General features: G+C 43.6%; 1 protein-coding gene and 3 pseudogenes across 2 annotated transcripts; 2 read left to right on the top strand and 2 right to left on the bottom strand.

Moving 5' to 3' along the window:
• Positions 1-13,626: 13,626 nt before the first annotated feature.
• On the bottom strand, positions 13,627-45,170 carry KIF3C (kinesin family member 3C). Of its 2 annotated transcripts, XM_039887630.1 has the most exons (8): positions 43,035-45,170; positions 28,638-28,739; positions 27,840-27,962; positions 26,577-26,695; positions 25,981-26,097; positions 16,625-16,733; positions 16,276-16,448; positions 13,627-16,059 (listed from the first exon to the last, which is right to left on the bottom strand). In XM_039887630.1, the coding sequence occupies exons 1-8, from the start codon at positions 44,589-44,591 to the stop codon at positions 15,966-15,968; spliced, it is 2,394 nt and encodes a 797-aa protein (XP_039743564.1). In that variant the 5' UTR covers positions 44,592-45,170; the 3' UTR covers positions 13,627-15,965. The 2 variants fall into 2 exon arrangements, with proteins under 2 accessions (XP_039743564.1, XP_039743565.1); XM_039887631.1 differs by lacking the exons at positions 13,627-16,059; positions 16,276-16,448; positions 16,625-16,733 and adding an exon at positions 21,928-25,454 and having other exon boundaries at positions 43,035-44,625.
• Positions 17,799-17,917, top strand: LOC120622403 (uncharacterized; annotated as a pseudogene).
• An 11,832-nt stretch (positions 45,171-57,002) lies between the features above and the next one.
• Positions 57,003-57,120, top strand: LOC120622638 (uncharacterized; annotated as a pseudogene).
• A 682-nt stretch (positions 57,121-57,802) lies between these two features.
• Positions 57,803-57,921, bottom strand: LOC120622432 (uncharacterized; annotated as a pseudogene).
• Between the last annotated feature and the right edge of the window lie 14,009 nt (positions 57,922-71,930).

The raw sequence follows: 71,930 nt of genomic DNA, 5'->3' as shown, positions 1-71,930 counted from the left end.
GAAGAAAGGTTGGCTGAAGGTGAGGAGGATCTAGACTGGGTGTTAGAGGAGGGAGTTGATAAATATCGGTACAGCTGGGACTGAGTAATCAGTAACAGGGACTGAGTCTGGTTCTATTAACTCACCTCAATTAATTTTTATGTTGCTGGCTTCCACCATGAAGAGTCAGTGACAAAATTGACTTAATATGGGAGACAAAGACATCAGAGTGGAACAGAGTATATTGGTGACCTGCACCTATTCGCTTGCCAGAGACCTCTCCTCACTCTGATGGCTTTTTCCTGCCAACTTGTACCTGCTGGCTTTTTCCAGCCCTAGGCGCATATTTAGCTCACATCTGGGACCAAATGCAATTGCCAGGGTGTTAATGTACTTGGCTCTCAAGCAAAAAGTGAAAGGAATTGGTGTGTAAATAACCCAGCCTCTTTGCTTTTCTGGGGGACAGCTCTGAAACATATTCTGCAGTCTCCTGGAGGTCCCCACGTGGAGCTGAGCTCTGTGCTCACTAACTCCTCTGCCTGACTCCCTCTCTCCTGTTTCCTTCCTCGCTCCTTCAAAAGGCCACATGAATTTCAGACATTGCTAGCTGAAAATAATTAATAATAATTGTAATTGATAAGCACACAATCTATTTCCCCTCTTCTGAATTTTAATCCTCCACCCACAAAAAAAAACACACTCTAATGGTGAAATTTGTGACTGTAGTGCTTAAGGAAGCTGCTTTGGGAGAGAGACTCTATTCTGAGACCCCTCAAATCAGCCAAGAGAGGGTCATCTATTCTACTTACAAAGTAATTCAGCCCTGGGTATTTGGATATTTTAATTTTTTATTGAGACTTTTTTGAAAAGAAGCAGTGGTTGTAGTCTACGTCCACCTCCTCCCACAATCTGTTTCATTTTTACCTAAATGGTACATCGTAGGCCCGAGAGTCAGGGACAAGGAGCTTCCTGTCCTGCTATGCTCCATTGAATTCCCTGAGCAGGCTTTCCTCGCCTAGGGCCTGAATCCTAGCTACACCAACATGCAGAAGATTCCCTAGGGATCCTGCTTGCCTGCCTGAGCTCAGCCCTTGGAAAAGAGAAAGGCAGACCTAAGGACGGGACATTTCTGCCCCTCTGGAGCTCCAGCAGAGCCCTCATAAGTATGCCTTATCTCTCAGCTTGATTCCCTGGAAATAAACCTGCAAACACTTTGAAGACCAACTGCCCCTCCCGTGCATAACCATAAGGAAGGGGAACTCTCGTGTCCCTGGCTTCATACAGTGGGTAACACTGTGTCTTTGGGAAACAGGACTCAGTTTAGGTAAAACATCAGTGACTCACTTAGCTTTTTCTTCTAGCTCTTCTAGCTTGTGTCTATGAGTGGTATGGTAATCACGTCTATTGACACCTCGAAGAAAGCAAGAAGAGAAACAAGTATTTGTTGAATGCTTATTATAATGGTTGCTACCATGCTAGGCAGTGGTTCTCTCTCTCTCTCTCTCTCTCTCTCTCTCTCCTTTTTATTATAAAAAATTCCAAACATATACAGAAATATAAAAATAGTATAATGACCTCCCATTTATCCATCACCCAGTTCAACAAATATTCAGGACCAACCTCATTTTATCTTTATCCCTACCCTTTTGAAGCAAACTCCAGATACCATTTTTTCTGGAAATAATATTTCCATATGTATCTCCAAAAGATAAGGACTCTTTTACAATATAACCACAAATCATTAACATATACCTTAAAGATTAACAATAAGCCAGTCAGTATTCAAATTTCCCTGAAAGTATATATATATATATATATACACACACACACACACACACACACACACACACACAAACACACACATATATATGTGTATGCATGTGTGCATGTGTGTGTGTGTGTGTGTGTGTATATATGTATATGTATATGTGTTTGTTCTTTTTTAAATCAGTTCAGTCATTTCTCTTAACCATTTTTGAACCCTGCCCTGCCCTTTTTCATCTATGTGCGTTCACATTTGTTGTCTCCTCTGCCTAGGTTGCCCTTTCTTGCCAAAGGAGCAAGACACAGCCTTCCAGCTCTGTTCAAATACCACCTCCTCCAGGAATCCTTCCCCTGAAAAACTCAACAGCCAGTCATTGCCACAGCACTAACACTCAGCACTGTTGTTGCCTTTTTCTCCTCCAGACTGGGAGCTCCTTGAACACGTGAACTTTATTCTCCTGGTCTTTGTAATCCCAATAACTAGCATGATGCCTGACCCATAGTATTTTCTTTAAGCCAGAATATTATTTCTAAGGAGGAGTTCCCAAGGCCTTTCTATTGTTCTTGGTGTTGACCTAACCTTTTCTAAAGTTCAGTGTCTTTTGCAAAGATAGTATATTTCTTTCTCCCTGATCTGGGCTGGGGGTTGACCTGGTGTTTTCAATATGAAAGCTTTGAGAAATCATTGGAGGCAGGATTAATTGGTTTAGAGCTTTTTTATTTTTATTTTTTTAAGATTCCAAGATTCATATACACTAGTCTCATTTTCTGTGGGGGATGCATTCCAAGACCCCAGTAAATGCCTGAAGCCAAACTCTATACTATGTTTTTTTCTCCTATACATACACACCTTTCACTTAAAGAAAGCACTTTATGGCTGCTCTTTGGCATATCTGAATTGCCAGCGTCTCTACTCTTACGCTTTGGGGGACATTATTAACTAAAATAAAGGTTACTTTAACACAAGCACTGTGACAGTTGATCTGATAACTGAAATGGCTACTTAGTGATTAACAGATACGCTGCACAAGGGATGATTCATGTCCTGGGTGGGATGATTCATGTCCTGGGTGAGATTCCATTATACTACTCAGAAGCGCACATAATTTAAAACTTATGAATTGTTTATTTCTAGAATTTTCATTTAATATTTTCGGACAGTGGTTGACTGTAAGTAACTGAAATCATGGAAAATGAAACAGTGGGTAAGGGGGGACCACTGTAAAGCAGAAAGATTGAGGGAAGAGAAAGCAACTTTGTCAATCAGCAGCCCGTTCTGAGATTAATGTAGTAAGAGCTGCATAGAACCTAAAAGAAAAAGATATTATCCTTGCCCTCTAATTAGACACAATCTACAAACCTTCTGTTTCTCTGAGAAGAACCTTAGAACACTCTCAGTTTCCAAACTATAATTAATAACAGTTCGAATGATAGTTTTCAAGTGTTTCTTTAAACTCGAGACTCCTTCAGGTTTATCTAGACTGCAAGATCAGTATGATGCACAGATAAGAGCTCTCGTGGAGAGGTAGCGAGCAGATCTTTGGGGACCAGTTCTATTGGGGTCTCTGCTAAACCCCACCCTTGTGGCCCCTGAGACACAGAACACAGGGCACCAGATCAGTCTGTCACCATTCGACCACTATTGAGTGCCTGCTGTGTCTGGTACCGGTAGCTCTGTGCTCAACAACACAGATGAACTTCCATTTTCTTGGATTTACATTCCAGGGGAGATGAGAGAGAGAAGCAGTAATTGTAAACCAGTGGTTCTCAAACTTCCGCTTTCATCAGAATCACCTGGAGGATTTGTTAAACTACAGATCTCTGGAGCCCTCCCCCAGAATGTCTGATTCAGTAGGTATAGAGGGTCTGAGAATGTGCAGTTCTAATAAGTTCTTGAGCGATGCTAAAATGGCTAGTCCCGGGACCACACTGAAAACTACTAATGCCAACAATCAAATAAATAAAATATCTTCAGATAATGGTAAGTGCTATGCTTTCAGAAAATAAAAAAGGGCAATGGAGTAGAAATTACCTGGGTGGACAGCCACTTTAGGCCGGGTGGCCGAGGAAAGCTGAGCTGAGAAGGTGACATTTGATTTGAGACCTGAATGATGAAAAGGAGCCAGTCATTTAAAAGTCTGGGGGAAGGTCATTCTGAGAAAATGACATAGCAAGTGCAAAAGCCCTGAGCAGGGAAAAAGCATAGCATATTCGAGGAACAAAATAAGACATTCAAAGTGCCAGGGTAGCTGCAGGGTACTTCGAAGGGGGCAGAATGATGGAAGATTGTCATAGAGGTAGACAGAAATCAGATCACGTAGGACCTTGTAGGCCATTGAAAAAAAATCGAGTTTTTAAAGTGGAATGTGAAGCCATTGGAGGGTTTTAAGCAGGTAACTCATGTAAATTTATTTTAAAATTGAAATATAATTTCTTTGCTATGAAATACCTCTTTGGCTATTGTGTGAAGAATGCTCACTGAATGGCAGGAGGGAAGTGAAAGCAAAGGTAGAAGCTCCGAGACCAGATTTGGTAGGGGGAGGGGAAGTAGCAGATAATGGGAAGCTATGCAGAGGTGAGGACTTGTTAATGGGAGTGACGCAGCATAATGCTTTGTTCCATGTAGGTCTTCAGGAAAAAAAGTCATTAAATAAATGCATGAATGAAACTCTCTTCCTCCTTTCCAAAGTGCCATGATTACAATCCTTCACTTCACTGATGAAATGAAGAATTCTGTAAATGATCATTCCCAAACTGGATTCCATTTTCTAGTTCGTAACAGGTTTTATAAAGGTGTGTGTGGGTGTGCACGTGCATGTGAGTTGAATTTTTTTTGGATATCACATCCCCCTCCACGATCTAGCTTTCTTTTTAAATATTTCACTAGTATACCCCCTTTTTTTCCAGATAGAATGCAAGTTCTAACAGCTCACTAAAAATTATTTTCCCTTTGTGAAGCAAATTGAGTGGTGTGGGCCTCAGTGCTCAATGCTCGGCAATTTTCCTGGGAGGTATATGGAGTTGATCTCGGGGCGGGGGGGCTCTCGTTGCTGGGAGAGGCTGGGAGTGATGAGTGACTCTTCTCTGCTGCACAGAGGGCAAAAAATTGATTTATTCCTTTCAGTCATTTCCACTGAACCGTTTTTATTATCTTTTCCATTGCATCCCGTCCTACTAGAACTAAATGCAATCAAAATATGGATTTAACTTGACAAGGGGAAAGGGCCACGAACACTGTAAATTTTCAGTACTGTGACATATGACAGCCTTTATCTCTGTAAGAACAAAAATGAGTCAAGCCACTTTTGCAGATCAAAGAGAGCTGTCATACTGCTCCACCAACAATACTCGTTAGGTATGGGAGAGAATGTCTGAAACACAAGTCACTCCTTCAAATGCTAGCCAAACTTTTAGAAATTCCTGGTTCTCCCTGTTTCACCATTAAGTTTTAAAAGTTAAATACACAATAATAAAAGCAGAAAGCCGTCTTTCCTTTGTAGAGATGACGTTAAATTCTTGCACCAGTCAAAAGGATTCGAAGGTCAGCTTTAAATTCCTTTAGCTCCCAGGACCAGGAGGGTTGAGTGTGGTGCTTGAGCATAAACCGCTTCCTGCTGAGTTCCTTCTCCCACTGTTCTTTATATTTTCGTTTTGAATATGAACTGTGTCTTCTAGTTGACGTTTTCTAGTTGATGTCTCCGGATAGCTCTCTCATATCTTTATCTCTTTCCTGCAAACCCATTTCCTCTCTCTCTCTCCTTCCCCCACCCCCCATATGTAACTTAACCAGCCAAAAAAAAAACCAAAAAAACAAAAAACAGTAGACTTGCAGAACTGAAGTCAGGTATTGTGTGTTTAATTGTTAGTTTTATGTTCGTCAGTCTTCATTTAAAATGTATATAAATCTCATATTTTTTCTCAAAAATAAAAATATTCTGTTTTCTTTTTAAATCACAATACCTCCACCCACCCATAGGCCGCAGGCTGTAAAAAGAAATAAAAGAGAGAGAGGTGGGGAAGGAAGGAAGGAAGGAAGGAAGGAAGGAAGGAAGGAAGGAAGGAAGGAAGGAAGGAAGGAAGGAAGGAAGGAAAGAAGACTTCATGCACTTAAATTAGCTCCTATGAGAGCAGCCTTTATGCTTATTTTGAAATAAAAATAATCTTTAATCAGCTACATTCCAAGGTTGGTACTGGCTCGGGAAAGGGAGGTCACAAAGACTGGGCATCAAAAACAAGTTTGATTTTAAAAAAATGTTTTTTAAAAGACCATTTGTGTGAATATGTGTGTGGTACTCTAAAAACTGTTCATCCTCTGCTCTGGAGATACCAAACACATGGCTGTGTGAGGAGGCATGTGTTCAAAAGACATCTTTGAAAGAGTGCCAACCAAATAGAATACACATTCTACACAGTACCTGATGTATAGCATGGGTGTGTTTACCTGTGTGTGTACATGCACGCATGAGTGCATGTACATGTGCACACATGCACACATACATACATACACCCCACATGCTAAGCAGCAACACAATGGAGAAGCTCAGCCTTCCATGAATGCTGCCTGCGAACGGGGACTGGTCACAGTCCCAAGGTGGGTCAAGCAGCTCTTAGCTATCCATTCTTAATAGTCTCCCAAATATATAGATCAAAATATTAAAAGTATTTATCTAGGTATTGTTTAATTTCCTGTGTGTGTGCATGTGCATGTGTATATATGTCTTATTTATTTCAAATTATGAATTGGCATGTATTAATCTTGTTAATAAAATAATTTTACATTAAAAGATGTTTCTACAGTGATCCTTACCTACTTACTGTCTCTATAAGGAGGAGAGACTTCTTTGGAATGGGGGGTCGGGGGATGAAGTGGTACAGAGGGAAGAGCAGAAAAGGCCGGGCCGGGAACCAAAGGGAAATGCAAAGCTGCTTTCTTCCTTGAATCACTGCCATGAAAGCTCTGCCCTACATCTATAGGGATTGAGGTAGATTTACTATGAAGCTACTGAAGCTCAAACTCCAGGACTCCTCCCTCGCAGAGCCAGGTGGGTGGCCCTGACAGTGCACTCATATGGTCATATGTTGCTTTGAAAATTCGAAAAGGATGAAATTTTAACTGTAGTTGCTTAAGGCCACTCTCTCCACTCCTCCTTCCCTCACACCCTCGTGGCATGGCTGCAGGCATTTTTGAGGTCTAGCTAAAGGGACATATTTAGTTTGGTTTAGTGGGACATATTTATGTGTTTCCCAGTCACTTGCATGAATAGATAAATTATTGCCAGATGATATGGCTGCCAGGAATACCACTCTGCCAACTCACATACTCTGGTGGCAAAATATGAAGATGCAGGACCAGAGATCATTAATTGATAACAAAGGGTCTTATAGTGCCTGGCACCAGACATTGGTGGATAGTAAGGGAGAGAGACAAAGTCTGAAATTTACAGAGCCAAGAGCTAGTCTGTGGAAAATTCTTCCAATTTTCAGACACGTAAAACAGTACACGTGGAATATTTGGTTTTCATCGATGCTGGATCAAAATGAAAGTTCTCTCTTGTCAGGAAGGTACATGACAGTGTACGTAAGCGTAAACACAGAATTCATAATTCTTCCTCTTTTTGATGGAAATTGTGCAAAAGAGAATTTCATAATTCTTGTATTTACAGGTACAATCTTGTAGCAGTGCTGAAAGAGCTAGTATATCTGTGCGTATGTTATGTTTTCTAAATCCCCAGTATTTAGGTTACCACACACACAAATTTAACCATAATTCTAAAAATTTACATGACATTACCAATAAGGAGTTGAAGTGAAAAGAAGCTTTTCAAAACTCTCAATAATTAAAAAAAATTCAGTCAACCACATTAAGAGGAAGACTGAATTATTTTTCTTTTCTTTTCTTTTTTTTTTTTGGCTAGAAAATATTACGAAATTGTTGTACGCAAGCTATCCAAAAAGTGCACAGTTGGAAAATGCGGAGCAAAAGTTTTAGAGAGGTTTGTCAGGTATTTGAAAAATAAAAATATTATATTATTTTTCTGAATTTTGTAATGTCACAGTATTTGTCAGCTTTTAAATTGTGTAATTTATTGTGATTTATTTTTTCACTCTAAACAAATATTCACTTTCATATCTAATTTTGTTTCATAATTTCATTCTTCATCTTAATTAGAGCTTTCCTCCCTTTCCCCAAATTGTATGAGGTCCACGTCCTGCATCCTTGGCTCTGCTGTCCCTGACAGAGACACATCTGGACTTTGCAGAAGCCATTATGAAGAACCCAGAGAACATAAGGCCCACCTAGTGAACAGGTACAGGGACGGCCAAGGCATACAGTTTACCATAATAAAACCCCTGATTATTAGACACAGATTTCTACCTTGAAGGTGAGTGTGACAAAGTTCTGGCCAATGGGAATACGCAACTTTCAGGTTTCTGTAAAGAAACAGGGCACATCTCTGCTTTCTCTTTTCTTCCTTTCTACTGTCTAGAATACAGATGTGGTGATGAATATCTTGGCCATTTGGACAAGGATAATACCCTAACGATGTTGAAACAGCAACAGGGTGGGAGCATAGGTCTCTAATCCTCTGGAACAGCTCTGGTCTACTTATACCCATATTACTATGTGCAAGAGTGATAGAACTTCTATTTCAATTAAGCTCCAATTATTTTGGACCTCCATTAGACTAACTGACATTTATAATGCTCCTTACTCTTTGTAAAATTCCGTAACGTCTCTTACCTTGAGTAACTGCTGGTGGGGGAGAGGGGGGAAGTCATCACTTTGACCTTTTCTATGCAGAACCTGAGGTCCAGGGATGTGAATGACTTGCCTAAGGGCATATAGGAGAGGGTCCCTAATACAACCAGCTCCTGGTGAGGACAAGTGCCAGGCAGAAGCCAGATGTGTGTGCTGTGAGCAGCAGCGTGGGCGATAAGACCCCTGGGTTTTTTTGTTTTCAGCATTCAGAAACAATTTCTCCCTGACTATTCCATTTGTAAACCCCTAGAGTAGAAACAGTTCACATCCTTTCTTTTCTCATGTTCTTATGCTTTTCTACATTTACTGAAGCACACACAGAGGAATATAAAATAGAGGAGAGTTCCCGCTTCAAATGTAATGTGTCTCCTCTCCCTCCTTCTCTCCCTTTCTTCCTCCCTTCCTTAATAATCCACTCAAAAAGCCATTAGGCATGGCTGTGCAGAGCAAGGTCCTAGCACAAGTCGGTGCCCATGTGAGGAGGGCAACTGAGCAGGGTGGCAGCCCTGTGCAGGTCAAGAAATTGGCCATGTACGAGCGAATTGGGCAAATAAGTAAATACATTAAGATTAATGGGAGCCAGGTTTCTCAACTGTCAGAGAAAGTAGTTGTAAATATGAAAACAGGAACACCGAATGAACCCTGAGATGTGGGTTGGTATTGGAGGAAGTAGTGTGAACTCATAGTTTGACAGGTAAAGGTAAATATGATAGTAAAGTGTGTGTGAAGGAGCAAGTGCGTGTGAATGAGCAAGTGTGTGCATACTCAGGGAGTCTGGGAGTAGAGCCAGCCATAGTGATAGGCACATCATTCTCTACTAAAAGGAATCAGGACTCTTTGGATGAATCTGGAACACCTTTTTGTGCCATAAAGTAAAAATATGCTCAGAGAATAATGAGAACACTTCAAAAGTTCACAGAAGCCAGCTTGAAAGCATAGTCACTAACTAAATCTGGGATAATATGAGCATCAAAACAAATAATAATAATAGATTATAACCCACTGAATAGAAATCCAGAAGTCCACAGTATTGATATAAACAAACAAAAATAAGAAGAGAAAACAGTTTCTCCCAAGTTAGTGTCAACTAATAAATGTAGAAAAATAATAAAATTAAAAGCCACCATACAGCGACCCTATAGCAACACTTAATTCAAACGGGAAACATCAATGAATGTTGAAATTAGTAGATGAAATTTAGAGGAATGAGATATTTACATAGATTCACAGTATCTCCTCACAAGATGCTTATTAATTACAAAGGGATAAAGAGTAACTGCTTTACAATGGAGAAGCCTGGCAGACACCACCTTAATAAATGATTAAGGCTAACATCACTAGTAATAGGACAAAGCAATGTCGTCATGTTCTACCTGATAGGATACAGTGAGAAGACCACAGTGTCACTTCTGTGCACCACCTGAATTTTAACCATGAGGAGACGTCAGACAAACCTGAATCAAGAGACAGTCTACAAACTAACTGGCCTGTAATATTGGAGAACATTAAGAGCACGAGGTCAAGAATAGACTAAGGAATTCTTCCAGATAGGAGACGAGGGATAGGACAACTGAGTGCAACACACAATCCTGGACTGGATCCCTTCGCTATAAGGGTTATTCTTAGAACAGTTGGCAAAACTCGAACAGAGTCTCTGGGAGGTCTTAGTATGATTATTGTAACTGGTCTGTGAGTTTAAAATTATTTAAAAATAAAAATAAAGTAAACACACAACAAAAAACACAAATAGCATTTCTGACTAGTCAGTTTTTATGCCTTCCAGGCGTACCTCACCTGTTAGCCATTTGTGTGACGTTGGGAAATCCCTGTCCTTTTCTGGGTCTTTTCCTTATTGCAAAATGGGAGCTTTGGATGGGAACAAATAATCACTTTGGTTTTCCAGCACAGACAAGGTAGCACCCTGCCCTCTCCCTCCATCAAGTTGTGAAGAAGGGACACGTGTTTGAGCACAGGGGCTCCAGAGGCCCTGTGCCCTCAAGTGGCTTCATGCCCTCTGCCCCTACCTCAAGCACAGTCTGGGTATCTATACTGGCAGGTGGCCCCAGTGCTGGCACTTGTCGAAGGGTGGGCTCACTGTGAGCGTGACTCAGAACCACAAGTCTGAGGTTCTCAGACTTCAGTCAGTGTTCGTTGGAATTACCCGGAAGAGCTCATTTCAAAAGCAGATTCCTGGCAAATCTCCCCAATACTGGCTTAAAGGTATCTGTCTGGCAACCATCATACATCCATAAGTGGACAGACAGAGGCTGGAGCAGAAGCTCAAATCTCATCAGGGACTTTGGTTTCCTTGTGTCTCCACCTCATCAACCTTTACATGCTGTGCTTGTTGCCTCAGGGTTGCAGTATGGCTGCTGTTCCTTGAATAAGCCTGACACACTCTCATTCATGAAGTTCGCATTTGCTTTCCCTCTTCTGGAGTCCTCTTCCTCCGGATATCCGCTTCCTTACCTCCTTCAGGAATTTGCTCAGATGTCACTTTCTTAGTACGGGCCTTAAAACTGCAACACCCCTCTCTCCCTCCTGTCCTTGCCAATAGTAGTACCTGAAACTCTCTATCTCCCTTCTCAGCTCTATTTTTCTAGACCACACTTATCAACATCTGATATGCAATACGATTTTATTTAATGGCTTTTTTCCCATCATAGAACAAAAGCTCTATGAGGAGAGGGACTTCTGTCTGTTCTGTTCACTGCTGCATTTCCAGCACTTAAAACAATACTTGGAAGGGCAACAGGTGCCCAACAAATATTTGTCCAATGAAAAATGCACTTCCGGAAGGTGCATTTGAGTTCTAGGCAGGAAGAAGAAAGGGGAAGCAGAGAGATAGGTGATGTCTAAATCAGAAAATGAAAAATATTTCCAGAAATCCCTAGCCTTTTCGCTTACATTTCCTTAGCTAAAACTGTCATATGGCCACCATTGCTGCAAAGGGAGTCTGGGAATATGAGTATTTTTAGTTGAGTGTACTGCCAAAATTATTTTATAAGTAAAGAAGAGGGGAAGAATAGATATTGGAAAGTCAACCTACAGTGTCTACCACATGGATCTATCCTGGACCTAATGAAACGGAATCTCCGAGGGTGGTAATTTTGGTGCAGGTGAGAAAAACGGCCAGAATAATAGAATGGGCCATCTTGGGTGATGGACACACTGGTAGTGGCCATCTGTTTTGTTGACTGCCCAGAGCGCACTCTACCCTCACTGCTGGCCCCGCCGTCTTTTTTGAGAAATATCTTTATTTCCACCCCTGCCCCCATACACATGGTTCCAGCAGAACTCTTGGAGGTCTTATTCACATATCAGGTTCCCACCCACCTGACCCAAACCACTGAGTCGGAATCACATTACCATGAACTTGGCACTGGGACTGATATTCTAAGTCTCTCTGGATGACTGGATCATGTAAACAGAGAGCTGTTGGCAGATGTATCTGCTACGTCATGACCCAGAGCAGCTAAGGAAAGAGCATGAACTCCATGCAGAAATAAGGATGGTGAAATAGAGAGGGTCTTGGTGATGTTTGAGTCCCTGGTAGTAGGTCATTCCTGAGGCCTGGTTCTGTTCTTGCCCTTGGTGTCCACTGCACGCTTCTGTGTCCTGATTTTGTTCAGGCCAGTTTAAGCAAATCTTCAGTCATGGCCAAGAGTTCTAACTCACACACACCCTGGTCCCAGGCATCTGGAAACAGAAAGAAGTAACTCTGGAGATCAGGTGCCCAGACTCAGAGGAAGAAGTGAAACATGTTATTTTTTCTATCAACGGTCAATAAAAGGCTCGAGTCAAGGGAGAGTTCCTCTGGCTGTTTTGTGGGGCTCCAGTAATACACCCTTGTCAGCCACACAAGTGACCTACTATTAATGGAAGGAATGAATGATTTTAAAACAGGACCTCGTGATCAAGGGTCTGGAGATTTGGTTTTATTTCCAACCACCCTGCCCTTCTGTCCCTGGTTTCTACTACTTGTAAGACATGTAGGATGCCTATCAGTTGTCCTGAGGGACAGATGGGCTACCGAGGTAGAGTGGCATAGAAGAAACAAATCTGGGCTTTAGAGTCTGGCAGTCCAGCTTCATTACCAACCTTTAGCCAAAGCACAGACATACCTCATTTCATCGTACTTTATTGTGCTTCATAGCGTAGATGTTGCGTTTTTTCACAAATGGAAGGCAAGACCCTCCACCAGCAAAAAAATTGCAACTCACTTAATTGCGATACTTGCTTTATTGCGGTGGTCTAGAACTAAACCTGCAATAGCTCTGAGGTATGCCTATAGCTAATTTCCCCAAATCTCATCTACAAATCAGTGACAGTATGACTCCCACCTCGGAGGATTAAACGAAGTTGTGTGTGTAATGCAGCTTACACAACGCCTGGCAAATCTCTCTCAAATGGCAGAGCTGCTCCAGCCATGGCACCCTGTTAGACTTGGGGTAGAGACTGGGGCAGAGGCAGGGAGCCCCTGCAGAACTGTCAGTGCCACACAACAGGCTCACTGCTGTTTTGTGTACCAGGCTAAGCTCCGTGCTCTCCTAGGAGTCGGGGGCTTTGTGTTCTTTTAGCATCTACTTTTCATTTTGTGTGAGGCCTCCATGCTACAGGAAGCTAGAACCTGGAGGGAGGGAAGGATGCCCTGCGAAGAAAGGATAAGGAGAAGCCAGTCTTTATTTTAATTCAGCACCCACTAGGTGCCAGGCACATCTACGTACTTTACACTCATTATTGGCTTTTAAAAATCTCTCTTGGCTGATAAATGGAGGCACAGACAGGGCAGAGCTGTCAAGTGATATTGGCAGCTAATGTGAACAGCAGCTAGGCAGTTCTGAAATCTGCTAATAGCTCAGAATTAACTGGGTGGGGACTGCTACCTAGAATATGAACAGCTGCTGTCATAGCTCTGGCACAGACTTCAGATTAGAGCCTGGGACCTTATTGGGCAGACAGGTCCCCTTTTATTAAGCAGCCAAGGTGCTGATAACTGCAGCTGGGCTCCAAATGCTGCTGAACCCCTATTAGGAAAACAAGGAAAAGAGGGAAGGAAGAAAATGAAAAATAAAGAAGTAAAATTAGGAAGAAACAAAGGCACGAGAAGGCAGGCAACCAACTCTGTGACGATACTCATTCCTTTATTATCAACTGTGTTCATTTGAACAGGGCTGGGACCTGCAGGCTGCTGGCAGCACTGAGCGGCAGGTGCATTTCAGCTCAACAGAGAGGCCTCATCCTAAGCCAAGGAGACAGAGGGTAATTATCTTTTATATATATTTATATATTACATATGTAATATATGGGTCACTGCATTGTTAACTGTTGTCCTAAATAAAGACCATAGCAACAGACATGGAAATTTGGTCCTAATCAAGGCCCTTACTTTGTCAACCAAATGTCTGATACAAAGAGAGAGAGAGAGACAGAGAGACTGAGATCTAACCACCCCGGTGGCCCTGTTCCCAGCATATCTTACACTAAGTGTAGAGTGTCCCCTGTGGAGTTAAACACACACACAGATACACACACACATACACATGTACACAAAACCGCAGGCAGGAGCTCTCCTCCGACCACGCCTCAGGCCCAGCCCTCAGACCAGGGGGTGAGAGGGGTGAAGTTGGATAGATTGTGCTATAAGACTGTGAGGGTCAAGTGACTAGACAATGCAGAGTCGATGTGTCCAAGTGGTGAGTGGGGGTGACACGTGATGCTTCATCCACAAAGAAGAAAGAGGTCACTGAGAGAGGCTGCTCAGTGCAGGCCTGGAGGTCCCCCTGCGCCCAGGCCACCTGGGGGATTTCTACATACAACTCCTGTCCCAGTCACAGCCGAACCTCTGGTGTGAATTCTGAGTCTCAAATAATCTCTTGGGCTCTGATGAAAAATGTTATTTCCTTGACAGATAGGAGCAAATGGCAACTGAGTTGCCCAACTGTCTAGTCCAGTAATTACGGCAGAAAGGATAGCATCATTGATTTAAACCAAACCATAGCTTGGTCCTTACAGCAGAACTTGAACTGTGTAAGAAGGGTTAATTACCCGATGGAAAGAGAATAACCAGGTAATAAGCCCCCACCGCCACCTCTCACATATCAAATTTCAGGCAGATCAGTCAGTTTTATGCTTTTATCCCAATGACTGTAATCCTTATATTCTAGAAACTGGAGACTCCCACCATTAGGGCATTTTAAAATACTAAACCACTGGTTTTCTGTCATGATTACCTCTTCACCCCTCCACCAAAATATACACTTAAAAAGTAAGTCAGTGAAAATTAATCTTTTTTTTTTTTTTTTTTTTTGTAGAAATTTACTTATCACTTGAGATACCTGGAGACATCCAGGGATGTCACAAAGGGAAGTGAGGAGTACTTCCCTAGGGACCAATTTGCACAATGCTGAAGAAAGGGTCAGTTTTCAACAAAATGGTGCCCAACAAATGTGATTCAGACACGGGGAAGAGGCAAAGCTGGCAGAGGGTGCCTGGGTCTCCATCTCCTGTGCTAAATGGAGGAGGAAGCAACAGATTCTTACACCTTTGTTTAGCCGGGGGAGAATGACATCGCTCCCTTCCTCTGTGAAGTGGTGGTGTCCAGGCAGCTGCAGGGAACATGATCAAAGCAGGAAGGAGCAACATCTCAAAAATGGGGAGCTGGCTTCACCACTTGTTGACCAAAGTTACTTCTCACAGGGGGACAGAAACAAAGGGCCCTGCTGGAGGGACTTCCCTTGATGACTGTCCACATTGTCTCCGTTACTGTTCCATTTCCTGCAGGTCCTGAGGAGGCAGCAACTGGCTGATTCACAATTCCCACCTGAGGCTTGGAGAGGTGGGCAGAAAGCAGAGTTTGGGAAGCCATGAATTCTTGCCAAAGCTGAAGAGCATGGGCTGTATCGGTGAGGTCTTTTAAGTCCTTGCAAAAGAGCCCAAGAAGCTGAACAAGGTTGTCTGAGGCCCAGAGATTGCTGGGAGCACTGTCATAAAGTCTCTTATCCTCAGGAGACGCCTAGCATTTTTCTAGTCTCAGAAAGTGCTTAGGAGCTGCTCACCATCAAGCAGCATAGGAGGAAATAGAGATTATGGAGTGAGACAAGTAGAAACAGTCCTCTCTTCTCAGGCACTGGCCACCTTCCCTTCTGGGGACAGCCGACAGGGAGGAGCTTGAGGTCTGACTGGTGGGTCTAAAGTCAGCAGGAAAGGAGGCTACGCAGTGACCATGGCAGGCTCAGGTGAGGGCCTCTCTCTCACACTAACTGAGCTCCATGAATAAATAACATTAATTAAATAAAGGAGGCTAAGAAGAGCAGACAGAGGCCTGGTCTGTCAGATTCTCACCCCCTCACACATACGCACACGCACATGCACACACACGCACACTGAGCGGCAGACGAGATGATCCACGGCTGGCTGCCCCATCCCAGGAGTCTGTCGGACGGGCAGCCTGACTGAAGTTTCACTCATGGTCCAGCACTGTTGCAGGGCGCAGAGCAGCAGAGGCCAGCGAGGCATGTGTGGTGGAGGGTGGAGGCCGCTGAGGACTCTGGCACCTACAGGGGGTGGGGAGGAAGTAGGTAAAAGGGGAGGTTGAGGAAGTGCAGGAAACGGAAAAGTGAGGATTTACCTTTCTCTCACTTTGTTGCTGCAGGAACTCCTCCCCACAGCCCCAGTCATCACCCTCTCTTCATACCCTTCGGGTATGCCCATGCAGTTCCCCTGCCTCCTGTGCTAAGTCTGCTGCCCACTCTGACCGTGACGGTACTGACCAGGATCTGGACTTTCGGACTTTAGATGTGGAAGGTCTTTCCAGAAAACTGTCCAACCGCATGAGCCTCTCCATGTGTAGTGCACGGGGATCTTGTTCTTGGTCATGAGAGAAGTCCATCTCAAAGACGGCTGGAGGGGACACATCCAGCTCCAAAAACATTATGTTTTCAGCCTGTGGTAGGAGGATCATGCCAGACATGAGCAGCGGCCCTGATGACTGTACCTTCTAGGCACCCAGTAACTAGTAGGTGTACCAAGGGTGATGAGGTAGGCAGAGGAAGCAGAGGCTGTGAGCATCGCCTCCCTTGGGCTCCCTCCCCCCACTCCTTCTATTTTTCAGCTTCTTACCCTGTACCTCGGGTGGGACCCCATTGCCATGGCAACCCGAGCATACTGGCTGATAGGCCTCTTGTAGCCAACTGCAGACGTTGGCCGCTTCTTCATTTGGCTGTTATTGCTGTAGGGAAGAGGCTATATTAGAATGGATTTCCTTCCAACACAAAGGGGAAATGATACCATGGGGAATTAAGTATCATTCAGGGAGACAGGACACCCTGCAGACTGCAGGTTCTAGAATTTTCTTCTCTTTGCTCTAATACGATCTGACCACTAAAACCAGTATAACACAAGGAGGCATATATTTCTTCACTCTTTTTGCTTCAGTTTTTTTTTCCTCAGTAAAAAGGGTTGACTGAAGGCTGGAATGAAAAAAGGAAATTCAATCTTATTTTAGCTTTCAGATTCATTTACCGATTTCACATACTACACAAAAAAAACACTTAGGATTTAGTGGTTCTGCTTTTCATTTTCCTTCATAAAAGTTAGCACAACGAAATAACTAAAAACTCAGGCTTGCAGTGCGGGGGTCTCAGAAGGGCCAAAACAATCTTGGAAAAGAACAAAATTGGAGGACTCACATTTCCCAGTTTCAAAACACATTACAAAGCTATAGTAATGTAGGCTGGATGATACTAGCATAAAGGTAGATATATAGATTAGTGGAACAGAATTGAGAGTCTAGAAATGAACTCTCATATTTACCATAATTGATTTTCTATGAGGGTACCAAGACCACATAATGGAGAAAGAATAGTTGCTTCAACAAATGGTACTGGGACAACTGGATATCCACAGGCAAAAAAAAAAAATGAAGTTGAACCGTTACCTTGCACCATGTATAAAAATTAACTCAAAATGGATCAAAGACTTAAATGTAAGAGCTAAAACTATAAAACTCTTGAGATAAAAACATAGGAGTAAATATTGATGACCTTATATTATGCAATGGTTTCTTAGATATATCAAAAGCTCAAGCAATCAAAGGGCAAAAATAGATAAATGGGATTTTATCAAAGCTGAAAACTTTTGTGCTTCAAAGGACATCATAAAATGAAAGACAATTTACAAAATGGGAAAAAAAATTTGCAAATCATGTATCTAATAAGGGACTTTTATCCAGAATATATAAATAACTTTTACAAATCAACAACAACAATGAAACAATTTAAAAATGTACAAAGGAGTCTACAGCCATGCCACCTAGAACGCATCCCATCTCATCTGATCTCGGAAGCTAAGGAGGGTCGGGCCTGGTTAGTACTTGGATGGGAGACCACTTAGAAATACCAGGTGCTGTAGGCGTTAAAAAAATAAAATAAAATGAAAATAAAGAAAAGTGGACAAAAGATGTGAATAGCCATTTTTCTAAAAGCATACAAATGGCCAATAAGCACATGAAAAGATGTTCAACATCATTAGTCATTAGAGAAATGCAAATTGAAACCACAATGAGATACCACTTCACATCCACTAAAATGACCATAATCAAATAAGACATACAATAACATATGTTGCTGAGAATATAGAGAAACTGGAACCCTCATACACTGTTGGTGAGGATGTAAAACAGTACAGCTGCTTTAGAAAAAGTTTGGCAGTTCTTCAAAAAGTTAAACACAGTGACCATATAACCCAGCACATCCACTGCTAGGTATATACTCAAGAGAGTTGAAAACATAGCCCCACACAAAAACTTGTATACAAGCAGCATTAATCATAATACCTAAAATGTAGAAATAACCCAAATAAATGCTCATCAACTGAGCAATGGATAAATAACATGTGGCATACCCATAGAGTGGAATATTATTCAACTCTAAAAAGGCGTCAAATACCGACACATCCTGCAATACAGATGAACCTTGAAAAGATTTTGCTAAGTGGTAGAAGCCAGACACAAAAGACTCCATATTGTATGATTCCATTTATATGAAACGTCCATAATAGGCAAATCCATAGAGACAGAAAGTATATTGGTGGTGGCCTGGGGCTGGTGCATTGGGAAGAACGGGGAGTGGAGTTGGGATTTCCTTTTGGGGTGATGAAAATGTTCTGAAATTAGATGGTGGTGATGATCGTACAACTCTGAATATACTAAAATTCACTGAATCGTATACTTTAAATGGTGAATTTTATGATATGTGAGCTATTTCGATAAAGCTGTTATTTAAAAAACAAAACAAAACAGGCTTGGCTTTGAAAAAGTGTGTATTTTTTGACACAAATTCCCACTCCTACGAATTTCTCTAAGGAAATAGTCATCGATGGGGACAAAAAGGTGCATGTAGGGATGTTCGCTGCAATATTATTTAAAATTGCAAAAAATTAGAAACAACCCAAATGTGTTCAACAGAAACCAGTTAAATTATTATTCAGCCATGCAAAGGAATATTGTATAGTCATTAAAATAATTGTGTGGCTCTATGTATACATGTAAAGATTTCCACAACATATTAAAATAAAAAAGCAAATAAAAAAATGATACTTTTTGTTTTGTTTTTAAAGAAATGTGTGTGTATGCTTAGAAAAAGATCTGGATAGTCAACAAAATGTTAACAGTTATTGTCTTTGAACTGTGTGATTATGGGTGATTTTTAAAATGATCTTTATGCCTTTCTGCAATATTTGAATTAATTTACAATGAATATGTATAAATTTATACCCAATAAATTATTTCAAACATTCAGAAAAGTATAGAAAATAATATATGTATCTGTATACCCAGTATCCAGCTTTATTAAATCTTAACATTTTGTTATACTTACTCCAAATCCTATTTTACGAAATAAAATGTAGACCCAGTTTTTAAGACTCGCATCTGTTTCCTTCCCCAGAGTTTGGTGCTTATCAATGTTATGTGTGTTTTTATATTTACTTATATATGTATTCATAAACTCTATATACATGGTATTTGTATGCCTATTTCCAAATTTTGACGGTATACATACTACATGTTTTTGTGTTCGACAAACATGTTTTTTAGATTTATCCATGCACCTCTAGATTAGATTATTAAAGTTTAACTATAAGTTGAGTATTTTAAAGTTTTAATATAGCAACATATATACATGTGTATATGTAATCTCTATATATTCTCCTGTTGTTGGATATCTAGGTTGATTCCCCACCCCCCGCCATTAAACACAGTGCTGTTGTGAACATTTATATACAGTTTCTCTGCGGTCTATATATACCCAAGAATGGAATGGTTGTGTTGTAGGGTATGTGCATTTCAACTTTGCTAGATATGGCCAATTGCTTTTCAAAGTGGATATACCTATGAAAGTTTCCACTGCCCTGCATCCTAGCCAACTCACGGTATGTCAGACTTTTTACTTTCAGAAATTTGATGAGTGTGATGCATTACTTTTATTGTTCAAAACAAAACAAAAAATAGGAAAGAAAGCAAAAAAGTTATTTCCATTAAAAAAATAGTAACACGGGTTTTGGAGTAAGACCCGGGTTTGAATGCTGGCTCTGCCCCTGAAAGCTCTGTGACCTTGGGGACTGGCTTCACGTCTGAGAGCCTGAGCGATCTCAGCCCTGTCCTCTGGAACCGCTGAGATGAAACAAGATAGGCACTGAGCACCGTACATGCAAGGCCTCCACACATGGCTGCTGCCATGATTATTTATTCCTAACGCCACCTGCTAATTTCAAGCAGGGATACAAATGAGCAATGAAAGAAGCCAAAAGGCAGGCAGTTAGAAGGCAGAAGAGACCAAACAGGCTGAGTAATTCACAGACAGGACGTTCTGTCCTTGAATAGGAGAACGAGCCGTGCAGGAGCTGACAGAACAATGCTTTCCTCCTGCAGCCAAGGGTAATAAAAACATTCTTGTGGTTCATTTTATCAAGGGTTAAAAAGCATGCTGGACCCCACTTGGGGTCCCTGCTGACTCCTCTTAACAGAAGGAAACACAAAAAGATAAGGCTGTAGAAGCCCAAGAGATGGCTCTGCTGCGGTAGAGCCTGGGAGGCTGTCACATGCAGAGGGCAGCATCAGTGACAGCTCTGAGTAAAATCAGTAAAATAATAACTTATCATTTATAAGGTGTGCCGACGTATCACACCTGAACTTTACAACAGCCTCCCAAGGTGTAGACAGGGCAGACACCGCGATGTCTCTTGTGTTGAAGCTCATACAATTAGAAAGAGACTTGAAATTGAACCTTTTCAAATACATTTTTTATGTTGCTGTACTCTCTCTCAGGAGTACATGTGGAAGGGTCTGGGGCTGAAGTGCACCTTGAAGGCTGCAGGCTCTGGGGACAGGACAGAGGGACAGGGCTGGGCGAGCAGAGCAGTAGATCAGCGTAAACTGGCAGCCCGACCCAATAACGATGCCAGGGCTATTCTGGGTGGCATGTGGGAAGAAGGAGCTGGGGGAGGGGAGTCTGTAACTGGGACACCAAACTCACCATCTACTCCCTCTTCTGTCCCAGGCCTACTTTCTATGACTGACCTCTGTGCACTAAGCCAGTTGTGGCAGACATCCTAGGGTGTAAACCTGGCTCAGCTGTGCCCACCCCTCCCGACAGAGACCTGTGGCAATAGTCAGCCTGTGTGCAGTAGATCCTAAGGACCCACCCTTCATATGGCAGCTCTCACAATCTTTTCCTCTCCAATTATTAAAAAGTCACCTCTTCATTCCATCTCAAGGGTTGACCCCATTCTCATCAGCAGCTCTGTCTTATCACCCCATTTCCTTTCTTGTTCTGAAAACAGGCATCCAATATCATAGGGTGTGTTCTCCTCCCAGGTCCTTCACAGGCATCTGCCACAGCAAATCTGACTTTTCCCCATGATCTGGTCCCTCTGCCCCTTGCAGGGCAGCTGTCTACCTCGCAGCACTGCCCTGCATGTGTGAATTCTCATTCTTCTCATTTCCCTTCACACTGCCCCACACCCTGCCTGGGAAGGCTGACATGTCTCCTTGCTTCAGATTCTCTTCACTTCTCACAGGCTTGTGAATAAATCTATGGATGCAACCCAGAGCTGAGAACATTCTTCCCGGGGTAAACTTTGCCTCTGTAACAAAACTAGTTTAACTTTCTATCCTGATTCTATTTAGAGTGAGGAGTGCTTTCTCTTTAAACTTGGAAGTAGCCTAAATATTAAAAAGTAAAACACAAACAACAAACCAACTGCCCTTCTACAGCACCTCTAAGGGATAAAGGCAGACTGGTTTCTCTGGCTTCCCCTTAACTGTAATGTTGGCTTATTGGGATGACTGCAACCATTTATCGATCATCTTCTCTGTGCCAGCTACTGGCCTGGAGACTCACATACATTAATTATTTCACTACAACTTTGACAATTCTGCAGGGTACATTTATTATCCCGACTTTACAGGTGAAGAAACTTGGGTTCAGAGAGGTTAAAACAAAAACCTTCTGAAGGCCACAGGTAAGTGGCAGAGCAGGGACTAGAATTCAGAATGTTATATATACAAAGTCCGGTCTCTTTCTACTGCACCAAGATGCCTTTGAAAAGAATCTAAGGTGGCTGGGATTGCAAAGGCCAAAGGGCTAAAGTGACAAATAGAATTTCGTGAACTGTAAACCATGGGCTACAGACATTGCCAAATATTTGATTCTTAGAAGATAATTGAATATAAACACAATAAAAGATAAAAGGTCATACTTGTAAAATAGTGATGGCTAGAGCTGGTTGCAAAATGCTTTTTCAAAGTAATATTAAGACAAAACTGTGATGGTCAAAGTCACCTCACCTGAAGTTACTGTGTATCAACTAGTGGCCATGTAGAGATAGTGGAGAAAAAAGTAAAAGGAATTGACTTCCAAAATAAGCTGATATGGGTGCAGTTCAAGAGTTGCCTGACAATAACCCCTTGTTTTAGAGAGAGAAGAGTGTGTGGAGTAGACGCTTGTTGCTAGAGTAGGAGGAGAAATAACGTTTGTTCGACAAAGGTTTTCTAAAGGGACAGCATGATTTTAGGTAATTGCTTTTTCCAAGAAGGCTTTTGAACAGCCTTCAGTGTTTTCATCCCCAGAATACCACAGGCCAAAGTAAAACACAGTATTCCACAGTTGAATTGAGCAAAAGGGACAATGTCCTGATGAGTTAAATATGCTTTAGGAAAAAAAGAGTTTTTCAGCCCTGATTAAGTCACATTGCAAATGGTGGGACCCAACGCGGAGGGAAGCACCTTCTCTCCCAGGGAGGCGGCCTGAGCCGCAGTCTCGGGCGCCATGGCTCCCTGAAATGGGGGAGCTTCGCAGATGATTTCAGAGATCAAGGCCAGTGGCTCTTGAACCACGATGCTATCCTCCAGCTCTTGATGTTGAGTCAGAATCACAATGGGGATTCCAATTACGAGAATTGTTTTTAATTTTTAACCATCAACTGCTACTTTAAAAAAATGGAGAGGGAGGAATTTAAAACATTTATTTCACATAAAAACTTCCTAGATCTATTTTTACTTTCCTTTTGTATTTTTTTGTGTGATTTTTAAGAGTTCTGAGATAAATATTATTTATTGCAGTTATCAGACATAGCAAAATGAACAGTGACATTAAAAAAAGAAAAAAATTATAGCAGTAATTCAGAATCACACGTAGTTGATTACCTGGTACTTATTAATAAGTCTCTTTTAAGTAACTTATTTATTGGAGTTTTTTCTTCGAGGAATCTATAACCTGCTGTTTATAACATTTGTATTTAAGTACAGTAGAGAACACTGATATGTCATAAATTGCCTTAATACCTTTCACTCTTACCCAGACATAATTTGATATTTTCTATATAAAATATATACTCTGTATGTAAAATAGCATGGTTAAGTCATGAATATACTTAACAATAATTTTGAAAAAACTTGTAAATATATTTATAACTTTATATTTTTAACATAAAATGTTTAGGAAATGCAGTCCTATCAGGATCCAGCTAGGAGAGCTGCTAACATAGACCTGCAAATGCAGAGTGGGGAGCAACCCTGTGCAGACTGAAGTCAAAGGGGTACATATGTCAGGACTGATCCTTCCCAGGGAGTTACAGAAAACACTACAGAGTAAGCTAAAGCAAGAAGCTTTTGAGGAATGATCAAAGTTTTCTGGTTTTCCAACGGGCGCACAAAGAGCATAAATTCACACTTAAAATAGAAGGGAGAGATAAAAGAGACAATGGGCTGGAAAAGGCAATGGTTAAAAAGTCAACGAAGATACCTATCTAAATGTTGGAGGGTTTCTTTCTTTTTTTTTTTTTTTAAGTTATTACTGGTACCTATTCTAAAAATTATTTAAAATGTGCTATTTTAAGATAGCTATTTTAATTTCAAAAAATCTGTCAATGGTGTTTCAGTGTATGCAAACCATTTTATTTTTGCAAAAAAGAGAAGTTACTTAAAAGGTCATTTAGTTTAAAAGTTATTTGAGTTATTTAAAAGAAAGAAAGTAAACTTAAAAAAAAAAAAGAAAACCAGAAATAAAGAATGGAAATGCATAATCATTAAGCAGAGAGCTCAGCTTCAGGCAAAGCACCCACTACGCTTTCAAGTCTGGACTGTGTGCTTGAGGCGCTCGAACCAAAATTGCAGGGACAATGTTTTGAGAAATGAATAAACTCCCCTGATGCGTGAAACTACAGAAATCAATTCAAGATCCCTTCTCAGTTCCAGATTAAAGGAGACTAAAGAGGCATGACAAATGCAATATATCATCTCAGGTGGTGGTGGTGGTAGGGGGGCTGGAACTACCATAAAGGATGTTACTGGGATAATTGGCTAAAATTAAACATTGCCTATATAATAACACTATGTCAATATAAAATTTCCTGCATTTGATCATCGTACTGTGGTTATGTAAGAGAATGTCCTCCTTAGGAAATACAGATAAAGGGTCAGGATGTCTCCTGACTTAATCTCAAATGGTTGGGGGTGGGGGTGGGGAATTAAGAAAGCAAGAGGTGGCAAAAATATTAATTGGTGTAATTTGGTGAAGGGTATGTGGGAATTATTTGTATTATTCCTTTTTTTTAGTATATGTACTACAGAAGCGAGCACATGGTTATTCTTGAAATTCTCATTTTTCAAAATACAAGGTTAAAGAACACATGCTATCTCAGATACTCTCTCATCACATCTCTATCCAATGTAAAGGAATTCCTCCACCCGCAAACTTTTTCAACTGAGGAACTTTTTCTAAGCACAAAATAACCCTACAGAGCAGAAACCTCACCAGCATCTTCTTCCAGCAGAGGGCGCTAGAGTAGTGGTTTCCAAGTCTGGCTTCCTTGCTGGAAGCCTTACCTGGAAGCTTTGGGGAAAAAAATTATGTCCTGGGATCCAACCAAAATCCTTTAAAACAGACTCTTTGGAACTCAACTTACAGGTAATTCTAGCTGCGGCCAGGGTAGAGATGCTGTACTACTGTGGGTCTCTACCTAGATTGGAAAGGTAGATTTTAAGTCCAAAGTGACACCACTGAAAAGTCTACTCATGAACCTGCCACTTACAAACTTGCATAGTGTCATCTTGGGTAGGATCAGCTTTTCAGAATGTAGTCAGATGAATCAGGCATCTGATGCTCCAGTGAGAATCTGTAGACCTATACAGCTAGCCTCCTGCCCCAGCTTTGAAGAGACTCCTGCTCTACCCTACATTGATATTCTTAGGATAAAGAGAGCAAAGAATCTCCAGGTATGTGCATTGGTATCTGGTTTCCTACACACCACTGTATACAGACTTTCCATTAAGGGACAGTGGTCCAGCTGAGGCAGGCAGGCAGTCACTCTGTTGGGTTTGAATATCAGGTCTTGTTCTTCATAGCCACCAGCAGAGGGAGGTGCATACCCAGCCAACGGTCGCAAACCGTACCTAAGGGTTAGGATGTGGAAACAGGTGGAAATGCTGACTCAGGGAGCTGAGTGAGCTTATAAAGACTGGATCACACCTCTGTCATTTTCTAATCTGGTTACTTCTCTGTATTTCTCATTGGACTGCGAGCTCTGATCGTGTCTGACTTACCTTCTGTGTGCAGTCTCGCACAGAGCCCTGTACACAGGAAGGCAAACTATTGATGTTCTTGGCACCAAGTATTCACCGGACCAGCCAAATGTTAGCACTTGCTGGGACTGCCAGGAGGCTGAAATCCTCTCCCTCCCCTCCGTAGGCCCCACACAGGGTATTTTCTACACTCAAAACCAAGGAGACACTTTGTTTTTGTCACAACACTCTTCCTTCATGGAGACCCCTACATTAGGTCCTGAGAAATCCACTCTCCCTCTGTATCTGCCCCACCCCTCCCCAATCCATAAAAACCTCTGGCTCCCTGCAGGGCCTGGCCATCCCCAACCTGGGTGGGCTTGCAAGTCCCTAGGCCCAGACTGGATGAGAGACTCACACTCCAGCTGGCACGAGCGGCTGGAACTTCCACTGCTCCTCCTCACAGTCCAGGAAAAGCCGGTTCATGATCTTGTTCTTCTCCTCAGGGGGGATGAAGTTCTCAATAATCAGGTACCTGGGAGCAGGAACGATATAGAGATGGGGGATTGGGGAGTGAGAAACCACACCGGTATGTGAAGGTTGAAGGATCAGAAGCAAGAAGCAAAGAGGCAGAGGGAACAGAGGAGTTGGAGAAACCAAAAAGTTGGGGGGCAGGGATCCCTATAGAAATAATAGACCTTAAAATCACTTTCTTATGCAAAGAGCCTAGGCACAGGGCCGTAGGGATTCCTTTCGGCCTGCACTCAGCATGTTCATTGGCGGGTTCATCCAAAGCAGGCCGAAGAGGGAAGGAGATGGAGACAGGAGGTGGAAGAAACTCCAGAACCTAGGCCTCTCCGTCGTCCCTCAGGCCCGTTCTGTTCCCAAGACACCTGGACTCATGGATGAGTACACAGTTGGAACGAGGCCTTCGAGAAGGAGAAGAGCCTGTCAAGGAGAGGCCTGGGGACTGAGGGATGGCTGTGAGGACGAGGAATGGGAAGAGGGGCCTACTTGAGCTTAAGTTCCCGGGTCTGCTCATTCTGTGCCTCCTCCAGGTCTTGCCGCACACGGATGTACTCATCATGCTGGTCCTGGATCTCCGCCTTCACCGCCTGCAGCTTGGCGTAGAGCTGGGAGGGACAGGTGCAGCTCAGAGGTTGCACCGTTAGGCCAGGAGGCCCCAGCCACCCAGCTTGGGCCCCGACAGCTGCAGGCTCAGGGTCCACCAGCTCAGCACAGGATGAGGCCAGGGCCTGGTCTGAATCTCGTGTCTACTGCCCCACCATGAATCGGGACAGGATATTCAAAGGGCTACCCCATCCCTCCAACACTGTAACCTGCTACCTGCTCTCTCTCAGCTGCTGTCGGCATCGTGGACTGTTCATACTGGAAGGGTTCCAGGGGACCTTTTGGTCTAACATATTTTTTTCACAGATGAGGAAACTCAGACACAGATTTGCTCAAGGCCACACAAATAATTGACAGAACCAGAATCAGAACGTAAGTATAGGACTTCTGGTCCAGGGCTTGAGGAGAAGAAGGGGCCTAAGCCAGTTCGGAACGTGATCCATCCTACTCCTGCCTCTCCAGGGGCTCTCAAAAGTGGGAGGGTGGAGGGCAGCACCGACTCGGCTCTCCCATCCTAACCCACTGAGAGGTGTGTCCCTGGAAACTGCCTTTGTGGCTGAGCCTCTGCCTGGCCTGTTCCGGGGCAGCCACATCAGCAATGCTAAGAGCTCTCCAGGAGCTTCCCAGAATCCAGACGGGAACTTGCTGCTTCCTGCTCTTGACCCTCATCTTATGCACACATCTTTCCTTGTCCATGGACTTTGCAGGGTCCTAGTGGCTAGATATTCTCATCCCTTCAGGTGTCCTCGAGGGCCCTGTGTTTCCTCTCCAGAGCTCCCCCAGGCTCAAGTCTTCTCAGGCTCCCTCCCTTCGCCCCTCCCCCCACTCTAGGCCCAGCTACCCAAACTATGACTCCTCGGTGATACCGTAAAGGGGGAAGTTACCCAGGAACATGAGGACAGCAACCCCGAGACTGGAAGTGATGGCATTCCAGTTTATTGGCTGAGTCCAGCCCCCAACACCAGACCCTGGCTTTCGCCGCTCCTCACCCCACTCCAGTAGCCCAGGCAGTGTAATTGGGGTTCAGCAGTTAAAACAAAGTAGGAAGAGGCCCTAAAGCACACACCCCTTGGGCAGGTGGCCGTCTTTGGGCAGAGGCTGCCAGGCCATCACACACCTTGACCCCGTTCCGCTGTGGCACCTCACCTTCTTGAGTTTCTTGGTTTTGACTTCCACCTCTTGCTGCAGGGACGTGTAGGTGCCCCGGAGCTCCATGGTCTCCTCATCTCGGAGCATCATCTCCTGCTGCATTTCCCGCTCACGGCGTTTCTAGGCCATGGCAGGGCACAGGGGCTCAGAGAAGCAACACGTACTGGGGAGGGCCAAGGGAGCTTGGGGACAGGCTCACTCTGCCTACCATGGGGCCTGGCTTCACTGTGGCCGCAGATGCCAGTGGGGAAGAAGGGAGCGTCCCGTGGCCTATGTCCACTGCTCCCACCCCATCCTCAGTGGAGCCTCTCTGAACCTTCTTCTTAGCTCCTATGGCTATGCCTTTGCCAGGCACCGCCCATTAGGATGGAGAGCCCAGCCCTAAACACCGCTGCATTCCAGAGGTGTCAACCACAGAGACAGACGTCTGTCTATGGATTTCCAGCTGCTTTGCCCTCTCCCCATCTAGTATTAAAGTCGACTGGTAAGACCAATAAATTGTGGTTCTTGATGATTTAGAACAGTCATTCAGTTGGCAAAGAACATTCACCCTTGTAAAAGGCCCCAGAATTAGTGCTAGAAGCCCTGTGGAGGCTGACCATGGAGAGCCATCACTCTCTCTCACCTACCAGCTAGCAGGCCCTGTGCTGGTGGACTCATGGGACCCAGGGAGGCATATCTTAGGGTCTCAGCACTGTTCCAGGGATCCTGAGGCCACCATGGCTTACTGCCCAGAGCCCCCCAGATAAGACCTCAAGGCCACGCGCCCCCAGGGACCTGAAGCCCCAGCCCTACCTGCTCAGCAATCTCCTGCCTCTTCAGCTCCAACATCTTTTGCTGCTCGTTGGTGTGATCCATGATGTTCCTGCCCCCAATGAGCAGCTTGCTCTCCATGGCCTGGGGACACAGAGGAGTTTAGAGACAGGCTTTTCAAAGGGCCACAGAATCCCCAAGTGGAGAGGCTTTCCTTCTCTGGTCTCTGTGGTCCTTCCAGGAAGGGACACAAGATGTGTCCCAGATGGATCTTTGTGGCTCTCAACAAGAATGAAGTTTTGTCCTTTAGCCTCTTGGGCCTCAGTACAAGGCTCCCATTGTCAGCAGGACCATTGGGTGAAAATAAGAGAGGGAATACCCTGGGGAATATAGGACCCCTGATCTGTTTGCTTTGAATCCAGACGGAAGGTGGTTCACCATGCCTGGGATAGGGGTGCAGGCGATCAGCGCCCAGTTGGGGTTCAGGAGGGAGAGACGGAAGACAGAGCCACTGTGTAGTCCAGCCTTTAGCTCACTGGCTCCAGACTCAGGAAGAGGGCCTCAACAAGGCAATAGAAAAGGGTCTAACTTTAGTCTGATGTGGAACACAGAAGGAAAGCCAAAGGGAGAAGACAAAGGGGCATATGGGGCCCCAGAAGCACATGAGCTTTGGAGGTGGCTAGAAAAAGACCCAGGTTCTACCTACTAACTACAAAGCCTTGGCCAAGTTACCCCGTTAAGTTCTCACATCTATAATATGGGAACCGCCCATGATCTAGGATGGATAGAAAACATTTGCTGAGTACTATATACGCTAGGGGCTGAACTAAGCCCTTAACGGATACTGTCTCCATCTCCACCCTAAGACTGAGGTACTGCTACTGTCCCCTATTAACAAGTGAAGAAACAGAGTAACTAACCTAAGGTCATGCAGCTAGTCAACAAAGAGGTGACATTTGAATCCACCACCTCTAGTCTCACTCGTGAGCCCCTAGCCCAGTGCTTGGCACGGACATTCCGTAGGTACCTGTTGCATCTGAAGCTTAAATGATAACAGATTTATATAAGCTGTGTATGTTGTGACTACATAAAATGCATTTTCACTACTGCTAATCAGAGGGTGCTGCCCAGGGTGCTCTAGCTGTCCTCTGGTTTCATCCCAGGCCTCCTGGAAGGTTGAAATCACCTTGAGCCACCAGAAGAATCTGGCTGCCTCCCCACTGGAATTTTTCCCAGTGGAACTAGCTGACCTGCTTTGTGGGCTCTCAAAGCAGGGGGTGCTGTCAGAGACAGGGACCCCTGTGCCACCTGTGAGAACCTCACAAAGGGGTCAGAGCAGGACAGGGGTTAAGGGTTGCTTTTGGGAGGTCAGAGGTTGGACCACATGAAGGTACTAGAGGACATTGGGCAAAGCTGGGCCATTCAGAGAAGCGCCATGCAGCTTCAGAGGCCAAGGAGAGCTGCTGTGGAGAAAGGTGTCCTCCAGTGGCTCTTAGACTCTCATCCTAGACTCTTCCTTCTCACTCAGGGTTGGCACTTGCACCACCCTTTGAGTGAGCAACTCCTTAAATTTTATGGCCTAGGCACCTCACCTACTTCACCCTAAACCCCCTCTCCTCAGCCCCCTCACTGCAGCCTGGCATTTCACACACTCCCTATATCTGGCCAGTTGTTAAATACCATCAAGTCTGTCTTCTTGGTATGGCTCACATCATTCCCTCCTTTTCATCCTCATGAGACCTGCTGACTTCACTACGATCCTCATCTGGATCGCTGCCATGAGCTTCCCCTTCCATCCATCTCCGCATTACGCCCAGGGGGAGACACCGAAAACGCAAGTCCTGCAAACTATTTAATGGGCCTCCACTCCTTGCAGGATACACCCCAAAGTCTGCTCTACTATAGACATTTTGTTGAGTGCTTTAGGAAGCAGAACCTGCTAAAAGAAAAGCAACATGTTTCCAGCAAGAGGAAATCATGTCTGACTAATCTCCAAGGTTATTACATTACTTGGGGAAGCTGGTGGCCAGGGTTTTAGAGGTCAAAATGCTGCTGGCAGGGCTCCACATCAGAGGTTATTCAAAGTTACATGGGGAGGGGGGTGGTAAAGCGATGAAAAAATGAACGTACCTTCTCATAACAGATTAGGAAAAGGAAACAAATAAACAGGCATCCCCTCAGATGGAAAAATGTTCATATGTTAAATGCTGGGACTAGTCTCTGTTAGAAAGTGTGCACTGGTGACATACCTAGCTTCACAGATGCTCCCATATCCTTCCAGGTAGTAAAGCACAAGAAAGAATTTCTAGGCCATGTAAGCCGACAAAAAATGGTAGATGAGCTTCAATTACAGTTTTACATGTTGGGAAAAAGTACTTCTAGCTCTACTCATTAAATGATAGCTGTGAGCCATCAGTTATAAGCCAAAAAAAAAAAGGAGGGGAAAGTCAATTTCTATTGTTCCCAGAAGACACTGGCTTAATATGCTGCCACAGCTAAAAAAGCCAATAGCATCTGGCCAGGCACCTTCACGGAGGCTTTTTGGAAACAAAATAAAAGTCATTGTATCCTTATATAAAACCATGATGCAGCTGAATCTGGAGTACTATGCACAGTTCCCTCCCTGCATCTCGGGGGACACAAAGGAGAGAGAATATCCAAAGGAAGGTGGCTAAAACCATCAAAAGGAGGGCTATTCTAAGAAACTTCAAAAAATAGGACTTTTTAGTCTGCAAAGACAAAAGAAGGTTAAGAGGACAGGCCCAAAACTATACAATCAAAACAGGTGTGAAAAGCAAAAATCTAGACTTTTCCAATCAATCCTGGTACACAGAATAAAAAAGCTTATACCTTGAATTTTTGGGACAAATAAAGGGAAGTCCTACTGTTTACGGAAAGTAATAAATTTATGGAATTTGATACCTCAGGAGAATTTATTAAATTCTTAATCATTTATTAAGGGACTCTGGGGACACATTTTTAAGCATTTATTATCTTCCTCTCCTTTCAGGAAAAAAAATTACACTAACATCAAAATAATCACAGAAATAAAACAAAATGAGAAAAGACTTCACATTTCCCTCATCATAGCTAATCAGCTTCTTTTATTTTCCAGAGTTTTCCATATGCACGCACAATTTCTTCATATTTATAGATATGGTATAAATCTAAGCTTAAGTCCTGCTATTTCCACTTTATCAAATATCTCAAGCATTGTCCATTACTTCCATAATATTTATGGTTATAAGTTTAATAATTGCATAATATTTAGAGTGGATAAATAATAATATATTTAATTAATCCCCATTATAAAACTATTATTGATTGTTTACAATTTTGTAATAAACACCATTGTGCATATAATTTATTATTTTAGATGATTTTCTTTGAAGGAAATTTGAGGATTGGATAAAGGGTTATAAACATTTTGTGCATCTTAGAACATATAGTCGAGTTACCTTTCTAATGGTTTATACCACTTAAACTACTGCTGAAAATAAATAATAAACCACTTTTATTAGAATGTCATATGCATGAAGTATTACCATTATTTTTTAAAATCTGCTATAATAATAGATATCAAATTGAGCCTCCCCATTTATTTTATATTCTCTCTACCTTTAAGGTGGTCTTGTGGAGGTCTAATCTCCGCTTTCACAATATACCCTTTTAAGCTTTTGTTGGTGATTGGTTAATGAGGTAGACCTCTAATTCAAAATAATTCTTTGTTTATTTACCCTCCACCTTCACCAGCTACCTGCACCTGGTCCCCATGTTCTCCTCATTCAAAATTCTGTCTGACAACATCCAAATGGATTCAAAAACTGGGTAACTCATTTGGACATTGTCAGGCAGAAATTGAGCTGCCAGGCAGGCCTGGAATTTGATGCATCAGCCAAGACCACCAGGCCTCCAAATCCCAACCCTCTTCCCACCCCCATCCCCATGACGTGATCCCCGGGACTGGGTTCTGTGTTGGTTCTTGCTAATCTGCATTCATGTTGGGCCTCTTCCCTGGACCTAGAACTTTCCTTCAGGATCTCTTCTTCTGGCTGAGCCCTGGGCTCCACGAAAAGAATTCCTGGATTATGCCTTTCTAACTGCCCATTATCATCTGCATTCCGCTTGCCCATTGCCCCTGTGCTTCTCTGCCTGCCCCACCGGAATCAAGCGCAGATGTGGTCTGAATGACAACTGGATTTGCCAAGTCTTGCACACTTGGCCAACCCACACTATCAGCCAAGCCTGCCTGACAGAACTTGTATTGTGCTAGAAGAAGGGGTTGGTCCTGGCACGAAATCTGTGAGTGGGCCTCAATCCAAGTGCAAGGTCTCAGCCCCTTCTGCTCCCAGACCTCAACTCAGGTTGTCCGCTTTACCCTCATACTCTGAAATATGTCATGCGTGAGCTTCCATTATTTCTCAGAAACAAGTTTTTGTTTTTTGCTTTTGCTTTTAATTTTCCCCATTTCTCTAGGATACTAATGTCCATCTCCTCTTTTTCTTTAGAGATCTTTGTCCTTAACTATCACCCGTGGAGGGAGAGGAGGGACAGAAATGCCTCAAATGCCTATGCCTAATTCAAGCTGGGGGGTACTAAGCAGAGAGGCTGGGAATATGGGGCTCCTAGTCCCCAGAGGTTCCCTGGAGCTCTGAATTGAGCAAGTTAATGCTGTCTTTGTGATCTCTCAGAGCAAAGGAATACAGGTGGGTGGAGCCCATAGGCAGGACTGGGTTTGGTTCTACTGATCCAGTGCAACTAAAAGGCCAGAAGATGCTGTGGGGGTGGAATAGACAGGGCTGTGAACTCCAGAATACCATGATCTGACTCTGGAGAGAAGGATGCAAATCACAGGGAACTAAGGTGACCTCAGAGAATCATTAGCCCCAACCCCCTTGGCTTTAAAGATGAAGAAACTGAGGCCCAGAGATAGAGTACTCTAAGCCTAGAATCTTTATGTATATCTGCTCCTATGATGACTATGTACTTTCCAGATAATTTCCTAATTTGGTCATGGTCTTGATTCCAGGTATTAGAGGCAGGTCAGCTGTTATGACAATTAACAGCCAAGATCACCCTAGGGATCATGTCCGTTTGCAGCACAGCTTGGGATATTCAGAGGCTCACCTTTTCCTACTCCAGGAGCAACTGGAATATAAAACCAGAAAGCAAAGAAAGGAGGCCCCAGGACTCATTAAGTGCTGATCTGGAAAGCCAGAATGGAGACAGCCAGGCCCAGCCAGCCACTCCCCTGAGAAGATACTATCAGGTATAATTTTACAAGGACAGAGAAGTCAAACAGGCTCTGCTCTGTCACTGCCAGCTAATCTATGGCATTGTGCAGGAGACAAGCATCTCTGATGCAACGTGTCATGTGCCTGCAGCTAGTCTAGGTTCTTTTTACCTTAATCATCCTATTTAATTATCACAAGAACCTTATGAGATAACAAGGACATAAAAGAAAATTAAGGCTCAGACAGGTGAAGTGACTTGCTCAAAGTTACGGTGCCAGTAAATGGCCAAAGTGATACTTGAACACCAGCTTCTTAATTCTAAGTTTTCCCTCTTCTACACTAGTCTCCCAGGTTCAGGCAGGTAGGCACCTTGAAAAGAAGCAACTTTTGGTATTTGTACCTTTACCAACTCAGGAACCATCAGGAAAGCTCAGAGCACCATTTCTTTCTTCTCCAGTTGAAACAGGCAGGGCTCTGCTGAGGATGCTTCTGCCTGCGTGAGGCTCTTATGGGGCCTCTGAGATGAGCAGGCTAGAGCTCCTAACCGTGTGCTTGGAGGAGGCTGTCAGTATCATTACCATCCCTAAGAGAAGTTAAAACCTGGAATGCTCATGAGAAGAGCCACCTCACAAGTTCCATGGTAGAATGACACAAAGAGTGCTGGGCAAGACAGCCTGAGTCCTGGAACACACTCTGCCACCCTGTTTGCTACGAAATCTAGGGCCTCAGCCTCTAGATGTCAGTTTTTTCATCTGTAATATGGGGTGAGAATGGTGAGTTGAAGAATAAATGTGAAAGTACTTGGTAAAAGACAAAGTACAATCGAACATCAGTGGTTACTTGCTGTTTCAGTACTTGATTAAACTTTACCCAGCACTCAACACAAAGAGCAAAACGAAAACAATTAGTGCAACCGTCTCTTGGGAAATAGAGCCACTCCATCACAGTCCTGTTTCTCCTTTTGTGGCTAGTTGTAGATCTTGAGGAGCCAGCAGTAAGGGAAGAAAAAAATGAAAGACAATGGTGAAGGGATGAACAGTGCTCTTTTCAGTGATTTTCTGCTTTGAGAGGGGGGGTGTCGCAAATGAGGAGACTGAGTCTGAATTTCCTGCCTTGAGTCTCCTTGGATGGCTCAAAAGACGCCAGTGATTGGTTTTTCAGATTTCAGAATTCTCTCTTCAAGAAGAGAGAACAATTAGAGAGCAGGAGACATATGGGCTGAGGAGTGAGGTGCGCTGTGCTATACTCTACTCCAGCCTCATACTGGACAGGCAGGGTATGGATGCCCAGAGTGCTCCAGTCCACTTTGCAGAAAAGCGGCAAGGACAATGTCAGCCCATCTACTCCAGTAAGAAAACCATGAGCACCTCAGATCTGATCCTGACCTTTGTCTTTCTCTCCTATTTCCCTGGCTTAGTTGTGGTATTCTACAGGGTTTCTCTTCAGCACCAGGGATGCAAATCCAGCCAGACAATAAAATGTTACAACATCAGAACTAGAAGAGACCTAAGGATGGACAAAGCGCAGACTCAGCATTTTACAAGGCCCAGAGGACTTAGGCGGGTCGTACTGGGTCATGCAGCCTCCAGCTCCCAGGCGATGCTTGGTCACGCCTCTCCAGCCCTCACTGTCCCTCATTCAGGCCAATCTCAAATCCTGGGCTCCTGACCCGCTGCTTCCAAGGTGAATCAGCAAATGGTGCGGAAAGCAAAGAAACATCTATTGATCATTTTTTACAGTCCCTGGGCGGGGATATGACTTGTCCAAGGTCACAGGATTATCAATATCTGGGTACCTTTGAGTATTATTATTGACCCTGAATTTCCCTCAATTATTTATTACTTTTAAACCAACCTTCCAATTAGGTGTTAACACTTTTCTGTTATAATTTTTCTCCCTCAAAAAATTTAGATTAATTTTTGTTTAATTAACAAAGTAATATATGCTTGCCCCCCCAAAAAAAAAAAGATAAAAGTAAAAAAAGGTATAAAATACTTAGAGATAATTACTATTAAGGAGTTCTCATGATTCCTTCCAGAAGCTTAAATAATTTAAAAACAAAGTCAACTATAATAGCTGATTTATGTTCTTGGCTGTGGGTACTCAAAAAAGATTTGTTGATTATAGGAATGAATGGCGCTCGGCTGAGGTCAGCAGCTGGGGGTTTGCATCACACGGAAGGACAGAGATGAGTTAATCATCTCAGCAGACAAGAGCTCCCACTGGGGCCTATTAGCCAGGGATCTGGCATAAACCTGTCCTTTCTGAGTTGGTATTACAGTATACAGGTGAAGTCATGGGCTTTGGAGTCAGGCAGACATATGCTTATATTCTGATCCTAATACTTCCTGGGCATATGACTGCGGGTTTTTCCTTCCTTAATGTACCTCTGTGTCCTCATTTGTCACATGGAGATTAAAACTGTACTACTTTATGGTGCTATTGTAAGGACTGAATAAACAATGCATATAACAAATAGAGCAGAGTGCTTGACATTGAACATGCATTAAAGAAATGGTAGCTACCATTATTATTACTACTGTTGTTATTATTATTACTCTGTTGGCCCACCTCAAGAAAGAAGAAAGCCTGCAGGTCCATTACCTAGTGCTGTAGAAACAGTTCAACCCAAGGCCTGGTACTCCTGTGTTGAGTATATCTGGGAGGAAAGGGAGGCTACTAGAAAGTAACTCTTCAGTCGGACCAGGAGTTAAGGCCCAGGAATGTCAGAGAATATTAAAAATTCTAGATACACCAAACCACAAGTGCAGGTGCCCCGTAAGCTCTGAGCATAGGGATCTGCCTTGCACAGCCTGCAGGGCTACAGGATCTCAGACAGGCCACCTGGTTTAGCAGCTCTCAGTAGTGCCCCAGACCGGCCAGGCGCAGCAGGCTGGTGGGGCACAGGCAGGAGAAGGGTGCCCTTCTCTAGTTGAATTCCAGGCCCTTCCTCCTAGTCCTCAGAGCACAATGAGAACATTATCACAGCTACTTCATCCAATCTTGTGCTCCCTGGGGGTTGAAAATGACGAGGAGCAATATAATAATACGCCCCTTCAGACAACACACATCAAGGAAAACCCAACACTGTACTAAAAGGCCTGCTGAGCCTCCACTCTAATTTGATGGCCAGAACTCTAAGGGAAATGTTTTAGTTGTGTATACTTCCTGCTGGCCCAATCTTTACAAAATTCCCCCAGGTCACAACAATTCTGTTAACTGATCACACCCACCAGGGATAAGAAGGAGTATAAGTCACTGCTTCCATTGATGACAAGAGACCGTGAACTCTGACCTAGATGCCAGACCCAGCCTGGAGCACTGGTCACTTGTTATCTCAAGGCTTCTCTCAAGGATCATGGATGACTCAGCTGGAATGGGTTTGGAGATATACACAGTCCCTTGATTACCGAGGCCCATAAATACCAGAGTGTTTGGCATGGGGCTGGTGTCCTTGGCGAAATCAGACTAGCTTTGAGAAAGTAGACACTCCCTATGTTATTGTGGAGTCTCTGGAAACTGAGTACAGCCCTATTTGGAGACTAACATCAAGATCAGGGCAGTGGAATGAAACAGAGTATTTAACTCCTCTACAATACGTTCTCTCTCAATTGGAGCTTCTTCTCCCCAGAAACCTCGCTGTGTACCTTTACCCACTTTCTTTCTCCCTCATTCTATGACTTTATTTCTCTTTCCTCTCTTTACTGTTCCCCTCTATTTCTTTTCCATTTTCTTCTTTCTTCTCTTCTTCACATTGTCTATCTCTAAGTGGCCATAATAGAGAGCTGAAACATATCTCTGATTATTGGTTGAATTCATACATTGAATTTAAACCCTCTGATGTCAGTTTTCAAAAGGATGAAACATTTTGGGGAAAAAAAGATGAAACATTTTATATTTTGCTCTAGAAGGTGCTACCTTAACAATTAAGAACTTTTAAGAGGAGGTGATTTTGATGATCATCTGGTTCAATGGCTTTTCTGATACATGGATCCCTTTAGAGCACTTCTGACATTCAGTTTCTCCTTAAACACTTCTAGGCATTGGAGCCCATTACACCTCTTGAAACGGCCCAATTCTAAGTAAAAAGTTCTTTTATACTGAGCTTAACTTGCTCCCATAACTCCCACTTCCTGATTCCCAGGACAATCTAGGATACAAAAACAGTACAACCAGCCTGAGGGCAGTGAGGCACATATTAAGATCAAAGGATAAAGGTGGACCAGCTGGCTGTGATGTTCTGCTGTTGGAGTGGCTTGTTAGGGCAGGAAAACTGAATATTGCAACTAGACTCTGGTAGGCCTTGAATGCCCGTCTAAAACATGATGTGTTTTGACATATGTTTTGACATATTAGGTAGGTGGCCAAGTGAAAACATCTATTAGGCAGTTGGAGGTAACAGTAATACAGTTATAATTTACTGAACTCTTATATGCCGGGAACTGTGCAAAATGCTTTAACATCAATTATCTCATTTAATGCTCTCCACAGTATGACATAGGAACTATTATCATTCCGTTTTATAAAGAAACTGAGGTCTCAGAACTAGTAAGTAACTAAACCCAGGCCTGCCTGACACTCATGCCTGTGCTCTGAATACAGCACTCTACAAAATAAGGTTAGCAGAGAGACCAGGAAATGAAATCTCGATGTGGGAGTCACAGACATAGAGGGAGAAAGTATCAAGAGGGCTATAGGTCTCATTTGAGCCCCCTTCTTCTAAAGATGAGCCCCCAATTTTCATTTCTAGTCTTGTGTTTGCTTCTAAATTCTACTGATCATCACCAGCTGTCCACTGGGTTTTGTCACCTCAAATTCAACATGTCTACAGCAGCTTCTGTCATTTTTTCATCACCTTCCCAACGACCAGTTCCCAACTTGATAATTTCTAGTTTTTAAGCATAAAAGAGGGTCAAATTTTGTGTCAAACCAACCTGGACTCAACTAGATTTCCCATATGCAAACCATGTGGTCTTGGGCAAGTTACTGAACCTTAAGGGGTCTCATTTTCTCATTTATAAAATGGGAATAGTACCAAGACCTTTCTTGGAAGGAGCCTTGGGTATTATATGAAATAATTTGTATATAATACATAGTATAGTACTTGGCACCTACCAAGTGTTAGGTAAATGGAATTATTATTGCTATTACTGTTGTTTCTCAGGTTTAAAACTCCCTCTCTTGCATATCCATTTTTGGTTAATCTTTCATGTTGAGAGGTAGGAGGAAGAAGAGGGACCCACAAAGGGGATGGTAAAAAGTCAATGCAGTTTGTGCTCCCTGCGGTAACCTCATCCCTATGGCTTTTGGGGCGGCATGGTCTCTTTTTTACACCCACTGCAGAGAGAGCTGGGCTCTAGTCAAGACCCCCCTGCTCTTCTCCCTCCAGACTTACTTGGGGATCAGTGAGCAGTGGTTTTCTACCTCTTCTATCCCTCTCTTCAGCTGGAGCCTGCATTTTGTGCCATCTGCAGCCCTTGCCTCTTCTAAATACCCTCCTTTACTTCTAAGTATCTAGAATCAAAGTTTTAGAAATCATCTAGTCCAATCCCTCAAAAAATGAAGTTTAAAATTAAAGCAGTCATTTAAAAACGTTTTCTTGCACAATTAAATTTGAGTAAAGTAAGCCTTCTCCCAAGCAATCAGCATGCATTCACCAGTTTTCATCACAGAATGTTGCATTGTGCACAAACATTTGAGTTTTCCCTATGCAGAGCCAACCTCGGTGTGGGTCAGTCTGGGACTTGACCTGCTCTCCTCCCTCACAGGCCTAGTATGCTATCCGGCCCCCAAAAGATACACATAGTAGGGATCGCTAATGTTTGATGATAAACAGGGCACTGATCACAATCACAAATCCTCACATTTATTTGAATACCCTAACATCTCCTGATGCCCAATATGAAAGGAGAGACGAAAGGAGACTCCAAGGAGACAGCCATGGTTGTACACAGTGAGGGGAGAACAAAGGGAATGGGGAGCCTAGAGGTGGCAAGCAGGGAAAGCAGGCGAGACAGACTGTTAGATGCGTCGGAGAGTGAATGAGGGCACTGGGTCACATCAGCTACTGCTTAGCTGCCCCCAGAGGCTGGTGTGAACTGGAAGAAGGGAATGGGGGGAGGTGAGAAGGGGAGCTGATGCCATAACTCAGAAAGTAGGAACTGGAGGGTGTTGTAGATGGGGAGCAAAAGCTCAGCTTATTTCCAGGAGAGACCCAAGCTCTTGACTTCTGATCTGGTCTTGCCTCTGTTCTCCTTGATCTTTCTTGCCTGGCTCTGCCCCCAGGGCTGCAGGATTATGGCAAGACAGTTGAGTTGGCAGGAGAAGGAAGGAGTTAAACTAATAGCAAAGATGTCAGTCCTGGAGATCACTGGACCCCTGCTTGGCAGACAGAAGCCACCTGGTGGCTGCTAATGTCCTCCATTTATTTGGTGTTTGCAGCATATTTCAAATGCCCTCACACTAATGGTCTCATTCAGTCTTCAGCATAACCCTGTGAAATAGGCAGGCCTGGGATTATCTCTAACATGTTCCTCCCCTCTTTACCCTGAGGATCCCTCAAAAGCCCTCAAACCGTCTCCTCCATCTAGAAATACCCAACAGTGAACCAGGAGGTGCTGTAGGGGCCTTAGGGAGGTTGGAGTTCTCGGTCTAGGCTCCATTCTGGGCTTGCTCCCGCTGTCTGTCCAGGGCTGGGCCGGACGAGAAGTCACAGGATATGGAATCATTCCCCTCCTGGAATTTCTCAGGCACTCCTCCCCCTTTGCTTATTCTGAAAGCCTGGCACACAATGACCATTTCACCCACTCCCCGGAGAGCTATGTCAGACTTCTCATTAGGCGAATGGAAACCTGAGGCCTAGAGAGGCAAAGGCCTTTGCCCTGAGTCACACAGTGAGCAAACATGGAAGGCTCTATGATAACTTAGAACACATGTCTGGGGCCACAAAAAACCTGGGTTCCAGTCCTGGCTCCAACACTTATCAGCCAGGGTCACCAAAATAGTCACTCGACCTCCACAGCTTTGGTTTTCATTAACTGTAAAACGGAAATAATACATCATCTCTTGGAGTTGCTAGGAGGATTATAAGAGATCAAGATGTCTAAGTGTCATGTAAAAATGAAGCACTCTGATTATCAAGTAGGACTCTGGTGTAATAGAAAGACGCTAGGCCAAATATAGAGTCTGGAATCTCCTTAAATTTCCTATGTGGCCTCGGGCAAGTCCCAGCCTCCGTTTTCCAAAGTCCCTGCCAGCTCTAAGATGGAGTTCTAAGGGCTATGCCTTTGGTGCAAGAATTCTGGCATGAGCTGCCCTGATCTCTTGACTGTTCTATTATCTGTGCCCCACATTGCCTTAGATCCAAGAGTCTTACTGAGGGAGCCAGTCAGTCACCAACAGTGGGAGATCCCATTGTTCTCAATGGAAAGAACCCCACTAGAGTCTTTTCTTCATCCCCTCCACCCATTTCTTCAGCGCTGAAGTACACTTCTGTACTCTCTTAGCCTCCCTCACCTCCCAGACTTAAGGGGAAACGGGACGGGGAGCAAGGGGCATGCCGGTGGCTGGGAGGGTGTTCTTGGCAGTGAAAGCAATAACAGACCATGTAAAATTTCCCAGTGGCGAGCACCAGGCTGGCTGGATTCCCTTCCTCCTAGGGAGAGCTGAGTCCTGCCTTTCACATCCTGCTTCTCCCAGGGTGGCCTAAAACGTGCCAGCCCCTGATCCTTCGTTTGAGGAAGTGGCTTAGCATAACCCTTGCTGGGCTCAGGGAAGTGAATTAAATATTAAATATGCAAAGACCAGGGCCCCTGGTGCAGCAGCACATTCTCGTAACACAGACAATGGCATCTAGCTCATCTGTCATCCTTCCAGCGGCTACAGCTCTCCCTCTCCAGACTGGCCTTCCCTGCTGCCAGCCCACGCTCCTGAGAAGGAATAAGAAATGGTAATATTCTGCTCTCCCCAGGAAGTGATCGGCTCATGATTCTCTGTGTCCTTCCTCCAACCCCCAGTGTTGAAGGTTCTGGGAACCTAAAGATGCCAGGAACATTGACTAATGGCATCTGCAGCACTGAAATTTAGCAAATCTGTGGCTGGTCAGCGGGGGCTTCTGTAACTTAGTCTCACCTAAGGCCTGGAGGCTCCCTTGCAGAGAGATCAGCTCAGGAACGACACTGAGGCCCTGACATCTCTCAGGGCAATGGAGAATTAGACCTTACTGGGATGAGGCCTGGGTGTGGGGGCCAGTTAGTTTACGTCTCAGATTAATAAAGGTCAAAGAATTAATAGGTTGGAAGAGCCTCAGAAATCACCCAAGCCAACCTTCTGTTTTACAAATAGAGAAACTGAGGCTTGAGGGGAAAAGGAAGCAACTTACACAAGGTCTCTCAATGAGCTGTAGAATAGCTAGGCCTAGATTCCAGGTCTTCAGTGTAGAGCCCGGGGCTCTTTCTACCCTCTGTGTGATCCTCCAAATTTCCTAATGATACCATGCAATGGGGTCTACCTCACATGGACTGCTTTCACAGGGAGCAGAATCCATTCATGGTCCTGCCTTGCCATCCAAGAACTGAAAGAGCACAAGGTCCATGGGTTCCTGCTCAGCTTTGCCACTTTGTAGCATAGAAGCTTGATCATGTCACTTCTCTGAGTCTTAGTTCCTCACTTGTAAAAGGGGGATTTAAGAACCACTACCCCAGATGGCTACTGTAAGGATCAAATAAGATCATGTATGTGGAGCATTTTGTAAACTATTAAATGTTATCCAAATGTCAGATATTATTAAAATGGTATAAGGTTTGAAGGTGCTGCAGAGGGCAGAGATCACAGGGGAGGAGGCTATACGAGAGTGAGAACCCGCACCCAAATGAGGCTGAGGGCCTGCCTGCCAGTTCTGTGGACCTGAATGCCACTAGGAGCCATCGGCAGAGACTGACATGCAGCAGGTCAGACCAGCCCAAGCTCATTGGCTTGAGAGACGGCCTGCCTGCTTTGCAGTGTGTGTGTGTGTGTGTGTGTGTGTGTGTCCATCTGTCCTCCTAGGTGTTCCTGCGAGGCTCTGCCTGGAATTTACCTGGCTGCTCCAGGGGAGCATTTGGCAGGAGGGCAGTGTATGGTGCTTCAGGCCAGGTCACAGACCTGCAAAGAAAAACCTTCCAGCCCAGATCCCTCTGGACGCCCCTGGTCCCTCTAGGGCTCTTACCTTGTACTTGGCTGCAAGCAGCTCTGTGGCCTGCTGCTCACGCCGCAGGTCTTCCAGCATCTTCTCCTTCTCTTCTAGCAGCTTCTGCTTCTCCTCCAGTAGCTTCTGCTTCTCCTCGCTCACCAGGCTACGGTCATCCTGGATGGCCGCCTTCTCCTCCTCTAGCCGCTCCTTCTGCTCCTGCAGGTAATTCTCCATGTTCTTGTCCAAGGCCGACTCCAGGATGGGCTGGGGCGGGCGGTGGTTGTTGTTGTTGTCATCCTCCTCTTCAGCCACCCAGGCCTCGATCACAGGGCCCTCAGGGTACCCGGCCGGGGCTGACACGGCCTTCTTCCTGCGGCTGCTCTTCCTCCGGAGCCGCTTCCCCAGCATCCCCTTCTTCTCCAGCTGGGCCTTCAAGCGGGCGATCTCTTCCTGGAATTCCCGCAGCAGTGTGTCTTTGGGGTCCTCATTCACCCGGGGCTTATTCTTGATGTTCTTGGCCCGGTTGGCAAAGCGCAGGGTAGAGAGGCTCTCGTCGTAGCTATGAGAAGCTGGCCCCAGGGTGGCCACCATGATGGTCTTGGCATTGCCCCCTAGAGAGTCCTGGAGCAGCCGGGTCAGCTTGGAGTCCCGGTAGGGGATATGGGTGCTCCTGTTGCCCGCCAGAGCAGCGATCACATTGCCCAGGGCAGACAGTGAGAGGTTGATTTTGGAGGCTTCCTTTGGCCTTTCTCCACCACCACTGCCCCCTCCACCGCCGCCACTACCGGTAGGCTGTGTGGCTGTCCCTCCAGCTGTGTTGGGGCCCGCCTTGTTTTGCCTTTCACTGCCAGCCAGGTCCACCAGGTTGAGCTTGCCCACACGGATATGGTCTTGGCCATCAGAGCCACGCTCACTGCACTCCACAGTGATGACAAAGATGGCGTGGGAGCGGGAACTGACTTCATTCATGTGTGTGCTGCCCACCGCCCGGGTCTGGTTCCCCAGGTTCATAACGTGCTCGATCTCCTTGACATTCTTGGTGACAAAGGAGGAGAGGTCCTTGATGTAGACGCCTGTCTCCGGGTTTTCCTTCAGCTCCAGCCTCTTACCAGGCTCCTTGGAGAGCAGGTCTCGAATCTCCTCCTGGTAGATCTCCAGGTAGGAGGCCCGGACCAGGTACTGCTGGTTCTGGGAGCGCGAGATGTGGGTGAAGATGTGCTCAAAGGCATTGGGGATGACCCCGCGAAGCTCGGGCTCCACCCAGGTCCCCTGCATGGTGTAGGTCTTGCCAGTGCCCGTCTGGCCATAGGCAAACACCGTGCCATTAAAACCCTGAAGCACCGAGTCTACCAGGGGCCTCACGGTTTCATCATACAAGTCTGCCTGCTTGGAGCTGGCATCATACACGGCATCAAAGGTGAAGGTCTTGGGCAGCTCCCCCAGGGCAGCACGGGGGTTCCGCAGAGTCACCTGGCCCAGTTTCACGTCCATGGTCAGGATCTGCTCGTGACCAGCAGCCTCCTCCTTTCGGCTAAAGGGGCGGCACCGGGCCACCACCTTCAGGGCCTCGCTGGCCTTGGCTTTACTGGCCATCTTGCTCCTCTGTTCTTCCCGCCCCGTGGCCGGCTCTGCAGCCCGGGCGGTCCTGTGGTCCTCCCTAGGTAGGTATCAGCAGGGCCGGCCCAGCCCCCAGGCGCCACTCTTCAATCCGCATGCAGCCTCCGAGGGTGGGGATGCTGGGAGGTGGCCCCGCCGCTGCTGCAGTCCGGGCCTCCTCCGCTCTCCGGTCCTCGCTGCACCCGCTGGGCAGGGAGAATTAAGCAGAATCCCCGGGCAGCCGCGGGAGCTGCGCCGGCCGAATGGCAGTGCCCAGAGCCCGCCCCATGCTGGGGCAGAGAGGCGCTGCCGTAAACAGCTACGGCAACAATGAGATAAAGGAAGAGGAAAATGGGATGGGGCGGGGGGTGGGCAGCAGAGCTGTCTTTTTCTCCTCTTCTAGGGATCCATGGTGGGGGCTGCAGGTCCCGGGCGGCCAGGGGTCCCGGCCCTCCTGAGAGCAGAGGCTCACCTGGAGTCTTCCCCCGGAGCTGGGGGATCATTCATTGCAGCCAGCGCTGCTGCTGCTGCTTCTGCCTCCGCCTTCCCTGCCGCCACCGGAGAATGAGAGAAAAACAGAAGGGGATGGGGCGGAGCAGCGGCGGCGAGAATGATGTTGCCGCCGCGCTGCGGCCCCAGCTAAGCTGTCCGGCTGGGGTGGGGTAAAGGGCGGGGCCGTGGGGCGGGAGACACGAGCCGGGCGCTGCCGGTGCGCTGGAGACAGGGGTGCATCGCCGACCCACACCCCCGCAGACCCCTCCGTAATGATAGGCTCCTGTGCCGACCCAGGTCCTGCGCCCACCAGGCGGGTGCAGCGCAGCCACCGCCCGCCGTCACCCCACTGGGCCCGAGCATGCTGGGAGTTGTAGTCCTGTCTTTGTTAACCCGGATCTGGCAGGTTGCTGCTGCTTTCGCCAGTCCAGGAGGACCCTCCCTCTCTGGCATGTAACCCCCTCCCCCTTCCCTGCCCCGGAGTGTCTGCTAAGGTTGCAGCCTACCTGGTGGGGGAAAGAGGGTCACCCAACACCCAACATTGTTCCCTCCACAGCCATCATCCTCCGTCTCTTCAATGCTCCTGCCTTTCTGCCTGCAGACCAGTATGTGTTACCCACCCCCACTTCAGGTTATTGACGGGTTCCCTAACTCCTAAATGTTTTTCGACTCTGTCCTCTCTTCTTCCTGCCCTGGTTTACGTCTGGCTTCCTCTTTTCTCTCCTGGACGACCTTCCAGCTAATGCTCTCCTTACCCTTACCTCTTCTCAGCACATGCACCCTGGTCCTCACCCCTCCTCCTCCACCAGCCTTCCATATTGTATAAAAGGCTCTCCATCTTCTGACTCCTGCCGAACTTCCCAGCCTCCCCTAAGGCTACTCTCCTGTACAGAATCTGTGTTCTAGACATTAATTCCTTCAAAGAGTTATCAAGCACCTGCTAAACCCCAGGCCCCATTCAAGCAGCCGGACCTTCCTGTCCTCAAGGAGCTCACATTTTGGGAATCACGTTTTGTTTCCTTAACCAGCTGTGCTGTGCTGCATCTTTGTGCCTTTGCCCAGAGGATCCTGTCACCCTTCTGAACTTGGTGCCCTGCCACTTGGGCAGTTCAAGCACCTCATCTGTGAAACCTTCCCTGACCAATGTCTTTTACATAGCAGAGACACAGAATTTGCATAAAACAAAATTTGTATTCCAGTTTCAGTTCTGATCTCCAACCAAGTGACTCTAAGCAGTCACTTACCTTGCTCCAGCCCTAGTTTCCTCATCTGTTTATTAAAAAAAAAAAAAAAAAAAATTGGATAGGGGGAGAGAAACAACAGGGAGTGGTTGTGAGGCTCAAATGAAACAATCTATCATGAAGTATCGTACCAGTGAAAAGACTTATTTTCAATCAAGCCCTTAATAATGCACATGGCCTTGGATTGCCTGCTAGTTTCTGCTTCTTTGAGCATCCTGGATAGGCCAGATCTGCACGTGGTGTTTCTCGTTGGGGTCTTCATATTTTTTCCTGTAGGATACAAATCAAGTACAATTCCTCAAGTCCAAGAGCCAAACCAGTGTCCTACCCATGTTCCACTCTGCAGAGAAGAGTTGATTCTGTGGCCCAGGTCCTAGTTGTCCTTACCCGCCATATGAGGTCCAGATCAAGGAGATGCTATGATCTGAAATCTTGAGGTCCTTTTCATAGAAGCACCAGAAGAATCTGTCCACAAAACATTTGCAATCATGTTATTCTCTAAAGGGCCTAATCATTTCATTCTTCATCTCTACAGAAACTATCTTCTCACCTCTTCCCCATCTTCAAATCCCTAGGGCCTGAATGCCAGCTCAAATGAAAGCTTGAGGCTTAGCTGGTGGCTGGCCCACTTCTGAAGTTTTCTGGCCTTCCTCAGTCCTCTCTTTGGTCAAACTTAACTGCTTGCGATTAACTTGGCTTTTAGACCAATTACTGGGTGGAGTTTTGGCTTTGCAGATTAACCTCTCTTGGCTCTGGCAACCTGACTTCTAGATAAACTATTTGGCTCTTGAACTATTTCCTTTTTGTTCTTGGCTTTGGTTTTTGGACTACTCTTTCTCTGTTTGGGCTAACTCGCCTGACACTACAGCACTGGATAAAAGAGATCCTGGCCCTGTTCTCCTGGCAGGATGCTTGCCCAGATCCTCCGATGTGAGAGGGAGACCGGATTCCCATTGCCTACAAAATCTGTGACTCTGAGTAAATTATTCAGCTTCTCCGAAAAGCTAGTTTCTCAGTGGGAAAAGTGAGAATAAGAATGCTGCCACTCATCAGGATTATGTGAGATACTGTATGTAAAAACTCCCAGGGCATAGAAGACATTCAAAAAACAGCAGTTTTCCTTCCTTTTCTCTGTTGCATTCAGGTTGTTTACATTCTTTGTCTTCTTTTCCGCATTGTCTTCAGCCATCCTTCCTCCTTTCACCCTCTTCCGCACTCAGGTCTCTAGTCCCTCGGGTTTGCTTAAGGTCCTCCAAAACGCATCATAGTTTTTCACATCTCCATGCTTTTACTCATGCTGCTCCTCAGCCTGACATGTCTTCCTAACTTTGTCCCGTCTACAGAACCTCACCTTCTATTTATTCTATCATTGGATCTTATATGGCTTCTACTCCTACTGCTCAACAGAGATTTCCCTTACCAAGGACATCAGTGAACTCCATGGCCAATTCTAGTGGGTCCCTCTCAATAATCCACTTCCTTCTTTGTCAAACTCTCACTACTTATGGTTTCGATGACCCTGCACTTTTCTGGTTTTCCTCCTATAGCTAATAGGGGTTCTGGTTGCTCAGTTTCAGTTTCCTTAACCGGTTGGTCTCATTCAACCCCAATCAAATGAATGAATGTTCTAAGACCTTCAAGGCAGGAAAATGAAGAGGAAAAATAAAGGTGTAACAGTAAGAAACTTATAGAATGATTACAGTTAATAAAGTACTATCACATATTTCACTCACTTGATCCTCACATCAACCACAGGAAAGAGGAAAATATTAATATCCCTATATCGTGAGGACTCTAACCTGCAACCCTTGGGGTCTTTCCCCTATGCCACAGGAAGAGCTTACCATGGAGAGGGCAGAACAGTTGCTTCTCAGTCCTAGTATGAATGACAGTTCCATTGGAATTTAGACCCATCATTGTTGGCTTGGTAGGAAGAAGCTTCTTTCACTGCTCTTCCTTTGACAATGAAAGTTCTTTTTTCCCAGGGAATTCCCATACCAGACTCTTCTTCCAGTACGGTCCCAGTAACAGCCAGGGTGAGATTATGCTACGAAGACAGAATTAGCTCTTTAGTAATCCTGGGCCTACAAATTCTCATATACAAGTAATTCAGGATTTGGGTTTATGCTGTAAAACCATGGTCTGCCAGCAGAGGGAGATATGAGTATGTGACAGAATCATGGGATGAGATCCAAATTTCTGGGCTCTCAATCACTGTGACATTATCTAATTCAAGAGACCCCCAATTGTGTCCAAGTCTAGATTACTGATAGTTCCTTTTTCCTTTCTCTGTAATTTCCTTTCTCTGTAATTTCTGGTGAATAGAATTTGAGTCCACTCCCCATCTCCTCCCCAAAAAGAATAGAAAAAATTGAAATTTTAAAAAGTCTGAATATTGAAAAAGCACTGTCCTTAGTAGTTACCCTTTATTAAGCACCTAATTAGGTGGGTTACAGATGCTTTAGTTAACATACTTGGCAGTATTGGGACTGGAGTCTAATTTTGCCAACCCCAAAGCCTGTGCTCTTCCCACCACCACGTATTGGGCCTAGGGGCTCAGCTCTCAACCCACCCCCTTCCTAAACTAACTCTCCCTTCTTTCAACACCCGTTTCAACTCCTGCCTCTTCAGTAGAGATTTCCTTGCCTCCTCCAGCTTCAGGAGTCTCTTCCTGTCTTTACCTCCTGTGATGATTAGTGTCTGCTTTTTTTTTATGGTGTTATCTATGAAAATATTCTGTCTCTCCAACTGGATTTCTTCTGTCTAAGTTCTGCCTACAAAATCTATCAATTCTGACTCCCAAACACTGCCTGGTACCACCACTGCCACCCTAGTCCACGCTATCTTCATCTCTCGCCTGGACACCATGGTCACATTTTAACGAGAATGCCTGCTTCCACCTCCCTGCTATCCCTCCTCCACAGAACAGCCAGAGTTTTCTTTCTAAACGATGAATCAAATCATACCACTTCCTGCTCTCAACCTTCCAATGGCCTCTTATTACTCTCAAAATTAAATCCAAAATCCCTTACCAGGGCACATAGGCCTTCCGTGATCGGGTCCCTGGTTACTTCTCCCATTGCATGTCTTCGTACTCTCCCCTTCCCTCACTCTGATCCAGTAACACTGGCGTCCTTGTTCTTCAATCCCGCAAGCACATTCCGGTCATAGGGACTGTGCACTTGCTCTTTCCTCTGCCTGCAGGCTTTTTTCTCCCATGGCTGCACATGGTTTCTCTCCCTCACTTCATTCAGTTGTTTTCAAATGTCATCTCAGAGAAGCCTTTTTGACCGTTCTTCCTAAAATAGCTCTTCATGACTCTCTTACCCTTACTATCCTTTTTCTGCTGTGTTTATTCATAGCACTTGTCACAATATGACATTCTAGATGTTTCTATATTTGTTTATGAATTATCTTTCCATTAGAAAGCATGCACCGTGGCAGAATTGTATTCTGTATCCCAGTGCCTAGAAACATGACCAGTTCCTCATAAGCCCCCAGGAAACATTTGTTTAATGAATAAATGAGTGAATGTAGGTATTAACAGCCTTCATGATCATCATTTTGAATGGCTGCTTAACTTAATGTAAATTATTTTTTTGTTGTGGAATATTAGGTTGAACCATATGAAATCACCATTTTTTGTAAGTTAAAAATGGTTGAATATCGGCAATTCACATAGTTCAGTTGAATAAAACACTCAGGAAGTTGCATTACATAAATATACTGCTTAAAGAATTATTATAAAATGACATCCCTGTACTGACCACCTTGGCCAAAAATAGGACATGGACAGCATCCCCGAAGTCCCCTGCAGTCCCCTCTGCAGTCACAATTCCGTCCTTCCTCTCAAAGGTAACCGCTCTCCTGCCCGTTGCGATAATCACTCCCCTCTTTTCTTCGTTCTTTTGCCATCTAAAGAATACAATTTTGTTTTGCCCATTTTGAGCTTTCCATATAAACTCATCCAGTGTGTATTATTTTGTACCTGGCCATTGTCTGGTTTCTTTTATTTGAGAGATTCATCCATGTCGTCTGTTGTGTATAATGTTACTATTATATAATATTTTGTTATATGACTATACCACCTATTGTCTGCTTCTGATGGACATTCGGGTTGTTTACAGTTTGGAGGTTTACAAGTTTGCTGGTATGAGCATTCTTGTTCATGTCTCCTATGCACATTGAACACATTTCTGTTGCAGATATACTGAAATGTGGAATTGCCGGGTCATAGGGAACACATATCTTCAACGTCAGCTGATGATGTCAAACAGTTTTCCAAAGCGGGTGTGACACTTTGCACTGCCAGCAGAGCATGAGTTCCAGGTGCTTCACATCAGAACCAACACTTAATATTGCCATTCTTAGTTTTAGATATTTGGTATCTCGTTGCGGTTTGAATTTGGATTTCTCTGATGGTAAAGTTGAGTATATTTTCATATGCTTATTGGCATTTCAATGTCCATCTTTTGAGAATTGCCCCTTCAAGTCCCTTGAGTATCTTTTCACGGAGCTGCCTGCCTTTTTCTTATGGTTTTATGAGTTCTTTTATATTTTGGCTTTGAGCCTCTTGTTGCTTATATTCATTGCAAATATCTCTGTGGTTTGGCATTTCATTCTTTTCATGGTGCCTTTTTATAATCAAGCTTCTTTTATTTTAATGCAGACACACTTATCAATCTTTTTCTTTGATTGGCACTTTTTGTGCTTTAAAGGACTCTTCCTCTATGCCAGAGTCCCAAAGATATTCTATATTGTTTTCTAAAAGCTTTGTAATTTTGAATGGATACTTAACTTTGTAGTTTCAGTTCCTTCTTCCTATTGTTGCACATTTAGGCTGTCTCTTTTTTGTGTTTTAAACTGGGTTATGGTGAGGCAGAGGAATACACACATATCCTTAACCTAGAGCTGCTCCTACTTGGAGAAACAGCACCCCACGGGAAAATAACAGGAGAGAGGATGAAGTGAGTGCCCTCTCAAGGCAGGACATTCAACCCTCTGGGACTAGGAAAAGGAAATGGAGGGTGAGGTAGGGGGGATAGTAATTGCCAACTTGCCCTACTAATATTCTGGATTTGCTCTTCCTTGAATTCCAGATTGCATCTCACTGTCCGCCCGGCCATCCCTCGGGAATGCTTGCCATCATCACCAACTGAGGAGAGGCTCTTACAGCCCAAAGTCAGGAGACCTGGGCTGAGGCCAAACTCTGGCCACGTAGGCATTTGACCTTGACAGGCAGAGCACCTGAATCTTTCTGCTTCATCGGGCTCATATGGAGATCAAGTCCTGCAACTCCAGACTGTCCGTCTGCTGCTCTTTCCCTAACTCACCACCATCAATCAGTGGGCAGATGAAGGTCTTGGCTTTTGCATCCTGGAATGTTGCAAGGGTTGTTTCCTGGTGTGATACATCCACAGCAACAATGTTTCAGACTGACACGCTGACCAGACCGACTTGGGGAAGGGGATGCCAGTGTCCTTAGCCAGGAAGGGGATGCTAGTGTCCTCAGCCAGGAAGCTCCCTCGGAGCCTCCTAGTCCCCAGAGATCTCTGCCTTTCTGAGCTCACAGTCTCTCTCATCCCAGAGGGTTGAATGTCCGACCTTGAGAGGGCACTCACTTCATCCTCTCGCCTGTTATTTTCCCGTGGGGTGCTGTTTCTCCAGGTAGGAGCAGCTCTAGGTCAAGGATATGTGTGTATGTATTCCTCTGCCTCACCATAACCCGGTGACTAGACGTGGATAACACTCAAAAGTTGTGAGAATGGGCCAGCAGATGAGGTCTGTGGAGCGCTTAGGCATTAGCACACTTTGTGGTTAGCATCACACCTGGAGGAAAGATTCCAAAATGGTCCAAACTGCATACATCTGGCCTGTTGGCTGACGACTGTCACAGAGGAATGACAAAGAAGCTTGGGCAAAGTCCCACAGGCCTGGCAAGCAGATTTTCAAAAACCAAGGCTATCTCCCCGACAAAGGCTTAAGTGTCCTCTGAAATAGCTCCACCTAAAGGTCATGCTAACTGATGGGGAAGTTAATCCTCTGAGAAGATCCTGTCTGTACCCTCTGAAGGTTTAGAATCTAAAGAGAACAACAGCTGGTATGTGCTGGGAGCAGAGTGGCTCCAGGAGCTGGGACCAGGTCCCAAGCTGGAGTTAGGAAACCTGAGCTCAGGCCTGGCTCAGCCACAGAGCGCCCCGTGACACAGCCTCCTGGTGACTTCATCCCCCGAGCCTGTGCCCTTCTATACCCAGCAAGGGGCAGCCCTGCCCAGGCACTGCATAGAGACAGTGTCAGAACAAATAACATATTATATATAAAAGTACTTTGAAAAGCTTAAGGTGTTATTATGACATGAAAGGTTATTAGAAAGAAAAGCGCTGAGAGATGAAAGGGGCAGGCTTCTGACACTTCCAATGTAATTTACTAGGTATAAGGAACAATCCTTTATTTGTTCAGTACTTGATAATTCACAAAGGTTTTCTAGGTTTTTTATCTCACCTGAGCTTCACAGTAACTTAGTGAGACAGAGTGGGGATTATTCTCCTTTACCACTGATCAAGTGAAGAAAAGGAGGCTTAGACATCATGATTTTCTCATGGTCCTATAGTTACAGACCTAGGACTAAAACCCCCTTTTTGTAGCAATCTGTGCTCCTTATGATGGGCCCATTATGGTGTTCTCTCTGTTTCAGTTGCTGCAACCCATGAGGCAATTTCCCACAAGACCTATGTGAACACATCCTAGCAGGCCCCAGAATCCCCATGTGACTGGAATGGGTGGGGCAGGTGGGAGAGAAGCATGAAGAGAGGGCATGGTTATCTCATAAGCAATGAGAAGTTATTAAAAGGTTTTCAGAGAAATACTATGATCAGGGCTAAAACACACACACACACACACACACACACACACACATATATTTTAAACGCTTTCCTTCTCCACTTCTTTTCCTATTCCTTCTTTTCTCCTTTTCCCCTCTTCTTTCTCATCTTTATTCTTTATTTACTTTGTATAATTCCCTAGGAAGAGAAAGAAAGGAAAATTCTGGGAACTTCTATCATAAGAACCCTTAAGTGTTCAGCTGGCTGAGCCCTAACTGGCTGTCTCTTTGCACTTATAGGATGCCAGGGTCCTGCCCAGAGACTTCTCTTTCCAGCAGGGGCAGTTCTAGGGGCTTCATGCTCCAGGAACAAGACCACAGAGCCTTTCAGACTCCTCGCCAGGTCCCTCTCTCTCAATTATCCTGTCTCTGTCATCATTACCAATAGTTGGAGTTACATTTTTGTTATGCCCTCATTCACCCAGGAAGCTCCTCTTACCTTTCCATTCCCCTCCATCCTTATTCCCACTGCTCTACTGCAAAATTCCTTACCCTAAGCCTCCATCTCAACACCAGCTTCCTTCCTGCATCTTTGATTCCAGAACCTCTTTTCCATCCCATTCTGCAGACTTCCACATTATTCATTTTCTTTTTTGAAGTTATGCATTATATCATGTATTTATTAAAGAAGAATATACAAAACATATGTGCATAATTTAGAGTGAATGTATGCAGGGGGCTATAACCATCTGTCATGTTAAAAAACAGAATACTGCCAATATCCATTATTTTCTTTAAATGTCTCTTTTAAGTTGTTCAAGAACCTTCGAAGGCTCCCTATTCCTTGTCTAATTTCCCCGGCACGTCTTTAAGCCAGGCCCCATCAGGCTGGCCCCACCATGCTTAATAATCCTCTCCTATTCTACCTTCACTCTAATCATTATACTTGGTCTAAAAGCACAGGATCAGAAACACAAAACCTAACTCTAGTCCTCCCTTTCACTGATTAGCTATCTGAACTTAAATATATTGTTTAGCTTTCTGAATCAGGACTGTTTCAGTAGCAAGTAAAAGAAACCAAATTAAAAATGGCTTAAATCAAGAAGGAAATGTAATGGCTCACCTCTCTGAAAAATCCTAGGAAAAGTCTAGTTTCAGGCGCAGCTGGATCTAAGGACCTAAATAATATCACCAGGAAATGGTCTCTTGGCTCTGCTTTCCTCGGCGTTGGCTTTATTCTCTTCCTCAGTTGTTCCAGCAAAGGTTCTAGATGTGAGTCTCAATGACCTGCTTGGATCATATGCCCATTCCTGAACTACTGTGGCCAGTGGTGGGTCAGGGCTGGTATGCCCATCCTTGGATTCAAGGGTGGAGCCAGAACCCTGGCTGGTCTGAGAATAGAGAGAGATGCTTTCCCAAGGAAAACCAGGATTCTAGTTGCTGAAGATGGGAAAGACAGATGCTGAGCAACCAAAATCCACAGATACTCTCCAGTTCTCACTTCCCTTATGAGTGGGAATCTGTTCTGCCAAATGCTCAAGGCTGCTGGGAAGATTAAAAAAAAAAAAAAAAAAAAAGACCAGGGTTACGAAGATTCTTTGAAAAATTTAAAATCAATAGAAATGGGAGTGATTTTGAAAATTAGGATTTGTTTGCATTTTCCTCCTACTGTTCACTTGTCCAGAATGCCCTTTGTTTATTCCCAGTTTAGTGATAACTGGACCTTTCTCAGCACCTAGAATCTCTTAGATGTCTGTGGATCCCCTCAGCATTTAATTGGCCCACATCACTTAGCAATTAATTAGATATAGTCTTTCATTTTCTTGTTTATTGTTTATTTTTGACAGTTCATGCATGCATGGGTCATCAACACTTATAGATGAACTAGGAACAATTCTGAGTCCCATGATAGCTCCTCCTCTCCTTTTGAGATGCTTAATGCTCTCACTGTTGCCCAGCTGGTGTCTGCTCAGGAAGTTCATGCTAAATTTTGGCTTAATATAGAAAGAAAAAAATTGTTATCAGTTGTACTGTTCCTTAGGAGATACACGCCTTGTTCTTCTCTCTCTAGTTATTTAGTAGCCTCCTTGAGGGGAGAACCTCTGTCTCTTGTTCTTTACTCCTTATAAGGTCCAAGCCACAGTGAATATATTTTAAGTGTGCAGTGTATTCTTTTCGGTTAATGTAAAAGTTGTCCTTGCAAAGAAGAAGATAAATAAGCCAAAAGCTAGGCTAGAAAGGTTTCTACCACAGCTAATACCATAGTTAACTTAGTCCCAGGGCTTATAAATCTCCAGTTTACATCTGGTCTCATGATAGATACTTAGTCTCAAAGTCCTGGTACAACGGAGGGCACCTTTCCCAGGTTCCTTGTCCTGGCTTTTGTCTCCTCCTTGGGGAGGTGCCATCCTACCACTTATATCTCCAGGGCTACTCCCTTTGTAACCAGAGCCAAAAGAGATTCTTGCTCTGCTATTTCCTGGAACTCTTCCACCAGTGCTAGTTTCTACTTTAAAGGATACATTTTTTTGTCCAAGTAACTGGAAGGAAGGCAAAACTTGACCATGAACCTCACCTTCCAGAAGAGACCCTGAGTCTGTCAGAAGAAACTCTGACAAACAGTGGATAGCTCCTTATAGCCCAAAAGGAGGCCCCTAACTCAACCATTTAATGCCCTTAACAAGCACATAAGACATGCATACAAAGTGTAATGAGGGCTTAGAGACCAAGAGTGTCAACCCAAAGAGTCTCTTTCTTTCAGAGAAATACCTTCCACTTTGGCAGGCCACAGGAAAGAAACATCAGGGCCCTGAGATTTTTCTTCTACCTTCAGAAGCCACCTCTCATGACTTGGTAACATAAACCTAGGGTTTAGATAGGTGCGGCACAGCTTCCCATCCAGGTTCACCCAGTTTTCCCAGGCAGAGGAGTGTGCTGAGGCTGCAGGCAAGAGAGGAAGCCCAAGACAGAGGAAGGACAGGGCGTTGGTTCCTCAACTTGTTGAGACCAAAGTTGTGTAGCAAGAGAAGCTGGAACATAATCAGCATTTCTCCTTCCTGACTTGGGTTTCACCTCTGCCCCAGTTCAATGGCAGCCTTCTTGGCTCAGAGGGCTGAGGGATCCAAGAGGAGGAAGCTTGTATAATCCCTCATCTAGTAGGGGTGGGTGGGGGTGGGGTGGAGTTTTAAAGTAAAAAAAGAAGAAATGAAAGACAATGGCGAAGGGAAGAACAGTGCTAGTTTCAGTGATTCTGTCATGGGATAGAGGGAGAGGTCGCAAATGAGGAGACTAAGTCTGAGTTTCCTGCCTTGAGTCTCCTTGGATGGCTCAAAAGACACCAGTGATTGGTCTTTCAGATGCTAGGAATTCTCTTGTCAAGAAGAGAGAACAATTAGAGAGCAGGAAACATATGGACTGAGGAGTGAGGTGTGTTGTACTCTACTCCAGTTTTGTACTGAACAGGCAGGGTATGGATGCCCAGAGTGCTCCAGTCCACTTTGCAGAAAAGCAGCAAGAACAATGTCAGCCCATCTACTCCAGTGAGAAAACCATGAACACCTCAGATCTGATCCCGACCTTTGTCTTTCTCTCCTATTTCCCTCGCTTAGTTGTGGTATTCTAGAGGGTTTCTCTTCAGCACCAGGGATGCAAATCCAGCCAGACCATAAAATGTTACAATGTCAGAACTAGATGAGACCTAAGGATGGACAAAGCGCAGACTCAGCGTTTTACAAGGCCCAGAGGACTTAGGCGGGTCATACTGGGTCATGTAGCCTCTAACTCCCAGGCAGCGGTTGTAGAATCCCTCATCTAGTAGGGGTGGGGGTGGGGTGGAGTTTTAAAGTAAGCCTCTAAGTCTACGGCCATGCCACCCTGAATGAGCCCGAACTCGACTGATCTCGGAAGCTAAGCAGGGTCAGGCCTGGTTAGAACTTGGATGGAGACCACCTTGCAATACCAGGTGCTGTAGGCATGCATGCATGCGTGCATAAACAAACAAACAAATAAATAAATAAATAATAAAGTAAGCCTCTAACAAGGGCTGAGTCAGTTATGTTGCCCCAACTCTGAGTCTGGTTTCTCTTGTTCCTCTACCCAACCCACCTTGCCCTCTAGTCACATCAAATTACTTATCATCCCTGACCATGACAGGCATGACTACTGTGTGCAGCTAGCTTCATGGGTTGTGCACTGCACAATTCCTAGAGGTGTCATTCTCATAGACAAAAGAGTGACTAGCAATCCCAAGAATCATGCACAACTGTACCAGGCAGCTCTGAGCCTAGACCTTTTGACTTTCTTCCTTTCCATATATTACATCCTCTCTATTCCGAACTTGTGTGGCCCAGCAGTTATCAGAACTACAATAGTAAGTATGCTGAATACAGGAACATCCCTTTGATATGCTGGATAAGTAGAACGGAGGGCCATCATGTCATTTTCAGCAAGCTCCGAACCAAACCTATGGCCAAGGAGGAGGGAGAACCTCAGGAGTCATTGGGCGCAATGAATTCCTGAGTTTCAGCTACAAAGAAGAGCTAAATGTTGCTTTATCATGATGGGCTACAAAATGTGATGTCTTGATTTGAACTAAATAAAACTATTACACCACCAACAACAAAAAATCTAACATTTATTCTTTTTTTTTTTTTAAACGCCTACAGCACCTGGTATTCCTAAGTGGTCTCCCACTCAAGTACTAACCAGGCCCAACTCTGCTTAGCTTCTGAGATCAGAGGAGATAGGGCACGTTCAGGGTAGCATGGCTGTAGACAAACCATCTAACATTTAGCTTTCAAATTCTGATAAAAAAAATGTTGACGAACACAAATGTAACAAATGAATGCTTTCGGAAATGCCCAAAGCCATTGGGAAGAAACACCTTACATACAAGAGTCTCAAACTGGCACTGTTAGCTCATTCTGCCTGGTAGTTTTATTATGCCTGTGAGGTGTTCTCAAAGGCAATATAAGTAAAAACCATCAGAAAGGCTAAAAAGAAAAAACCATAAAAGCAAGTGCTGGTGAGGATATGGAGCAACTGGACCTCTGATGCAATGCTAATGGTAATGTAAGTTGGATAACAACTTTGGAAAACTATTTGGTGGCATCTAGTAAAATTCAAGAGATGCCCAGTCTGTGACTCAGTCGTTCTACTCCTAGAAATACATACATAAAACACACAAAAAAGTGAACAAACATGATCATAGCAGCACTATTCATAATAACCCCAAACTGGAAACAACTCAAATATCATCAACAGTAAAAGCAGATGAATAATGTGGTATATTCATAAAATGGAATGTTACATAGTGATGAAAATAAATGAATTATTGCTTCACATAACATAGATGAATCTGACAAACATAATGCTAAGTGAAAGCAACCAGACACATAAGAGTACACACTACATTATTTCATTCGTATCAAGTTCAAAAACAGGCACTATGGTGTTATAAATTATAATAGCGGTTTCCCTGGGAGGACAGGTAATGACTGGGAAGGAACATGAAGTTTCTGGGGTGCTAGTGATATTCTGTTTATTAATATGGGAAGTGGTTATACATGTGTTTATTTTGTGAAAGTTTATTGAGCCATACACTTAGGATTTATACACTTTTATGCATGTATGCTGTGCTGCGGTTAAGAAGATTACTTAAAAGAATGAAAGCAATATCTTCTTTTGGACACAATGAAGTAATAGGATCTAGATTTATCCTCTGCCTTAATCATCACTTGAACAAAATACACGAAACAACGATTTTAAGACATTGGATAACAGGCAACTCAGGACAGTGATCCCTGAGGAAGGGAAACAAATGAGATGAACCCTACAAGTGTCCCAGTTCACTGTCTGGAGAGAGTTTCCAGGCTACAGCACAGAGAGAGAGAGAGCTCTTAGAGATCTACCAAGGAGTCTCCTTGAATTTTTGCCTGGGTACCAACCAGTACATTTGTGTACAGAAACAACTGACATTGGGAAAGAAGCACTGCAGAAGAGGAGGAGATGGAACAGTCAGCAGAACTTACGCAAAGCTAGGAAGAGTTGGTGTTCACAATGGCTGGAGTAGGAAGACCTCCCAGCACACTGGGTATAGACTCCTTAGAAGGAAATTACTTCAATAGCCTGACCAATTTAGCCCCAGTTCAAGAGTTGTTGTTCTGGACCCACATAACAAAACTTAAAAGCAAGCCCTGAAAGGATCAAACTGTATCCCTTACTGAAATCTCCAAATGTTTAAAAGTATATATATAAAAAAATTCTACTGCCCAACAGTATAAAATCCAAATATCTGACATTCAATAAAAAACTACTTGTCATTCAAAGAAGTGGAAGAAAAATCAATCAATAGGGACAGATCCAGAAATTATACAGTGAATAGCAAATAAGGACATCAATATAGCTATTACAAATATATTCCATATGTTCAAAAAGGCAGAGAAAACATGAGCATCATGAGAGTGAAATAGAAGATATAAAAAAAAAGGCTTAAATCAAAATTCTAGAGAGGAAAAATACACTGAATGGAATTAATAGCATTAGACATTAAATAAGAAGAGATGACTGGCTGAAAACATAGCAATAGAAACAATCCGAAATAAAAGAGTTAGAAAAGACTGACTTAAAAATGAACAGAACATCAGTGACCTGATACATTAAGCAGCTTTACATACAAGTAACTGGAATCCTAGAAAGAGGGAGTGGGGTGAAGGAGAGGTCAGTAAATATGTGAAGAAATAATGGCTGAAATTTGTTCGAATTTGATAAAAAATATAAACTCGCAAATCACAGAAGCTCAACCTCAAGCATAAAAATCATAAAGAAAACCATACCAAGGCACCTCATAATCAAGTTGCTAAAACCAATGGTAAAGAGAAAACATTAAAAGCAGTCAGAAGAAAAGAATGGATTATGTGCAGAGGAACAAAAATAAGGATGGTAGGGAAAATGTTGTTGGACACAATGCAAACCAGAAGATGGTAGAGAAACATCTCTGAAGCACTGAAAGAAAAATCTGCAAACCGAGAACAAAAATATAGTGCAAAAATGAAGGTGAAATAGACCTTTTCAGAAATACAAAAGTGAAATCTCACTTTTTGGCGTGATAGATTAAGACTCTACCACATGACTCTTACCTGCAGAAAATAATAAAACCTGCGTTTAATACAAAAAGAAACTACCTGAAGATACTAGAGAAAGAACAGAATCAGACAAACTGTCTACCCACCTCTCTGAATGACTTCACTGATTTATGAATGGAGCAGACACAAAAGCAGCAAAGCCAAAGGCACACTAAACTGAGACTGGTACCCTATAGGTACTGGAGAGTGAACAGGCGCAGCTATTCAAAGAATTTCTCATCTTTGAGACTTTTAGCATCCCATGTTGCTTCCAAGGGCAGACAGGGGTTCGCAAGGGAAAACACATGGTTTTTCTGGTCTGGGAAATCAGAAAAAGAAGCCAGGAAATCAGTAAAGACTTAAGGGAGTAGAACCTCAGGAAGGAAAGAACCAGAGAGGTGATCTCCAAACTTTGTCTACCCATATCTCTGACCGATGCTTGAACCACGCATACATGGAACAGACTCAAAGTAGCTCAGTCCAAGACAGATGATATGAACCCAGAATGAGGATGCTGCACAAGAAATAAGGTTTGCTATTCCAGCCTAACAAAGAACATTACCAGCTAAACCAAAGGATATAATGCTCATTGGTGAAAAATAATTTTCTTAGTTGAAGTTCTCCAGAGAAATAGAATCAACTCTGTATGTCTGTGGGAGGAAAGGAGGAAGGGAGGGGGAAAGAGAGGGAGAGAGAGAGAGATTTTAAGGAATTGATTCATGCAATTGAGAGTTTTAGTAAGTCTAAAATCTGCAAGGCAGGATGGCAGGCTGGAGACCCAGGAAAGAGTTGCAGTTTGATTCTCAAGATAGTCTGCTGGCAGAATTTCTTCTTGCTCAGAAGAGGTCAGACTTTGTTTTATTGAGACCTTCAACTAATTGTATGAGGCCCGCTCACTTAATAGAGGGTAATCTGCTTTACTCAAACTCCACCAATTTAAATGTTAATCTTATCCAAAAACCATCTTCACAGAAACATCCAGAATAAGGTTTGGGCTGATATCGAGGCATTGTGATCCAGCCAAACTGACCAGCCAAAAGTGACCATCACAATAACAGTATCGAGAATCTCCACAAATTAACATTCATAACATCCATAAAATTAACAATCCTAAATTACCTACAAATGAAGGACCAAGGAAATAATAGATATTTTCAAGAGTAAAATCAATTAAGTACAACCCAGAGCTGAATCAGATGTTGGAACTAACAAAGTAGATATTATAATTAAGTTAAATAAGGTCAAACAAATCTTGATTTCAATGCATGCAAATTTCAGCAAAGAAACTAGAAGTTTCATCAGAGAAACAAAAATAAAAAGGAGCCGAATAGCAATCCTGAAAATAGATGACATAATTTCTGAAATAAAGAATTTACTGGATGGACTTGATGGCCGAATGGACATGAGAGAGGAGAAAGCCAGTGGAGTTGGAGAGAGAGCAATCAAAATTATGTAATGTGAACAATAGAGAAAAAAACTAAAAAAATTAAACACATTCACCCAAGAGAAAAATGTGTCTTACAGAAACATGTACATGCAGGTTTGCAGAAACTTTATTCAAAATAGCCAAAAACCAGGACAACCCAAAATGTTCAGTATTGATGACTAGATAAACAATTTGTGCTATGCTCATTCAATGAATACTATTCAGCAATTAAAAGGAAGAGGCTACTGATATATGCGCAATATAAATGACTCTTACATGCATTATGCTGAGAGAAAGAAGCCAGGCACAAAAGAGTACATAATATATGGTTCCATTTATATAGAAGTCTGGAAAAGGCAAAACAACAATGATAGAAAGTACATCGGTAGATGCTAGAGGCCAGAAGTTGGAGAGAAAGGGCTGACTGCTAAGGACCATGAGGAAACTTTTTGGTGTAATAGAAATATTCTATATCATGACAGTGGTGATGGTTGCATTTGTCTAAACTCATTGAATTTGTACATTTGAAGTTGGTAAATTTTGTGTGTAAATTACACCTCAGTAAAGCTGACTAAAAAAATGAAGTCTCATTTCACACATGTAGACTAACCACTTACCTCCTCTCTGTCTCCAGCATGCATAAGAGTTTATAATCCCTAAGTAGTATTTTGTGTTTTCAACGCTTTTCATAGTTTTTATTTAATGTATTATGCTAGCTGATATTTGGAAACATGAGAATTTTCCTTTCATGATCTGTCTTCTTGGACCCCAAGATGAAGCAGAAGTTACACAATTTGTTAAGTTGTAAAAAGAGGGATGAGGGAATGTAGGGCAAGTTCAGAGCTGCCACCAGCTTCTGCAAATTAGGAAACATGTCTCCTTCTTCAAGTTAAAACACTTTAAGTTTGTATATTTTTTGCACAGCCTATACGGTGGCATGCGCTGGCTCAGTTCCTTGGCTTGACTCAAGCAGCCATCCAGGGTCCTAGCGTGCAGCATCCCTGGCTGGGTGCAGGCATACTTACACCCTTGCTCTCTCACACACAACCATTGCTACTATAAGCCAGCCATTTCACCCTTCCGCCAGCCTCCTAGGTGAATTTTGTCAAGTTTAGAGTGGGGGGAAGGGTGAGAGTTAGCAGTTGGGCCTCTGAAAGCAGCAAGTGGTAAGAGAAGAGACCTCAAGTACACCACTGTGCATTTGAGACAAGCATGGCTGTGCACTGGCTGTGACTGTGTGTAAGAATTTGCTCTCAAGTCTGTGTGTGACTGTGTATGCCAGTGGGGGTTTATGTAGATGGGTGCTGCTCCAGCCAGGAGGCCTAGAATGTCTGCAACCGCTCACTTACTCTCATTCAAGTTGATATACGTGTGGCTGTGAATGCTGCCTTCTTCAATGTGGTACCTTTGTGCAATCTTAACCACTATACCTCATGGTCCTGATCCCTAAAATCTCTCTTCTTCCTAAGGAGAAACCCCTACCAGTCATCTGAGAAGAAGCAAGAGTTGGAGGTGTCAAACCTCTTTTCCTCTCACACCTTCCCAAACGCCAGTTATATCATGAATGTCTCAAGGGCTCCGTGCCAACTTTTCTACACAGTACCAGGAAGAGCTGGGGGTGGGGAGGAGGAGCAGGAGGTGGGGGTTAGATGAGCATTCCCTATTGGCTGCCTCTATCTCTTGGTCCCAGGACACATCATACAGCAGGTAGAGCTTTCTCTGTTCCTCATACCTGACCACCCAGAAGCTTCCTTCCCTCTGACATTTTCTCTCCCAGAATAGCACCAATGTCAGTCTTTCTAGTTTACACTGGTGCTAAATGACAGAGATCTTGGTCTAGCATGGCCCTTTACTAGGACATTCTCTCTTCAATCTTGCAGATGGTAGGCCTCAAAGAAGGAATAGCATTTCTTATACTTTAATAATCAAAGGGTCATCTTTCCATTACATCTTATTCCTTTTTCTTTTTAGCTAACAAATACATGTTGAGCAACTGCTGTCTGCCGTGTACGGGCTAGGTGCCAGCAATATTTCAGTGGACAAAACAAATATATGTGTACATATATTCGTGCCTTTATCTATTACATTTTTAAAGGCAACTTAAGGACAACTGCCTTTACCAAATACTCTGTCTTTCCTGCCTTCACTGTCAAGGTAAAATCTTTGCCCTTCAAATCTATGCTCAAATAGTGAAGAGAATGGGAGGTACACACAACCAAATTGTTATTGATGGTGCCATTATGGGTGCTTTAAATGCCTTTGTTTCTTTATATTCTACAGTTTCAACATTTGTTATTTTCGTAAACAAAAACCAATAGAAATTACTTAAAAAAAAAAAGCCACCTCAGTTTAAATATCCCCTCCACAGGGACACTTTCCCTGACTACCCTTCTCTCCAGTGTGACTTAGGGATCCCTCTTCTGTACACACAGCCCCCTGGACTTTCCTCTCTACTAGCCCATAAGAGATTAATGTGTGCCTCTTCCCTTGGACTGTGAACTGGAGAGCAGGGACCATGTCTTATTCATTTCTGAATCCCCAGCCCCAAACAAACTGCTTGGTGCCCAGTAAGAGCTCAGAAAGTGTCTATTGAATGAATAAATGAATAAGGTTATCAAGTCATGGCCTAAGAAACAAGACTGAGGTCCAGAGGCTAGACCTATGGTGTTTAAGGGGGACAGTGGGTTTTAAGTCTAGTTACTGAAACACATTTGCACAGGGTCCAGGTCAGACTAGAGGAGAAATTTGATGGTGAATCCTCTGAGATTGGGCTAAAGCTTCTTAAGTCTTCCTGGTGAGGATGAGAGGGGTAGGTTCATAGAACCTGGGAGATAGCTGAGCCTATAGAGAGGAATTCAGTAACCCTATGTGTGGAGTATCACGGTTTGAAATTATCTATGATTTGTTTGCTTTTTTGTTATGTGTCACTCTTTATTAGTGTGTGCAATCTATGACGATAGGGATCTTATCTGACTTGTATCACAAGCGCTTGGACCAATGCCTGGCACATGGATGGTACTCAATAAATATTTGTTGAATTAATGTTGAATGAATAAACTCTCTCGAAACCAAACCCAAATGCAGCATTATTCATTCATCCTGTAAAATATAATTGACAACAGGCCTGAGCAAACTCCAGTCAGCACATTTTTTACTCTGTGGGAAGGTGTATTGCAGAAGCCACAAGTAGATCTGCGAGTTGCTTGGTAAATACAGAGTTGGACTAAGGGGACTTAGAAGATCTTAAGAGACCGTGTCACTGAGCTGTGGCACCCTGATGAGTCATGCTTTCCCACATGAGAACAGACATCCCTTGCCAAACAGGATCCTGCCTTGCCCAATGCTACCATCTCTTTCCTGTCACTGTAGAAGAAACACTAACAGCCTGTCCTCTCCCATTCTCCCTTCTCAGTGCTCCTTATTGGTTATAATGCTTCAGTTCTTTAGGCCTGACCTCACAATACGATATCTAGGGTTACACAGTGTTCCTTATGGGTTACATTTCTCACTGAGGCTTCCCAATGAGATTTCAGCCACAATTTCATATATCCCGCTAAAGATAAACGATGCTAGACCCCAGATCAAAACCTTCCACCACCTGAGTTGCAAAGTCACTCATTGCCACTGCACTTCAATTTCTCTGCCTTTAGAAGATGAAATAATATACCTTTTCCATGTATCCTACAGGGTTGTTAAGCCAAAGAAACTGAAACTATGAATATGAGTGGTTCAGAAGTTGTGCTTTGACCCTTATAATTAAAGTTCTTTACCAGATTTGCCACTAATGAGCTACATGACATTAATTCATTTTGTGAGATACTTAGCCCAGTGTCTTGTTCTCAATTTGCCATATCAAGAAGGAAATATTTATTAATCATATAGCTCTATGACCACAAAATGAATTGGGAAATCTCCCTACTTTCCCAAGGAGCATGCCTGAGGAAAAATAGTTGGTTGCTTTTCAGGTAGCTATTATGCCTGCTTTAGACCATGGCTGAACAGTTGGGAAAAAAAGAAGAAATTTCAGAAGTATAGTAGGAGGGATGAAGAGAAGAGACCTGGCAACATGGCAGTAAGGGAGAAAACTTCTGAAGGAAGAACAGGTCTAACTAGTCAAATGGAGGGATCTAATTAAGTTTTGTTTTGTGAATGTGATGTAATCCTTTTCTCCATCTTCCCATGAAGCCTTCAGTAAAATCTCATTAGTCATAAATGCTATTGCATTTGAATGTGTTCAGTCTGGCCTTGATGGGTACGGGGAGTGAAACTAAAAGCCTCTTCTGCTTATATTATCAATTTAAAAATGAAGAGGTGAATTATGTTACCCGATGGGCTCTCTCAGCCCTACAGTGATTTATGATTCTATGTATGGAAGGGATAGAATGTTGCCAGGAAATTCTGATGCAGTAGGTTGGGGCGGGGCTTGAGAATTGCCATAAAAAAAATTTCCTCAGATGATTATGATTCACACTAACATTTTGGCATCATTGTACACATACTCATCATACTCTATAGTCAAATGTTTGATCGCTCATAGAAAAATCACCTTCCTCCCCAATCCCCAGCATGCAACAGTTCTGACAAAAGCAATCGGGGTGTGCTCAGAGAATATAAATTCACATTAACATTCTTTTCAATACAACACGTTTACAAAAATAATATATCAGTGGGGGAAAGAATACAACAAATGGTGTCACATGCAAAAGGATGAAATTGAACCCCTACCTCATACCATATAAAAAAATTAACTCAAAATAGATTATAGACCTAAATGTAGGAGGAGCTAAAACCATAAAACTCTTAAAAGACAACACAGGAGTAAATCTTCTTGACCTTGAATCAGGCAGGTTTTTGTTTTGTTTTGTTTTGTTTTTTAGATACGCTATCAAAAGCACAAGTGAGAGAGAAAAGATAAAGTGGACTCGTGCCAAAATTTAAAAGTTTTGTGCTTCAGCGGACACCATCAAGGAAGTGAAAAGAAAACCCACAGAATGGGACAAAATATTTGCGTATCATATATCTGATAAAGGACTTGTATTCAGAATATATAAATAACTCTTACAAATTAAAGACAACCCAATTCAAGACTGGGCAAAGGATCTGAATATACATTTCTCTGAAGACATACAAGTGCAATAGCACATGAAAAGATGCTTAACATTATTAATCATTAGGGGAATGCAAATTAAAACCATGAGGATGGCTAAAATAAGAACAGACAATTACATGTGTTGCTGAGGCTGTGGAGAAACTAAAAACCTTGTAAGCTACTAGTAGGAATTTAAAATGATGCAGCTGCTTTGAAAAATAGTTTGGCAGTTCCTCAAAAAGTTAAACATGAAGTTACCATATGGCTCAGCAATTCCATTCTAGGTATGTACCCAAGAGAACTGAAACATATGTCCCCCCAAAAATTGTCCATAAGTGTTCATAGAAGCATGATTTATAATAATCAAAAAGCAGAAACAATTACAAATGTACACAAATGATGAATATATAAACAAAATGTGGTATATCCATAGAATGAAATATTATTTGTCCGTAAAAGGAATGAGTACTGTTCATGCTACAACATGCATAACCTTGAAAACATTATGCTAAGTGAAAGAAGCCAGTCACAAAAGGCTACATATTGTATGATTCCATTTATATAAAATGTCCGGAATAGGCAAATCCATGGAGACTGAAAGTAGAATAGTGATTGATAGGAGTTAAAAGAATGTAGGGGAATAGAGGTTGGGGAGTGATGGCTAATGGATACAGTTTCTTTTGGGGGCATGAAAATGTTATAAAATAAGACGATGGTAATAGTTGCACAATTCTGCAACTATACTAAAACCACTGGCTTGCATACTTTAATAAGTGAATTTTGTGATATATAAATTATATCTCAATAAGGTTGTCATAAAAATAATGTTGCATATACAATATGACCATACAAAAATTATTATACAAAATAGAACATTTTATATTATGCATTCCCTTGTTCAAGCAACAACACACACACACTGTAGCAGTCAGGACTTCTTTTGCAAGTGATAGAAATCCAGCTTAAGCTGGTTTAAGAAAAGAATAGATTGTATTGGCTCACATAGCCAAAATTATAGGGGTTGTTGGCTTTAGGCATAGCTAAATCTAGAAGCTCAAATGATGTAATCCCCAAACCTCTTTCTTTCCATTCCTCAGCTCTGCTTTCCTCTGTGTTGGCATCATTCTCAAGCAGACTCTTCCGAATTGATGGCAAGATGGCCACCAGCGTCTATAGGATTTACAACTTTCCAACTGAGTAGGAAAAGAAAATGCCTTTCCCAATAAAAGTCCAGAAATAGACTTTGACAGTTGCGGCCTGGGTCATGTATGTGGCTGGGGGTGTGTGTGATTGGCCCGGCACTACAGTGGGGGACAAAATATAGTGAGTTATTGTTGATGCTATAAATCTCAAAATTGGATTGTTTAAAGTAAGTGAGCTTTGGGTGTTTTGGAAAAGAAAGATGGATACTTGGGACCAATATTAATTCACCTGGAACAAAGGGATCAAAATTCTTAATTAAAAAAATAGATTGCAAAAGTAGCAAATAAGGATGATGCTTGTAATTTTGTATTTTGCTTTTTGCAAGGCACTAGACAAGTCTCTCATGATATCCTTCTAAACAAGGACTAGCTAATTGAGGTAGGTGGAGTCATGGTTCATTGATTAACCATTTCCAAAGAGGACTCACTGATGGGTCATCCTAGTGGATCTGCTGTTAGTCCTGACCTGGTTGACCTGTTTATTGACTACTTCGATACAGATACAGAAATCATACTTATTAGATGAGGAGTACAGGGATACGATCAGTTAATATGTTAGATGACAGAGGCAAGATTCAAAATAATTTTCCTTTAATTTTTCTTTTGGATAATTTCAAACATTGCCAATGTGGACATTATAGTATAAGAAACCCCATATACCAATCGATCATCCCGCTTCAATAATTTTCAACTCCTGGCCAATCTTATTTCTCCTATACCCCTACTAATTTCTGGTTCCTTGTTTTATTTTGAAGCAAATCCCAGACATCCTATTTGTTAAAAACAAAACTCTAACACTATTATCACACCTAAAAAGAAACTTCAATAATTCCTTAATATCATCAAATATCCACTGTTCAAATATCCAATTATCTCATAAATATAATCTTTTTACCATTCGTTTAAATCAGGATCCAAACAAAGCATACACATTGCAGTTGGTTGACATATCATTAAGTCTCTTTTACTCTACAAGTCACCGCCGTTCTGCCACTTTTTTTCCTTACAATTTATCTGGTAAAGTACCAAAATAGTAATCTTGATAACAAAGTAATATTTAGTAAAGATAAATAGATGTAATACTAAAGTTAGATCTTATAAAATCAGCTGTCACAGTACAAAATGACATCTGGGAGACACCTGCAGTTTGGGAATAAAGGTCTAGGATTTCTAGTTGGCCACAAACCTAAAAGAGCCAACACTTTGACACAGGTGCCAAAGTCTAACATATACTTAGGTTACATTAACCCCAGGATATAGGTACACTAGGAGACGTGGTGGTCCTTTCTAACAGACCAGGTCAAACCATGCTGGAGTATTGTCCCGATTGCGGCTCCCAATCTGATATCTTATAGAGACTCAAAAAACTGGTGTGCTTAGACAAAGCCATGATCTTGGTAAGAGAGCTGTAACACCCTTCCCTTGGCCAGGGAGAAGTGGGGGGAAAGGGTGGGGGGAGCTAGCTGTTTATTTGGATACGAGAGACCCAAGGCAGTGGGTCCTTAGACAATGGGTATGCACAGAAGATGGTGCTGGGAGAAGGGGCTCTGGAACATTCACATTCAGAAGTTTTGAAGCTCAAGAAAGGGAAGATGAAACTAAAGAGTTAGTGAGAGACTACATAGAAATAATCAGGTGTGACTGTGTGATGGTAGCCAAGGGGACAAATTCAGAGTATATAGAATCATGAAGTCAGGACAGTGGTGTAATGTGGTCTGGACTGGCAGATGATCAGAAAACTGGTCCCTGATGGAGTAATGATGAGGGAAGTGTGAAGGCCCAGAATCAGCATGCATGAGCTGAGGTAGGACTTGGTCTCAGACCAGAAAGCTTTGATATCAGTCCGATCTGAGCAGGAGTCAATCCCAAGGCAAGGCGAAGGAAGCTGATGCGTATTGTACGCCTACTAAGTGCTATCCATACACTACTTTGTCTGATCCTCACAACAAATCTGTAAGGTGGGTATTTTATTTCTACATTATAGACGATAAAAACTGAGGCTCATAGAAGTTAGATATTGCTCCAAGGTCACACACATCTAAGTGGCAGGACCGGGATTCGGAGCAGGCTGGTAGAGGCCTGAGGGACAGAGCCGACATTGGGGAAAAGGCTAACATTAGTGACTTAGCAATGGGATCAACGTCTGTATCTTCCAGTCCCAGTGTCAAGGTCAGCAGGCACCAACACCTGGGGAATATGTCAAGTCCGCACTTAATGTGGTTTCATGTCTAGACCAAGAAAAGGGTGAGATAAGAGGACCCATGAGAGTTTTTCCACAGAAATACAGATGAATAATTGAGTCTCCAGATTGCCCCAGCCCTGGTCTTTTCTGGGCTTGAGCCTAGGGGTAGAATTCTCCCCTACAGGAGAGGGAGAGAGGGAGAGTGGAAAAGAGGGAGAGACTGTGTCTTTGTATTCTCTTCTGCTCTTCTCCTAAAGCAAATCCCAGAGTCACCCAGAGAAGGAAGACTTTCCTTGGCAGATGGTAGGAGATGCTGGTGCCCAGCTCATCCTTCCTACCCAGGTACAGATTCCAGAGCCCTGTCTACATCCCTGACAGCTCGGAGGTCTTTCAACTCCCTTCACAGCTAAAGTTTCAGGCATAAGGTGGCTGCTCAGGATGACAAAGGCAGTGCAAGGGTGGGGACCCACCCAGGTGAGAGTAAAGGAACGAGAAGCTATCCACTAAGGAAGATGCTGGCATAGGGCAGGGCTGGACTGGCCCAACTGGTTCAGCCCTGCCAGGAAAGAGCAAGTCAGATCTGGCTGGTGGAGGAAGGGGGAGACGACTAGGGTGACAGGGAGGGGGTGGGGTGGAGGAGTGGTGCTGACTCAGGGCCTGGCAAGTCAGGTGACAGCACAAGGACAGCTGTTGCCTGGGTGTTTTTAGAAAACTTTAGCTGCCAAAGACTCTCTTATGTGCTGCTTCTGCACCTACTCAGAAGCAGGCAGAGAAAACGAGAGCATCTTTGTAATAGGCTCTAGGCATGGGGAATTAATATCTGGCCATACTCTATTGTTCTTTACCATAATGTACCTAGAAAACAGGAGCAAAAATTGGTCAAGAGGCCTCTGAATTCCCTTTGAATCCTCTAAAAATCTTTTCCTCAGGTCTTTTTGGGTACCTTACTGGGAATCTAGTGTAGAGGTGAAGAGAGCAGGTGTTGAAGTCAGGAGGACCTGGAACTCAGTCCAGCATTATCATGTATTATTTGTATGACTTAGATCAACTTTCCCAACTTAAAAGAAAACATAACATATTTTTAATGATGGAAAATTTCAAATATATACAAAGTAGACACGATAGTATAATGAGTTTCCATTTACCTAGTCTTCAGTTTGAACAATTATCAACTCATGGTCAATCTTGTTTCATCTATACCTTACTCATCTCCCCTCCCTCCAATTATTCTGAAGGAGATCCATGGCATCATCTCATTCTATCCCTCTTAACCTCTTTAAAAACTTGTTTCCTTATCTGAAAATGGGGATTATAGTAGCCCCTACCTCAAAGTACTAAAGTGAGGTCATGCATATAAAGGGTCAGCACAATGTAGAAACTTAGTAAATGACAACCTGTACCATTATATAAAATATAAAGGTAGTAAAAGTCTTTGCTACCCACCCATCTCTCTGCCTGTGCCCCTTTCCTCCTGGTCACCCTTCCTTCTAGCATCTGAGGAATCTTTCCCCTGTTAGCTCTAGGCCAGGTGCTGACATCATGACAGGATTAGGATGACCGTCCAGCTGTCCAGGCCTTGGGACAGGCTGGCAGCACAGGATGTCTGAGCCCTAATGAGGGGCTTGAGGGAGGTAGTGGAGACATGGGAAAGAAGGATTAAAGGTACAGCAGCCTTGGGAGAGAGATTGGCAGATGAGGCCAAGTTTGAGCAGAGGGGCAGTAGGTCCAAGTGGCAAGGGCAGCAGAAGACAGGAAAGAGAAAG

The sequence above is a fragment of the Pteropus medius genome, unplaced genomic scaffold, assembly GCF_902729225.1.
Source record: "Pteropus medius unplaced genomic scaffold, Ma_sr-lr_union100, whole genome shotgun sequence".
Taxonomy (NCBI): Eukaryota; Metazoa; Chordata; class Mammalia; order Chiroptera; family Pteropodidae; genus Pteropus; species Pteropus medius.
Note: the sequence above shows the minus strand (reverse complement) of the source record. Positions and strands in the feature narration are given on the sequence as shown.

What these genes read in the sequence shown, in the direction of transcription:
- KIF3C (XM_039887630.1), bottom strand. Translation starts at nt 44,591, where the DNA reads ATGGCCAGTAAAGCCAAGGCCAGCGAGGCCCTGAAGGTGGTGGCCCGG. An exon ending in GGCAGGAGATTGCTGAGCAG is followed by an intron (nt 27,963 to 28,637) that starts GTAGGGCTGGGG and finishes GCCATGGCCTAG; the next exon opens with AAACGCCGTGAGCGGGAAAT. An exon ending in AAACCAAGAAACTCAAGAAG is followed by an intron (nt 26,696 to 27,839) that starts GTGAGGTGCCAC and finishes TGTCCCTCCCAG; the next exon opens with CTCTACGCCAAGCTGCAGGC.